The following is a 72,089-nucleotide window of genomic DNA, read 5'->3' as shown; positions in this document are numbered from 1 at the left end:
TCGTCAAAGAAAATAATTCAGAATCTCCCAGCAGATCGACAAATGATTCCCCGGCGGAATCAGTGAATGGTAGTCTTCATCTAGAAGATAGTTCATGATCCCCAGCGGAGTCAACAAATGGTAGTCTTTCCCCAAGGAAAGACAGTTTGTCTGTTGAATACTCAAGAGATCGACAAATGGTAGTTTCTTCAAACAGTTTGTCTGTTTCAGGGATGTTTAGTTCCCCACAGAGTCAATAAATGGTAGTTTTCCCCTTAAGAAAACAGTTTGTTGATTCCCCAGGCACCAGTCGACGAATGGCAATTTTCACCCCGAAAACAGTTCGTCTTCCTTCAAAACAAAATCATTAGCCCCTCAAAAAAGCATGGGCCCATATGACAATCTTTCAAAGATGCCAGGTCAAAAGGGAAGATGTTGAAGTTTCTTTATTACCATCAAATGGTATCTCATCTCCAAGTGCTGATGAGAAGTTTGATGAGGAAACAAACCCTTGAAGTTTCTTTATTACCATCAAATGGTATCTCATCTCCAAGTGCTGATGAGAAGTTTGATAAGGAAACCAACCTTTGAAGTTTCTTTATTACCATCAAATGGTATCTCATCTCCAAGTGCTGATGAGAAGTTTGATGAGGAAACAAACCCTTGAAGTTTCTTTATTACCGTCAAATGGTATCTCATCTCCAAGTGCTGATGAGAAGTTTGATGAGGAAACAAACCCTTGAAGTTTCTTTATTACCGTCAAATGGTATCTCATCTCCAAGTGTTGATGAGAAGTTTGATGAGGAAACAAACCCTTGAAGTTTCTTTATTACCGTCAAATGGTATCTCATCTCCAAGTGCTGATGAGAAGTTTGATGAGGAAACAAACCCTTGAAGTTTCTTTATTACCGTCAAATGGTATCTCATCTCCAAGTGCTGATGAGAAGTTTGATGAGGAAACAAACCTTTGAAGTTTCTTTATTACCGTCAAATGGTATCTCATCTCCAAGTGCTGATGAGAAGTTTGATGAGGAAACAAACCTTTGAAGTTTCTTTATTACCGTCAAATGGTATCTCATCTCCAAGTGCTGATGAGAAGTTTGATGAGGAAACAAACCTTTGAAGTTTCTTTATTACTGTCAAATGGTATCTCATCCCCAAGTGCTGATGAGAAGTTTGATGAGGAAACAAACCCTTGAAGTTTCTTTATTACCGTCAAATGGTATCTCATCTCCAAGTGCTGATGAGAAGTTTGATGAGGAAACAAACCCTTGAAGTTTCTTTATTACCGTCAAATGGTATCTCATCTCCAAGTGCTGATGAGAAGTTTGATGAGGAAACAAACCCTTGAAGTTTCTTTATTACCGTCAAATGGTATCTCATCTCCAAGTGCTGATGAGAAGTTTGATGAGGAAACAAACCCTTGAAGTTTCTTTATTACCATCAAATGGTATCTCATCTCCAAGTGCTGATGAGAAGTTTGATGAGGAAACAACCTTTGAAGTTTCTTTATTTACTGTCAAATGGTATCTTACCTCCAAGTGCTGGTAAGAAGTTTGACGAGGGAACGAACCTTTGGAAATTTTCTCTTTATCTGAGATATTGTCCAAACGCAACTAAAACCAGTTTCGAGATTTGGACATCCGGAACGAGAGGAGGTTGTTTACCTTTTTCTAAGTATCAACACTTAGTTAAAGAAGATGGATTGCGCATCCTACATTGCCATCCATTCACCAGAATCCACATCAAGTATTTCTGCAGGAGTTTGTCTCCTCATCCCCGCCAAGTGCGACGACGAGATCAAATCATGCAAAGATTTTATCATCTCAGGAGCGCCCAAAATTCGGGCATTCTTTGATATTTAAGTCTCTTTTACGCAGGAGAGATCGAGATATCAATCTCTCTCCCTCCAGATAAAAGAAACTTAAATAGGGGCATCTGTCATACCCTAATTTTTGACCCCCCTGAGATGACATACCTTCAGGATTGTTCATCAGGTCAAGACAAGTACCCAGAGCAGTCATTTCTCCATCTGGTACCTAATCGAGGATGCTCAAAGACAAGAAAGCTCAGGCAAAGGATCAATCAATACAAAGACTAGTCTCTAATACAATCATGGGGCTCAAAAACTTCACTTTTCTCATCTATGATTGATTAGACATCCAGTCATATGAGTACAGGTTTACTCAGGTTACCAGACTAGGGTTTTGAACCTATCAAGGACTAAAATCAGGGATCACATTTGGGAAACCCTAAAAAAAACTCAGAGGGTCATTCAAAGACATCAATCATCTTCAAATAACCCATATTACAAGGTCTACTGGACATCACACTTCAATTCAAAGTCTACAGTCATTACTTTCACATGGTCGACAAATTAGGGTTTTGACCTAATTCACCAAGATAGTTGACTTCTGATCAGGGCATGAATCCAAAACTCAAGACATGATTCAAGGATCTCTACTACCTCCATATAATCCATTTATATCATCCATTTGGGGAGAAGATCTTATTTCTACACAAAAGCCCAAAAATTCACTTTGTCAGGAAAAAGTCAACTGTGAAGGATCATCATTGACTTTTAAGGTTTTTGGTCAAAAAATGACTTTCAAAGATCAATATCATCAATATATGGATGTCAAAGTCATTTGGCCAAAGAAATTCAAAGAAATTCATCAAGGAGCGAAAAGTCGGGAATTAGGGTTTTTGAAGGCATGGTGAGATCTCAAAATTTCACCTACACAACTCAAAAAACTTCCAACATGAAAGTTGTAGATCTTGCAAAATAAAACAACATCTTACAAAGGAACTTTTTTCAAAAGATCAACCATTTATGAAGTTTTGGAAATTTTGAAGTTTAGGTCATAAACACTTAGAAATTTTTCTAAGTGTTTTAACCTAGTTTTCATCCAACTTTGGGCTCATTTTTCACAAATTTCCTAAATGATTCTGAAGAAGACATAAACTAATGATTTGAAGTAGATGTTTAGGGCTTTCCAAATTGTGTTCAACCTTCTCCAAATTCAATTTGAGCTAGGAGTTATGCTTGTTCAAAGTTGGCCTCATGAAGTAAAATTATAGGTCATGGACACTTTTGGACTTTGCAAATTTTGTGCAAATAACCTCTCTTATGGATGCTACACGACCCATAACACATCTGAAACCATGCCATGCATTCATTTTTACCATGCCATAAGGATTGAAGAAGATTCTAAAAAACAAGAACATGTGATTATGTAATGATTACATTTGTGAATTTATGGCAAATTGATGAATCACCCAAGGAATCTTCTCACCAACCAATTAGAGCTCATTTCTGGCTCAGAATTGTCCCCTAAGATCAAGCAAAATCGAGGGCTAGGGGATTGATCAAATGGAATCAAAATTCTCATCATTGCATAAGAGATATTTGCAAAATTCCTTCATGGCTAAGAAAGCAAATCAACTTCACTAAGGAAGCTCACTCCTCTGCAGCTATACTGATCCATTTGCCTATAAATACAGATGCATTCCTCATTCAAAAACACACCAAAGCAACCATATTACTTGCTTTCTCTTTCTCTTCTTTTGTTCATTGTTTTTCAAAGTTCTTTGGCAAGAAGAATCGATTTCTTCAAACCAGAGCTTATCTTTGGGAAGTGAGCATTCTAACATCTCAAGGGAGGTCATTTGAGGTGATCCAAGCACCTGGATCATTTCTGTAAGTGGAGGAACACCATTGTTGCTCTCACTTTGGAGCATTTGCAGTTGGAGGTCCATGGAGTAATTCAGGAGGTTCTGAGCCAAGCCAATCATCCAGGCACACTCCTCAGGTCCTAGTGAAGCTAACCAGATGGCTGCAGCTCATCTGTAACTCCAAATTCAACAACCTCCATGTTCACTTGAAGCTGAAATCGAGGGAGGTCCATAGAACAATTCAGAAGGATTCAGGCTACAACAAGCATCCAGTTAGCATCATTGAGTCTCAGGGAAGCTATTGAGATCATTCATTCAAGCCCAGGTGCTCTCAATCATCCTCACGACCTCCATTTTCAGAGGTAAGTTTCTGAACTTCACCTCTCTAATTTAAGTACTCTTTGTGTTAAAGCTCGATTCTATCTTGTTCAGCATCATCAGAGGATTGAATACCCTCTATCATTGTTCATTTATTCATCTTGTGCATCATTTAATTTTAAAATTAGGGTTTATGTGTTCTTCGTGTTCATGATGAAATTCGTTAGTTACACTTAGGATAAATGAATTCTGAGCCCATAATCATGTTCCTTGTCCAAAAACGAGTGAGATTGATGTTTACATCATGCCATTTAGTTGAGAAACCAGAGAGTTAGGAATTTGAAAATCTGAAGCTCGAGGAAGAAGATGAACATGGCGCGCGTAAAATTTGAATTTCCTGGCTTATCTGAAAATATAATATATTGAGTGTATATAGTTGACAAGCTGCGCGCGCAGCTCAGTTGGTTAAGTTTTGAAATGTGATCATGAAGGGCGTGGGTTCGAACCTCTCTAGGGCCAAACCAATTTTTTAACACCCATTTTCATTTCTTTTTTTTACAAACTTCACACAATTAATAAACCTATCAAATTAAATCATTTTCATTTCATTTTTCACACACTTGCTATTTAATATACCTACTTTGTGAATAATCAAAAAATTATAAAAAATATTATTTATTTCATGTATTTTAATTAGGTTTAAAATAGTATATTTTAAATGTTTTCTTAAATACTTATATATATATATTTTCATTTTGTCTTAACCTAATTACTTTGTGAATAATTTTATGATAAAACCCTAATTGTTTAGGTCTTAATTAAGTAAAAATCTTTATTTTTATCTTAATTAAGTTGACTTTTGTCAATTTTCAAAGCTGTTATCAGTCTCCGATTAAACGGATGATTAAGGTTTTCAAACAACAAAACCTTGTATCATTCCAGATCATTTTTTTTAAATTACTTTTACACCAGTACTGTAAAGTACTGGGCCTCTAATAGAGTGTAAGTCCCAAAAACCTTCTCTTCTTAGCTTGTTTTCAAAACTGTATTTTCAAAATCTTCTTTCTGTTTTCAAAAACATTCTTCTGGTATTTGAAGGGCATTATTCCCGGTGAAACTCTTCAGATACCTATGTGACCTTTGTCCATCTTCACTTCTTCTGTTTTCAAAAACCATTAACTGTTTATCATATACATTCAACTCTTATCAACAAAAAACAATAAAAATACTGTTGAGGCTCTGTACATACTTCTTCAATGGCCTCCACTCCATCCAGGTTAGGCTTTACAAGCTTTCAATTTACAGTCTTTATTTAAATTACTGTCAAATATAAATTGTGCATATATTAGTTTAGAACTACGTTTGAGTATAAACCTTAGGACAGTGAAACTATATATATATTATAGGAATATGGCCTAGGATTGAGAATGTCTTCCCGGTGAAGGCTCTTTCCTAATTAGAGATCTGTAGTTCAAACCCCCAAGATGAATTATTCCCGGTGAAACATCTTGGCAAATACCTTAGAATCCAAATAAATAGGACACATCCACCCAAAGAGGAATTATTCCCGGTGAAACCTCTTACCCATTTGCTTAGAGCCAAAATAAGTTCAAAACTACATAGCTTTCTCTTGTGCTATAACAAGGACCCTCGATTAGCCTCCTCTTGGGCTTTGTACAAGGACCCACAGGCTTCTTAAAAGCATTTCCAGCTTTCTCTTGAGCTTGTATACAAGGACCCATCAGGTTTCTTATAAACATAGGAACAGGTCTTTAGTCACCTTTTAGCCTACCCTGATGAGTTTCTTCCAATTTAAACCAGACTTTAAACAAGCTAAGTTTGTCTCAATTTTGCATTGAGTACACTTTTTGGAATGAGAGACATGGACAGTCTCTGTCACCCTTATCTTCATCAATCTTCCTTAGTAGAGTCTAGGATCCATGTTTGGTCATCCTCAGCATTGAGTCAGCCTTCATCTTAGGCTTTAAACAAGAAGTCTCCACTAGATAATCTTCCTGCCATTTTTTTTTTCATCCTTTAAATAATAAATGGAGTGCTACCCAAATCAATCACTTTTAATAAAATCCCTGGAAAGGGTTAGCCTCCAAAGTCAATTATTATATGTCAAAATAAATAAAGATTCATTTCTCTTAGGAGATAATTTCCCCAAAAGAGTCAAAACCCCTGGAAAGGGTCAGCCTCCAAAAAACATGATAAAAGTCAGTCTTCTAACAGACAAATTCACCAGCTGAGTCAAAATCCCTGGAAAGGGTTAGCTTCCAAAGAAAAACAGTCTTTTAATAAATAAAACCTCCTCAGTAGAGTCAAAACCAACAAAAACAGTTAGCCTCAACCTTGGGCTTCATACAAGGCACCCAAACAATAAAACTCCCCTGTCAAGAGTCAGCCTCAACCTTGGGCATTGTACAAGGCAGATAATAGAGTCTCCCCAGTGAGTCCTTCACCACTCAGTAGCCACAACCTTGGGCTTTGTACAAGGCAGATAAACCATATTTTTCATGTGTCAAAGATTCCTAACACTTAGGATCTTTTCCCCATAGAGTCATCCATACTCAATTCATTAAAAAAGAGTCCGCCACAACCTTGGGCTTTGTACAAGGCAGAAAATAATGTTTTCCCTAACTAGAGTCATAGTATAAAAAACCCAATTTTCTCAGCAGTCAGCCACAACCTTGGGCTTTGTACAAGGCACACAAATAAAGTCTCCCTAAGTAGAGTCAGCCTCAATTCTGGGCTTTGTACAGAACACCAAATAAAATCCATCAAATAGACTTTCCCTAAACAGAGTCAGCCTCAATTCTGGGCTTTGTACAGAACACAAAAATACCCTGTAATTAACCCCCCAGTGGAGTCATCTCTCAGAGTCAAATAATCATTAATAAATCAATCAAAAAGCCTCAAGCTTGGGCCTCATACAAGCCAGCTAAAGTCAAATCTTTTATACAGTAGATAGACATAGCTTATCTCCATAGAGAGATATTTTTACTACTCTACCACATTCAAACAAACAAACATTTCATTTCAATTTTAATCAAGTCTCCCATTTAGGATTTTGAAAGGCATGAGCTGGCAGTAAAACCCAGACATGTGGTAACTTTCCCTAATTTGAATGAGCATCTTTCTTTCATTTAAGAGGCATTTGACTGGTATACTTGCACATACACAAGTAAGGTCCCCCTCTTGAATGAAATGAATTCAGTTATTCTGTCACTCCTTTAAAATGTTTGTGGTAGAATAGTATTAATACCTCTCTGTAGAGATAATTTCATGTCTCTTTACTGTAAACAGAGATTTAATTCCAAGCTTCAACCTTGAGCTTCAAACAAGGCACCAAAAACAATTAATTTCCCTAGTTAGTTCCCCGAACTACATTAAGCTCTGACTTCCACTAGGGATATGTAGGCATGAGGTTCACAAGGAATCTCAGCGAGCTAATAAAATACCAAAAAAAGTCAGTTTGTCTGTCTGTCTTTTAAAATCAATTCAATTCTCTCTCCTAATACAAAGGAGAAACTTTCCCAATCATTAGCAATAAGCACAAACACAATGACACAGAGAAGGTTCCTGTAGAGTACTACAGATATGTAGGGTGTTTAAACACTTCCCTATGTATAACCGACCTCCCGGACTCCAGAATTTCTAGTCTAGGTGAAATCCCCACACTTAGCAAACTCCTAGGGTTTAGTTGAGATCTTTTTTTCCCTTTCCTACTCGTAGGACAAATAAGAAAGTTCGTGTGATAATCGTAGGAAGAACTGAAATAAAATTCATCCCACCACGGGCGCATTCTCCTTCCAAATTTCGCGTGAAGGGTTTAGCGTGCCGTCCTCCCAAGTGAAACGGGGAGGTAAAGAAAACGACCACCACACCATTGCGATGTTATTAAACATATGTTATCGAAGCCAATATTACATAGTCGAATTGGCAAATGGGCTTTGGCCCTAACTGAGTACTCTTTAACATTTGATCATGTACTTTGTCATAGCAAATAGGTTGCTTAGAAAATTCGAATATGTGGATCTGAACCATGTCCCAAGATTGCATAATCAGGAAGCAAACGATTTGGCACAACTAGCCTCAGGGTACAGGGTATCGAAAAGCAAATTCGAGGAATTGATCCAAGTAAGAGGCAGAGCAATGGCTACGAAACTTTCTCCAAGTGATCTGGAAAACTCACAAATAGGGTTTGCTAACAAAGAAGAATTCGAAGTTTTGAACATAGACTCGTTGGCAGACACAGACTGGAGAAGTCCAATTGTGAATTATTTGAAGGACCCTTCGTCAGACACGGATAGAAAGGTAAAATATCGAGCCTTATCATACTTTCTGATGGGAAATGAGTTGTTCAAAAAGACTCCTGAAGGAGTATTGCTAAAATGTTTGGGTGAAGCGGAAGCTTACTTAGCTCTCTCGAACGTGCATAGCGGAGCATGTGGTGCCCACCAAGCGGGGCACAAAATGAAATGGCTTCTATTTCGATACGGAATGTATTGGCCTTCCATGTTAAAAGACTGCATAGAATTTGCCAAAGGGTGTCAAGAATATCAAGAACATGCAGGTATTCAACATGCTCCCGCAAATGAACTAAGTTCAATAATAAAGCCTTGGCCCTTTAGAGGATGGGCGTTGGACCTAATTGGAGAAATTCACCCCAAGTCATCTAGAGGTCAAAGGTATATTTTAGTGGGAATCGACTATTTTACAAAATGGGTCGAAGCTATACCACTCGCGAATGTTGATCAAGAAGCTGTGATCGAGTTCATTCAAAAACATATTATATACAGATTTGGGATCCCAGAAAGTATAACTACAGATCAAGGATCAGTGTTTACTGGGCGAAAAATGCAAGATTTCGCCAAAGAGATAGGCTTCAAGTTGTTTACTTCTACACCTTACTATGCTCAAGCAAATGGACAAGTCGAAGCAGCGAACACAATAATAATTGGTCTCATAAAGAAGCATGTAGGAAAAAAACCTAAAAGTTGGCACAGAACTTTGGACTAAGCACTTTGGGCTTGTCGAACATCTCCGAAAGAAGCTACGAACACTACACCTTTTCAACTGACATTTGGACATGATGCGGTACTCCCAGTTGAAATATACTTGCAATCAGTCCGGATACAAAGACAAGCAGAAATTCCCCCTAACATGTACTGGGAACTGATGATGAATGAATTAGTTGACTTGGACGAAGACAGACTTCGAGCTTTGGAGATGATAAAGAGACAGAAAGAAAGGGTGTCCAGAGCATACAATAAAAAGGTGAAAGGTAAAACGTTTATTAATAATGACCTAGTTTGGAAAGTTATTTTACCTATAGATCAAAAGAACCAAGCTTTGGGGAAATGGTCCCCACACTGGGAAGGTCCCTTTCGAATCATGAAAGTATTTTCAAATAATGCTTACGAGATAGAGGAATTAGCAAAAGATCGTAGGATCTTAAGAGTGAATGGGAAGTATCTAAAGAGATACAAACCAAGCATGCATGAAGTAAAGATTGCAAAAACGTAGACATCTAAGTAATACTACGTAAGCCAAAATGGTTAGGTTTGCACCAAAATGGCTCCGTGACCAGAAAACATGTATAAATAAAAATACGGCAGAAGATCTTCATTAATTTTAAAAAGGAGGTACAAGCGACTTTGGTCCATATGGAGCAGCAAAGATTACAAAAAGCGAAGCAGTAAAAAAAACCTAAAAAGGATCTACCCTTTAGTTGACCCTTTGTTCTAAGTCTTCCAAAGACAGCATATGAAGACCCTCTGCTTCGAACATGTTCATGCGCCCCAAATCTCGCATCCTTCGCACTACACCTCTCTTGAGGAACAAGTAGGATAAAAACCTCCCAAAAGGAAGGCAACTTACTGAACCCTCTCGAGAGGAAGTTAAAGCGACAATTTCCACGAGTCGTTTGAAGATCAACAAAGGAAAGTTGATCTTCACCCCTCGCAAAGCACAGGAGATGAACTCTAAGTCCTCCACCATAATGTTGTTCTCATCACAACTTCGTGGGTAAAAGTTACCCACTAGAAGTTGATGCCAAATCCTGATGACTTTGGCGCTATATGGATCATTCTCCATGAGACCCTTCAGTAAGACAGAAGTGGTCATGGTGAAACTGTTATCATCAAAGGTTGCTCCAGTGTTGCTGCAGCGCAACAAGTCAGAGATGGTGGAGGGCGTGATAGAAACTTCAGCCCCTCGAACTTCAGAAACTATGGTAGTTCTTCCTTCAGGATCAATGCGTAGGTACGCAAACATCCAGAAATGAGCAAGCATCTTGGGATAAACATTCCCTTCTAAAATTGTTGGGTAAAATCCCATCCCCTGATTGTGGAAAAGAGCACGAAGGCTGATGTAATGCCTGCTGAATTCTTCTGGGCAGGGTTTGAACTCTTTTTTAATAAGAGTTCTAATGTTAGCATAGGTTAGGTTGCTGTTGAGTGCCATGCTAAAGGTTGAAAAAGATTGTGGTTGAAAAGAACACGAGAAGGAAGAAAAGAATTCTGAAGTGAAGGTTTGAAAAAAGCGTGAAGAAAAGAATGGGACACTAACCCTTTATATAGTCAAAATGAGCGATAAGGAAACGTTTCAGTTTTAATGATTGATTAGACTGCGTTTGGTGTTTCCAGAGAGAAGTTATGGTCACCGCCGTTTCCCGCCCTTGGAAGTTGGAACGTAATCATAAAAACTGATGCACACACGTCTTAAAGAGACGTTTGAGAGGAAATGAAGTCAGCAAATAATGATGATTACGGCTAAGGGAAGGAGAAACGTCAAGTTTAGGGCTGCGAAGGGCAATCGAGCCACGTGAGGCATTCATTAAGGTTATTGTGGCGTAAAAAGAAATATATTGACAATATTTCGAAGTATTGCTAAACATTACCATTGGTCATCTCAGAGCAAAAAATGTGAACACATAAAAAGACGAGTTTCGCATACATATGTTCTGAAAATGAGCGATTACAAAACAAAGGGATTTACGCCACAAAAGGTAATACAAAGTTCGAAGAAAATTAACTGAAATCCCTAGGAAGGCTATCTTTGATCTTCGAATACTGAGCCTCCCACGAAGACATACGAAGCTCAAGCAATGCTCGTTGCTTCTTTAACTCTTCGATCTCTGGCACCAATTTCTGCGCAGCTTCGAAGTGTTGGATACCTAGTCGCGCTACTTCAGTTATCTCTTGATCATTGGTTTGTTGAATGGTTGCTTGGCGAGACTCAGCTTCCTGTATCTTCTCTTCGAGTTTCTTAATCTCTTGTTTCCAAGATTGTATATTTTTCTCACACTCATCATATTCTTCTTGGTTCTTCAAACGTTCCAACCTAAGAGCGTCACCCTTGTTGGTTGCCTCAGTGGCAGCTTTCCATGAAGAACTATGAGAGGCCATTTTTGCAGCAAGCTGCTCATTAACATTGTTCTGTCGAAGAATGTTAGACTAAAGCTGGTCGATTAAAGAGCCCAGAAGTACAATCACATCTGAGACCTCTTTCGAAACCAGAAGTAAATCCACTTTCTTCAAGAGTTGCTTCAAGCCATGACATCTCGTGGAGTCCTTACTTAAGATTTCGACGAGGTTCGTTTCGAAGAAATTCTCCTTTATTTGATGAAGGAGGCCAGGGGTGTCCTCTTTGTCTCCAGACTTGGTCTGAACAGTTGGAGAAGCTTCGGACGCAAGAGCTGAAGTACTATCAATGTTCATCATGGTTTTAAGAAAGCTGAGAGAATCAGTTTGCCTAAGTTGCTCCAATTCTGAAGGAGTAGGTATGGCTGGGGCAGGCATTGGAGTAGTTTCAGGAATAACTACAGTTTCGAAATTTGAATTTCCACAGAGGTCAGTTTCGATCAACTTGGAGGTTTCTTCCACGACACCTTGATCAGATACGGTGTCCTCACCCCTAGTCGATGGTACAGCTGCATTATCTTCGCCTGAGAATTGGTCCTCCTCACCCATGTTTGCGTCTTTGAGAGTAGGAGGAGAATCATCAGTCGAATGGCTTCCTTCAACAGAGGATACAGTATTGATAGTGGCAAGAGGAGGAGCGTCTTCGAGGACTGGTGAAAGTATATGAGAGGTGTGTTGAGGGACATCTGCAAAAATGAACAAATATGGTTAATTGTGGTGTAAGAGTTGCAAGAGAATCATTCGACATAAGCAAAAGACTTCTTTGCTCACCTTGAAGATTACCAAGGTCAATGGCAGCGTTGAAGGAGTTGAAATCAGAAGTAGCTGTTCCAATATCATCCTGCAATCATAAGGTGACGTTAACTTAATCATTCGAAATAAGATTTATAGAAATGATTATGATGCAAAGCCTAGATACCTTAGCTGTATTAGTGGCTGGACTTGAATTGTGGCTTTCCATCACGAGAGCATTACTAGTGGCTTTTAAAGGCGATTCTTCAGAAGACACCTTATCACTCGAAGAGGTAATATTCGAAGACCCGGGTCCTTTCCCTTTGCCCACAGGAGTGGTGACCTTCTGTCTCTTTTTATGCCCTTGCCTGGTACGAGGGGGAGACTTGTCTTCCTCATCGGAAGCAACGTCTGGAGTAGTAGTTGGAAGAACTTTTCGCTTCGAAGGCATTGGAGGCTTCGAACTCTGAAAAGTGAAAAGGAGAAAAATAAGCGCTATTCGTAAGACGTGCAAGTTGGAATATGAAATGTGTGTACCGTGGGTTTCGCGTCAGTCGTAATAGAATCGCTCCCACTTGGCTTATTGCTCTTCGAGGCCTCAGAATCTTTCTGCGCAGGAGTTGCTTTAACCTTTCTCTTTCGAGCAACAACTGTAACAAAGATTGGAATTATTATTTCGATAAGAGAAAGAAGAGTCAGTCTAAAGATTAACTAGACCCAAACCTTCGGGTATTGGAGTCAAGACACGAACGTGTTCAAGATCTATATGAAGATGCCCTTTGAAAGTATCCAGGGTATGCTTAGTCGGGACCACTCGTTCAGCGCGTTTTTTGGTACTCTCTTGAAGAATTTTGAAAGCATTCCCACACACGAACCAGTCTGGGAAAGGAGTGTTAGAACAAGATTTGTTCTTATCAATTATCTTAGTTTTGATGATAACAATAATATGAATTTTGCTTAAGATAATATGGTACTCTAATCCAATGCAATTTCCCTTTCAGGAAATATATAAAGAGTACGCATAATTCAGCGCTCAGAAGATGTGTCTCAAATGGTTCAGCATGCAACATCAGAACATGGTCTGGCAAGACATCAGAAGATGGTCGAAGCAGAATCAGAACATGGGTCTATGGAAGCATCAGAAGAACATGAGATCAGAAGCACTAAAGATCAGAAGATGGTATCACGCTCAGAAGCACTTCAAGGTCAGAAGATCAGAAGATGCTATGCACCAAGCTGTTTGACTCTGATGATATTCAAACGTCGTATTCACAAACATCAGATCAGAAGGAAGTACACGTGGCAGACTACGCTGACTGACAAAAGGAACGTTAAAGCTACTAAAGGCTACGTCAGTAGACACAGCGTGAACAAGGCTCGAGGTAGTTGACAAAAGCGTATAACATTAAATGCAAAGCTGTACGGAACACGCAAAGCATTAAATGCATTCAACGGTCATCTTCTCAAACGCCTATAAATATGAAGTTCTGATGAGAAGCAAGGTTAACGATCCTGAACAAAGACAATTCAAATTAACTTGCTGAAACTCTGTTCAAATCAAAAGCTCAGAATCTTCATCTTCATCAAAGCTCACTACATTGCTGTTGTAATATCTTAGTGAGATTAAGCTTAAATTGTAAGAGAAATATCACAGTTGTGATTATCGCTTTTAAGAAGCATTTGTAAACTCTTGAATAGATTACATTAAGTTGTAAGGAACTAGAGTGATCAGTTGATCAGTATACTCTAGGAAGTCTTAGCAGTTGGCTGAGCAGGAAGTCTTGGCAGTTGGCTGAGCAGGAAGTCTTGGCAGTTGGCTGAGCAAGAAGTCTTGGCAGTTGGCTGAGCAGAAAGTCTTAGGAGTGAACTAAGCCTAGAGTGACCGTGTTGATCAGTAGACTCTAGAAAAGTCTTAGGAGTGAACTAAGCAGTTGTTCCTGGAGTGATCAGGTTGTGATCAGAAGACTCTGGAAGACTTAGTTGCGGCTAAGTGGAAAACCATTGTAATCCGTGCGATTAGTGGATTAAATCCTCAGTTGAGGTAAATCATCTCTGCGGGGGTGGACTGGAGTAGCTTCGTTAACAGCGAACCAGGATAAAAATAATTGTGCATTTTATTTTTATCGCTCAAGATTTTAAGTCACACTTATTCAATCCCCCCTTTCTAAGTGTTTTTCTATCCTTCAATTGGCATCAGAGCGCCGGTTCTAAGGTGCAAGCACTTAACCGTGTTTAGAAAAGATTCAGGAAGAGAAAAACGCTTCATTTAAAAGATGGTTGATGAAAGTGAAAGGACTACACCTACACCTGCATCTACATCTGGCTCTGCTGAGCAATACAACGGTAACAATGGTTATACTAGACCGCCGGTATTTGATGGTGAAAACTTTGAATACTGGAAAGATAAACTGGAAAGTTATTTTCTGGGTCTAGATGGTGATCTATGGGATCTTCTGATGGATGGTTACAAACATCCAGTAAATGCCAGAGGTGTGAAGCTGTCAAGGCAAGAAATGAATGATGACCAAAAGAAGCTTTTCAGGAATCATCATAAATGTAGAACTGTTTTGCTGAATGCTATCTCTCATGCTGAGTATGAGAAGATATCTAACAGGGAAACGGCCTATGACATATATGAGTCCTTGAAAATGACTCATGAAGGAAATGCTCAAGTCAAGGAGACAAAAGCTCTTGCCTTAATCCAGAAGTATGAAGCCTTCAAGATGGAGGATGATGAAGACATTGAAAAGATGTTTTCGAGATTTCAAACTCTGACTGCTGGATTGAGAGTTCTTGACAAAGGATACACCAAGGCTGATCATGTAAAGAAGATCATCAGAAGCTTACCCAGAAGATGGGGTCCGATGGTGACTGCATTCAAGATTGCGAAGAATCTGAATGAAGTTTCTCTGGAAGAGCTTATCAGTGCCTTGAGAAGCCATGAGATTGAGCTGGACGCAAATGAGCCTCAAAAGAAAGGTAAGTCTATTGCATTAAAATCCAATATCAAGAAATGCACTAACGCTTTTCAGGCTAGAGAAGAAGATCCTGAAGAATCAGAATCTGAAGAAGAAGATGAACTGTCCATGATTTCCAGAAGGCTAAATCAACTCTGGAAGACCAAGCAAAGGAAGTTCAGAGGCTTCAGAAGTTCAAGGAAATTTGAACGTGGAGAATCTTCTGATGAAAGAAGGTTTGACAAGAAGAAGGTCATGTGCTATGAATGCAATGAGCCTGGACACTACAAGAATGAATGTCCAAATCTTCAGAAGGAAAGTCCCAAGAAAAAGTTTCATAAGAAGAAAGGTCTTATGGCAACCTGGGATGAGTCAGAAGATGATTCAGAAGATGAGCAGGCCAACTGTGCGCTGATGGCGACAGAAGATGACGGATCAGAATCTACATCAGAATCAGATTCTGAAGAGGTATTTTCTGAACTTACTAGAGATGAGTTAGTTTCCGGTCTAACTGAACTTCTGGAACTCAAGTCTCAGATTAGTCTCAAATACAAAAAGCTGAAAAAGCAATTTGAATTTGAAACAAAGAAGCTTGAGTTGGTGAATTCTGAATTAAAAGAAAAACTTTTAAAATTATCCAATAATGTTGGATCTCCTTCTGATTCAGAAAAATCCACTCCTAGTCTGAACCATATTCTGAAAGAATATGATTTAAGTTTCAGAAAGTTCTTATCTAGAAGTATTGGCAGAAGTCAGCTAGCTTCTATGATATATGCTGTGTCTGGAAACAAAAGAGTTGGCATTGGTTATGAGGGTGAAACCCCATACAAACTTGAACCTGTTGATGAAATGAAAATTACATACAAGCCATTGTATGATCAGTTCAAGTATGGCCACTCTCATGATATTAGGCACACCTCACATGCACAAAGTTTTCACATAACACACACTAAGAAGCATGTGACACAACCTAGGAAATATCATGAAACTCACATTAAGAATTATCATGCTGTTCCTCTTATTGATTATAATGTCAAATCCAAGTTCAATCAGAACTTGAGAAAATCTAACAAGAAAGGACCCAAGAAGATGTGGGTACCAAAGAAAAAGATTATTTCTTTTGCAGATTCTCTTGATAACAAAGAAGACAACATTCAACATGACCTGACACCTGGATTCAAGTTGGTCTCAACACTTGAAGGGAAGAAAGATTGTCTTTCAAGTTCTGGTTCTTAAATCTGTTGAAGAAACTTTGTTTGTAGGAATTCAGAAAAGAAAGTTTATTAGTCTTGGAACCATCTGTTTTGTTTGTCTCTAAAGCATTGGTGTTTCATTCTTGATTTTTCTGATTGCTCTAAATGCTACAGAATATAAAACATTGAAACATTGATTGTGGACAAATCAATAAACATCTGTTTTGATGATAAACTTGTTTCTGATGAATCAAAGTGCTTAAGAATTTCTGCAGATACAGTTTTGTCTTATCAGAAGTTGCAGAACAAAGAAGTGAACCTCCAGAAGCTGTGTACATTAGAAGTAATGGATCAGAAGATCATTCAGTCTTATATCAGCACACTTCAGAAGGAGTATTTCCAGAAGAGAAACTTGATCAACTCAGAAGCAGTGATCAGAATCTGAAGGCGTAAAGTCTGTTCTTAATACAGCTGTCATCTATTATCTGATGATGAACACGTATATGTACGGTTAGTACAAAGCGTGCAGTTGAAAAGACGCCGACCTAGGTAACTGTATTAAATCATTTCATTTACTGTGTTCTCTCTCCTAATGTCATTTCTCATTAAATGCATAATGATTTCTTTTTTAAATCTTTTATATAACCCGCTTCATCTTCATTCCCATTTTTTTTTCTCTCTCTTTTGTGCATTCATCTCGTTACATCTCTCTTCAAACCCTAGTTCTTGATTTGATCTCAAAGCATTATCATAATGAATCCATCTTCTCGTTCATCATTCTCTAAAGATAGTATCACTTCCACACAGAACCGATTAAGCAAAAATGATGCTCCGTTGAAAACATGCTTAATACCCACGAAAGAATTGGAAGTTCTATGTGAATCGGCAGTGGACGTCAATAACCTTAAGGCAAATGGCTTTCAGTGTGATGCAAGAATCTTTGAGCAAGGATGGTCTAAATATCTTGATAGATTGGTTGGTCCAATTTACCCTGAACTTGTAAAGGAGTTTTGGGTACATGCAACAGTTACCCCAACTGCCATCATCTCATTCGTGCTAGGGCATGAAGTGACTATCACTGAGAAACTCATCAGAAAGCTGTACAATCTTGATGATAAAGAAGGTTGGTCTGAGTTTCAACCCCACACTGTTGACTGGACTTTAGTTGAAAAACAAATCTCTACGGTTGTTGGAACTGACTCTGCTTTTACGGGCAACTTAAAGCCTTTTTATAAAGTATGGGCTGAGATTATTCTGGGTTCTCTTCACCATAGAAAAAGGATGCGCTGCTCCTCCTACATCAGTCCTACTCACAAGTATACTCTTTTCTGCATTGGCAAAAAGATAGAAATCAACATCTCTCATATTCTATTTGAGAATCTGAAAACCTCTATCTTTGAGTCAAGAGAAGATGAAAGGGCGAAGTACCCTCATATTCCAAGAACAACCATTCCTTTCGGAAGAATGATTTCAGACATTCTGATTGAAAGCAAAGTGGTGGACTTCGTCAGGAATTCAAATGCATCGCTTTCTCTTGAAGCAACTCATGGTCCCATCTTCAATGGTGTTGATCTGTTTGGACTGGAAGTCATTAAGAATGTACCTGTTATGTGCACAAGCTTTCCGGACATTCTGACAAGAAGAATTGCTGTTAAAGGATTCATATCTTTGTATCATAAAGAACTTGATCAAGTTGTCAAGTTTTACTTGGAAGATTGTGTGAGGAAGCAATCAGATGTTGATCCTGCTTGGATCCGTGGCAGAGTACTTCCGTCTAAAGAGGATATTCTGAAGAAGGATAAGAAGGAACGACAGGCAAAATTAAAAAGAAAGGCTGAAGAAGATGAGGCTGAAAGAGCCAAGAAGTTGAGGGTCACCTATGATCCTGACAAGGTGGAATCTAAAGAACAAAGAGATAAAAGGATCAGAGATTCCCTTCGCAGAACCAGATCTTCTTCCTCTTCTTCTGTACAAATCTCCAGAAATGTCCTTACTCCACCTCCTTCTGTCCCTAAACCATCTTTCCAATCACCTCCATCTGAACCAAAAGTAAACTTCACTCTACCAAATCCTTCTCCATCATCCTCCTCCTCTTCCATTCTAAACCCCACACCGTTGAGCATTCTTCCACCAACTCCTTCTGATATTTTCCCCTCACCAATTCCCTTTACAAATACTCCACCCTCTCCTCAATTCATTCCATCTGACACTCCAACCTCATCAATCATTCTCTCAGATATTCCCTCCTCCTCAACCACCGCACCTCCACCTTCCTTATCCCATCCATTACCTACCAGAAAATCCCAACCCTACTGTCTTCTCTATCCTGACTACAAATTCACCTTCAATCCGCCTGAACCTGAACCTTCTACATTCCTGGAACTCTTCAGACATGAGGTGATTAGCAGTCTAGACCTTCTGAAGGATGCATTCCTAAATGGTCTGGATGATGTTTCTACAAGAAATCTCTGGAGAAGATTTCGCAAGGATTTTCAAATAGAAGCAATGGGAGTTCAGAAAAGACTAGTGGCTGCTGCTCCTGGTTACCCTGGTTACCTTCTGGAGGAAGATAATGGTATATACTATCATCCTCTCAGAAATTGTGTTGCTGCTGAGGAGAAGCCCTTTGTGGATGAGATGGAACAGTTGAGACTGGCTGCTGCAATGGAAGCAAACCCATGCAGGGACATGGTTATCTGGATTCCTGAGTATCCTGTTCTGCTTGGAGACTTCAAGACCTTATTTGACTTTCTGAGGGAAAACCCTTCTAAGAAAGACCCTAGCTTGGTCATTCCAGAAGTTGTTGACCCACCAGAAGTGGAAGGTCCCTCTGCTCCAAGGAATCTAGCTGCCATTCTTCAGGCACTTGAGAATGGCGACTCGGAAATTCCTGCTGCAGAATATGGAGATGCTTCTATGCAAGAAGCAGATGCTGAAGATCATGTTGCTAAATCAGACCCTGTTGAGGATATCCCAGCAAATGATACTTCTATGGAAGCTGCAGATCAAGCTGTCATTCCTATGGTTGAAAGCGGTGAAGCTTCTTCTGATGAACCTTCTCGTCTTGCACGGACTCTAGAAGCGATTCAGAGGAGACAGGATGAGCAAAGCTCACTCAATGAGAAGTATGATGCTTTCATTGAGAGGCAAGAAGGACACAACAATGATGTCAAACAGATGCTGGCCAAGATCTTGTCAAGACTAGGGCCATCTTAGATTGAGTCTATGTTGTTTCTTTCTTTTCTTTGCATCTGTTTTGTTTCTGTGCATCTGATTTTTTCATCTTGTACTTCTGTACACATTGGTTGAACCTTAATGAAATCATCTTCTTCCTCCATGTGTTTCTGTTTTATACATCTGAATCTTTTTAAATTTTCTTTTTGATGTTATGACAAAAAGGGGGAGAAGATAAATGATAAATGATTTGATTAAATCTATCAGTTGCTGGGTAAAGGCTCCCACACATTCACTAACAAGAACTGCAAGTTCTATATGGTTTAAGTGTTTTGCAGGTACAAAGAAGTGAAGTGAATCTTCAGAAGCAAACACTAGAAGCAAAACTGAAGCAAGCTGAGTGCTGTCAAGCTTCAGAGATCAGAAGCAAGAAAGAAGAATGAATCAGAAGCACTGATAATAGAATTTGAATATCATTGTCTATCCTGTTCTGACAAAATTCTATTTGCTCTGATACATATAATGTTATGGCTCTGATACATTATTTGCTCTGATACACGTTTTTAGCCTAAAATGCTCTGATACATTTGGCTCTGATACATATCATGTATTTGAATATACATTTTATGTTCTAACTCGTTCATGCTGACTTTTGTCGATTAGTTGTTTGTTCTGTAACATTTCAGGATGTAGAGATGCTCAGATGATGCTCTGGTACATTCAACAATGTTCTGATACAAATCTAGCATGAAGTGATGTTGGTAGACATTCAAAGTTCTGAAGCTATCCGAGGGAAGCAGAAATCAGAAGATGTGAATGCTCCAAAAGATCCAGAAATTCAAGTTCTGAAGCTGTCCTGAATGGAAGCAGAAGTCAGAAGCTGTGAATGTTCTGAAGATCAAAGAAACTCAAGTTCTGAAGCTGTCCACGATGGAAGCAGAAATCAGAAGCTGTGAGTGTTCTAAGGATCTAAAGAAATTCAAGTTCTGAATCTGTCCAATGGAAGCAGAAGTCAGAAGCTATGAATTCTCTGAAGGCAGAAGCTTATATGATCGTCTCTACCGAAATAATCAGGGAAGTCTTTTATCAAAGTTCTTCGAGTATTTATTTCAGGGGGAGATTATTTATCTCAGGGGGAGATTGTTAATCTCAGGGGGAGACATATTCATATGCTTATGCTATAGCTGTGTAATTTGTCTTTTGCCGTCTACTCTTTCTGATCGCAAATTCATATCATTTATATATGTTTTTGTCATCATCAAAAAGGGGGAGATTGTTAGAACAAGATTTGTTCTTATCAATTATCTTAGTTTTGATGATAACAATAATATGAATTTTGCTTAAGATAATATGGTACTCTAATCCAATGCAATTTCCCTTTCAGGAAATATATAAAGAGTACGCATAATTCAGCGCTCAGAAGATGTGTCTCAAATGGTTCAGCATGCAACATCAGAACATGGTCTGGCAAGACATCAGAAGATGGTCGAAGCAGAATCAGAACATGGGTCTATGGAAGCATCAGAAGAACATGAGATCAGAAGCACTAAAGATCAGAAGATGGTATCACGCTCAGAAGCACTTCAAGGTCAGAAGATCAGAAGATGCTATGCACCAAGCTGTTTGACTCTGATGATATTCAAACGTCGTATTCACAAACATCAGATCAGAAGGAAGTACACGTGGCAGACTACGCTGACTGACAAAAGGAACGTTAAAGCTACTAAAGGCTACGTCAGTAGACACAGCGTGAACAAGGCTCGAGGTAGTTGACAAAAGCGTATAACATTAAATGCAAAGCTGTACGGAACACGCAAAGCATTAAATGCATTCAACGGTCATCTTCTCAAACGCCTATAAATATGAAGTTCTGATGAGAAGCAAGGTTAACGATCCTGAACAAAGACAATTCAAATTAACTTGCTGAAACTCTGTTCAAATCAAAAGCTCAGAATCTTCATCTTCATCAAAGCTCACTACATTGCTGTTGTAATATCTTAGTGAGATTAAGCTTAAATTGTAAGAGAAATATCACAGTTGTGATTATCGCTTTTAAGAAGCATTTGTAAACTCTTGAATAGATTACATTAAGTTGTAAGGAACTAGAGTGATCAGTTGATCAGTATACTCTAGGAAGTCTTAGCAGTTGGCTGAGCAGGAAGTCTTGGCAGTTGGCTGAGCAGGAAGTCTTGGCAGTTGGCTGAGCAAGAAGTCTTGGCAGTTGGCTGAGCAGAAAGTCTTAGGAGTGAACTAAGCCTAGAGTGATCGTGTTGATCAGTAGACTCTAGAAAAGTCTTAGGAGTGAACTAAGCAGTTGTTCCTGGAGTGATCAGGTTGTGATCAGAAGACTCTGGAAGACTTAGTTGCGGCTAAGTGGAAAACCATTGTAATCCGTGCGATTAGTGGATTAAATCCTCAGTTGAGGTAAATCATCTCTGCGGGGGTGGACTGGAGTAGCTTCGTTAACAGCGAACCAGGATAAAAATAATTGTGCATTTTATTTTTATCGCTCAAGATTTTAAGTCACACTTATTCAATCCCCCCTTTCTAAGTGTTTTTCTATCCTTCAATTGGCATCAGAGCGCCGGTTCTAAGGTGCAAGCACTTAACCGTGTTTAGAAAAGATTCAGGAAGAGAAAAACGCTTCATTTAAAAGATGGTTGATGAAAGTGAAAGGACTACACCTACACCTGCATCTACATCTGGCTCTGCTGAGCAATACAACGGTAACAATGGTTATACTAGACCGCCGGTATTTGATGGTGAAAACTTTGAATACTGGAAAGATAAACTGGAAAGTTATTTTCTGGGTCTAGATGGTGATCTATGGGATCTTCTGATGGATGGTTACAAACATCCAGTAAATGCCAGAGGCGTGAAGCTGTCAAGGCAAGAAATGAATGATGACCAAAAGAAGCTTTTCAGGAATCATCATAAATGTAGAACTGTTTTGCTGAATGCTATCTCTCATGCTGAGTATGAGAAGATATCTAACAGGGAAACGGCCTATGACATATATGAGTCCTTGAAAATGACTCATGAAGGAAATGCTCAAGTCAAGGAGACAAAAGCTCTTGCCTTAATCCAGAAGTATGAAGCCTTCAAGATGGAGGATGATGAAGACATTGAAAAGATGTTTTCGAGATTTCAAACTCTGACTGCTGGATTGAGAGTTCTTGACAAAGGATACACCAAGGCTGATCATGTAAAGAAGATCATCAGAAGCTTACCCAGAAGATGGGGTCCGATGGTGACTGCATTCAAGATTGCGAAGAATCTGAATGAAGTTTCTCTGGAAGAGCTTATCAGTGCCTTGAGAAGCCATGAGATTGAGCTGGACGCAAATGAGCCTCAAAAGAAAGGTAAGTCTATTGCATTAAAATCCAATATCAAGAAATGCACTAACGCTTTTCAGGCTAGAGAAGAAGATCCTGAAGAATCAGAATCTGAAGAAGAAGATGAACTGTCCATGATTTCCAGAAGGCTAAATCAACTCTGGAAGACCAAGCAAAGGAAGTTCAGAGGCTTCAGAAGTTCAAGGAAATTTGAACGTGGAGAATCTTCTGATGAAAGAAGGTTTGACAAGAAGAAGGTCATGTGCTATGAATGCAATGAGCCTGGACACTACAAGAATGAATGTCCAAATCTTCAGAAGGAAAGTCCCAAGAAAAAGTTTCATAAGAAGAAAGGTCTTATGGCAACCTGGGATGAGTCAGAAGATGATTCAGAAGATGAGCAGGCCAACTGTGCGCTGATGGCGACAGAAGATGACGGATCAGAATCTACATCAGAATCAGATTCTGAAGAGGTATTTTCTGAACTTACTAGAGATGAGTTAGTTTCCGGTCTAACTGAACTTCTGGAACTCAAGTCTCAGATTAGTCTCAAATACAAAAAGCTGAAAAAGCAATTTGAATTTGAAACAAAGAAGCTTGAGTTGGAGAATTCTGAATTAAAAGAAAAACTTTTAAAATTATCCAATAATGTTGGATCTCCTTCTGATTCAGAAAAATCCACTCCTAGTCTGAACCATATTCTGAAAGAATATGATTTAAGTTTCAGAAAGTTCTTATCTAGAAGTATTGGCAGAAGTCAGCTAGCTTCTATGATATATGCTGTGTCTGGAAACAAAAGAGTTGGCATTGGTTATGAGGGTGAAACCCCATACAAACTTGAACCTGTTGATGAAATGAAAATTACATACAAGCCATTGTATGATCAGTTCAAGTATGGCCACTCTCATGATATTAGGCACACCTCACATGCACAAAGTTTTCACATAACACACACTAAGAAGCATGTGACACAACCTAGGAAATATCATGAAACTCACATTAAGAATTATCATGCTGTTCCTCTTATTGATTATAATGTCAAATCCAAGTTCAATCAGAACTTGAGAAAATCTAACAAGAAAGGACCCAAGAAGATGTGGTTACCAAAGAAAAAGATTATTTCTTTTGCAGATTCTCTTGATAACAAAGAAGACAACATTCAACATGACCTGACACCTGGATTCAAGTTGGTCTCAACACTTGAAGGGAAGAAAGATTGTCTTTCAAGTTCTGGTTCTTAAATCTGTTGAAGAAACTTTGTTTGTAGGAATTCAGAAAAGAAAGTTTATTAGTCTTGGAACCATCTGTTTTGTTTGTCTCTAAAGCATTGGTGTTTCATTCTTGATTTTTCTGATTGCTCTAAATGCTACAGAATATAAAACATTGAAACATTGATTGTGGACAAATCAATAAACATCTGTTTTGATGATAAACTTGTTTCTGATGAATCAAAGTGCTTAAGAATTTCTGCAGATACAGTTTTGTCTTATCAGAAGTTGCAGAACAAAGAAGTGAACCTCCAGAAGCTGTGTACATTAGAAGTAATGGATCAGAAGATCATTCAGTCTTATATCAGCACACTTCAGAAGGAGTATTTCCAGAAGAGAAACTTGATCAACTCAGAAGCAGTGATCAGAATCTGAAGGCGTAAAGTCTGTTCTTAATACAGCTGTCATCTATTATCTGATGATGAACACGTATATGTACGGTTAGTACAAAGCGTGCAGTTGAAAAGACGCCGACCTAGGTAACTGTATTAAATCATTTCATTTACTGTGTTCTCTCTCCTAATGTCATTTCTCATTAAATGCATAATGATTTCTTTTTTAAATCTTTTATATAACCCGCTTCATCTTCATTCCCATTTTTTTTTCTCTCTCTTTTGTGCATTCATCTCGTTACATCTCTCTTCAAACCCTAGTTCTTGATTTGATCTCAAAGCATTATCATAATGAATCCATCTTCTCGTTCATCATTCTCTAAAGATAGTATCACTTCCACACAGAACCGATTAAGCAAAAATGATGCTCCGTTGAAAACATGCTTAATACCCACGAAAGAACTGGAAGTTCTATGTGAATCGGCAGTGGACGTCAATAACCTTAAGGCAAATGGCTTTCAGTGTGATGCAAGAATATTTGAGCAAGGATGGTCTAAATATCTTGATAGATTGGTTGGTCCAATTTACCCTGAACTTGTAAAGGAGTTTTGGGTACATGCAACAGTTACCCCAACTGCCATCATCTCATTCGTGCTAGGGCATGAAGTGACTATCACTGAGAAACTCATCAGAAAGCTGTACAATCTTGATGATAAAGAAGGTTGGTCTGAGTTTCAACCCCACACTGTTGACTGGACTTTAGTTGAAAAACAAATCTCTACGGTTGTTGGAACTGACTCTGCTTTTACGGGCAACTTAAAGCCTTTTTATAAAGTATGGGCTGAGATTATTCTGGGTTCTCTTCACCATAGAAAAAGGATGCGCTGCTCCTCCTACATCAGTCCTACTCACAAGTATACTCTTTTCTGCATTGGCAAAAAGATAGAAATCAACATCTCTCATATTCTATTTGAGAATCTGAAAACCTCTATCTTTGAGTCAAGAGAAGATGAAAGGGCGAAGTACCCTCATATTCCAAGAACAACCATTCCTTTCGGAAGAATGATTTCAGACATTCTGATTGAAAGCAAAGTGGTGGACTTCGTCAGGAATTCAAATGCATCGCTTTCTCTTGAAGCAACTCATGGTCCCATCTTCAATGGTGTTGATCTGTTTGGACTGGAAGTCATTAAGAATGTACTTGTTATGTGCACAAGCTTTCCGGACATTCTGACAAGAAGAATTGCTGTTAAAGGATTCATATCTTTGTATCATAAAGAACTTGATCAAGTTGTCAAGTTTTACTTGGAAGATTGTGTGAGGAAGCAATCAGACAGGGGCAATTTCAACTTATCCAATTTTGCAGAAAACTTTTCACGTAAAATAACAGCAGCTTCGCGAACGGTCCGACTAAGATCATCAGGCCGGTAAATAGTTTCAAAGAACTTTTGAAAAGCTTGGATTTCTTTAATGTGAGTGGAGGTACCTTTGTGAAATTTATCCTGCACAGCAGTAAAAGCTTCAGTTAGTTCTCGAGTAAGGCCTTCGACATCATAGATTTGTGTGGTATAATAATCTGACCACCATTGTTGAAAATCTGGAGTGGAATAGAAAGCAGGAACGAAAGAGATAGGAGAAAGGGTGAAAACATCAGTATATCTGGCTATCTTCGTATCACATTCATCTTCAGTTAGATATAAAGTACGGAAGTACATGTGGTTCCTTTTGTCATACAGACACTTGGGCTTCACTTGGACCAACCCAAACTGTCTCGACACAAGATTTGGCTGATAGCAAACGAGGATACATTGACCTTTGGAAGGTCGAAGGCGGTGATAGAATAACCTCGGGGTAAGAAAAGCTTCCCAAATAGCCAAAGACTCAGCTTGGTGATCCGGAGATGTTGCAGGAAACTCTCGAGTAAACCATTCAGGACCTACAGCTCTTCGTACAAATGGAGCCATCGAAGAACTGAACTGGTAACGTTTAGCAAACATCATTACATATGCTAAGAAATGTTCACGAAGTTTCCCAGTTTCTTCTTTCGGGGTTAACAAGGCCAATCTAGTCCCTTCGACAGTTCGATTTTTGATTTCTGGAACTTCTTCGTTGACGACGCCCCGGAATGGGAGGTGAGCTTCGAAGGTGGCATTAAGCCACAATTGTAATAACCAGAAGGGACCAACAAAAAGGAGAGATCCTGTTGTATAAGTCTTTACAAGATCTACAGCTTCACCAAGGTTTTCGTAAAGAAATCCTAGAATCAATTGGCTCAGGTTCAGTTTCTTACCATCATGTAACTGATTAGCCATGCAAAGATATCTTTTCGCTACTTGTATGGACCTGGAGCAGAAAACACACCTCGAAAGCCATAATACCAGGAAAGCAATATGTTCTACGTCAGAGACTGCAGCATTTGCCTGATCATGATATTGCTGGATGAAAGCAGTATAAGTGACTGTAGCTTCGTTGAAGTTGATAGTATCAACATCTAAGACATTAGGATCAAAGGTTTCGCCAGTCGGTCGAAGCCCTGTGATGGCAGCTACATCGAAAAGGGTTGGAGTAATCATTCCACATGGAAGGTGAAAGGTATTGTGAGAAGCGTCCCAGAAATGGACTGACGCTACTAACATAGTTTGGTTATACTCTAAACCAGTCTTGGACAATTGAATTAAGTCATAAATCCCTAACTCTTGCCAGAAAGAAGCCTTCTGTTTCTCCACTTTGGCTAACCAAGAATAGTACAGTTCGGGATCTTTTGCTAAAGGGATTGACCTAAAAACCTTCACAAAATTGGTTACATAATCTAACCTAATTTTCTCTAAGGCTACGGGAGGCGCAGTCGAAGCCCCTTCTATAGGGTTAGAATCCTCTAAGATTGGATTACCTTCATCGTCTATTTTAATCTTGCTAACCAGAGGCCTAGTCTTATAATACGCAGGAAAGAATTTATTTGGTGAACTATTTTCTCCTGGTAACGGGCCCATGAAAGCATAAGTTTTTACAGAAAGTTCAAAAGGGATGATTACCTGAGAAGCGTAAATGGCACGTTCCTCCGCAGTATTCGGATTTGGTATGTATTCTTGGTTCCCCATTTGCATAGGTGTCTGAAGCTTCAGAACTGGTTGGAGAGCATTTGAAGAAGACGCCATTGAAAGATGTTTGATTTGAGGAAGAAGTTTGGAGGCAACTAAGTACGGTCTTTTCTGAAAAGAGTTTGAAGGAATAGAACTGAAAGGGAAAAAGAGAGGAAAAGACTAAGTATTTAAAGGTTTAACGGAAACCCTTTCAAATCTTTTGGGTAAAGACTAAAGGACACGCGGAAAGTATTGATTTAATCCAACGGCGGTCGAATAGTCACCAGCTCTATTCCTAGGATATAGGAGTAATGATCATAAAGTAAGGTCAAGACGTGGGAATGTAGCTGTTGAGAAGACGTTTTTGAAAGCGACAAGACGTTTTGGAAATAGAGTCATAATTGATTATGACGTCAATTATTAGTCTCGGGACTCTAAGAAAGCAAACTAAATCCCATCATGGCAAGAAACGCCCATTTCTCTCGTTTGTCGAAACAGGCATTTATTGGGGGCAATTTGTTAGCTGGAGATTTCGTTTAAGAAGTTGATCTTCGAAGGTTTTAAGTTCGAAGAATGATGGTTACTGATGACCATCTTCGAAGATTTAAAAAATGGCTACTGATGGCCATGCTTCAAGAAAATGTCTAAGTTGAAACGAAGGAGAGAAGTATCGAAGCTAACACGGAAGATATCTTTGCCAAGACTTAGACATTTCGCGGAAAATTACATAAAGTACTGAAGCTTAATGTATTTCCGTAACATTTTCGAATATAACTATATGGCCACATGTCGAAAAGGACTTGAGCGGGAAGGTTTGAATTGCGAAACGGTTTCTATAAACTGCACATAGACAGATGGCATCCCCAGAGTTCTCGTGGATAACGTGGCATTAGATTATTGTATGACCGTTAGGGTCAAATTTAGTATAAATAGGAGTCTTAATGATAGGATTTCGTGTGTTCATTTTGTACAAATCACTCACATATCGCTCAAGTATCAAGTGTTAAGAGAAAGAGTTCGCTGAGAAATGTACGTATGACACCACCAATTTGAATACATGTGTATTTACTTTTATCAAATATATTTTCGTTTTCTTTACTTTCATTGTTTAAACTTTTACTTTCGAAGTCATTTAGTTTCATGCACATTACTTTCCTGCAATTTATATTCTTGCGACTTACATTCTTGCATGTTAATTTTCTTGCAATTTACATTCTCGCAATTTACATGTTTTCTTATTACGATTTATGCGTCGAAGTTACACTAACTCATATAACCAGCGTTATCTCGAATGATTAGTCATTTGAACATAAATTTCTCGAAATCAAAACAAACAGGTATGAACCAAATCACATCAATAAACCTTTCGTTTGACCATGTCCTAGGATCAATCTAGTCGATCCTGCGAGTAACCAAATCATATTTATTATAGTTTAGAGGACTAGCGGTTGTTTACCGGAAATCACCGTAAACACCCCTATATATATGTGAGCTTCTTCTCCCTTTTTCTTTTCTTCACATTTTCCTGTTCTTCCCAAGCGTTTTCAGAGCATTCGTTCTCTCTAACCTTCAAGCACTTGTTTCCTTCTTCCCTTCAATACACAACAATGGCTGCAAACACCACTATGAATGCCAACACCACCGTCTATGCTACAGGCTCTAACCCTTTAGGAGCCATTATATCTCGTGAAGAAGAAGAGTAGGGGTTGGATTTCGTTCCTCAACCCAAACTTACAGAAGCCAAAGCCATTATTTGGCAAAATCAAATGCTAATCCCTTTTCAGATTACTGATAAACTGGTAGCTTTCTCAGGGCCATTACCAGATCATTGTTCTCACCCAGCACAATTCACAAGTTTCTTTCCTTCATTTCAAACTACAATGCCTGTATCATTTGATAAACAACGTCCTCTCGACCTGAAGTGTATGGATCCTTCAGTAAGGGTTTTTCGTTCGACCCCAGCTCCTGGCAACAAGGAATATCTGGCTTGGCTCAGCAAGGTTCAAGCGAAAAAACAACAAAGACGGGAAGAATTGGGTATCTTCGACGCCATCCAATTGTCCAGAACTGGTCATAAGGTTTGTCCCCCTATGCTGCTTGCCTCGTTATTCTTCTGGGAAGGTTCGACCAACACCTTCCATCTTCCTTGTAGAATGGTGACTCCCACTCTCTTCGACGTGGTTGCCATCACAGGGCTTTCGCCCTTGGGTGAGATCTTCGACCCAACTCTTCCGACAGAAATAAACTTCAACTTCACCAACGCTACCATCACTAAATACATGCAGGATCACTATGATAAGTCCACTGAGGAAGTTTCTGACGAAGAGCATGTTGCTTTCCTCACTTATTGGCTTTCATATTACCTGTTTTGTCCAGGGTCGGTTCAAATAGCTAAGGCTTACATACCCCTGGCTATCCAGATTCATGAAGGTCGAAAAGTCTCTTTAGGTAAACTTTTACTTGCTTATCTTTACCATAGCTTGGGTATAGCGTCTTTAAGGATCAAACGCCTTCACGAAACCCCAAAACAGCTATCTCTGTCGGGACCCTACTGGCTTTTGCAACATTGGTTGAATGCTACCTTCGAGTCACATATTGGTTACACTGTTTCTAGGTCCATTCTATAGGTCATGTATGACCGGAGGGTCGAAGGCATCAAACTTGCCTTTCAAACTCCTCAAGATGAGTCTAACAGGCCCAACCTCCTCAAATATGTGAGATTGTTTTCTGAATGTAAAACATTCATAGCTTCTATGGTCCCTTTCTCAAATCGGTGCTTTGGGCCAACTTGGTTTAAAGCCATTTTCCCTGGAAACACTCCAACCCTTCGAGCTCAATTGAATGCCATTTGGGCTGTATTCCTGACTCCAACACTCCTCTCTCATCGCATTGAGTCGACTGGCAAATGCTATGGGTTTGTGGGCTATCAACCAAATCTGGTTTCTCGACAATTTAGTTTGAGCCAAATGCTGCCCAAAAGCCTGTACACCCATGATGCTGACATCTGTTACTCTGGTCGACCATTCACATCTCGTCAACATCTCGACTGCTTAAAATTTCATAACAAACAATCTTTGGAACACCCCACCTTTACTTTCCAAAATTCTTACTTCACAACTAAGGAATTTAGTGAGTGGTGGTCTGAATACTTCCAACTATATGATGGAGATTCTTTTGTCAAGAAACTGAATACTGCGTTCGACGTGCTGGAGGATCAACTTACTATAAGTAAGCATTTTACAACTAATTTCGTTTTCTTTATTATCATTTACAATGTTATAATTTCAATTTTAGACCTTTCAGGGCCTGATCCTACCACTCAAGTCGGAGTCCCTGCCCCTAAACCAGGTCGAAAACGTCCCAGTACGTCGAACACCACCACAACCAAGAAAATCAAAGCTGTAAGAAAGGTACTACTTTTAACCTTCATCTCTTGTCAATACTCATTCACTAATTGCTCATTCATTAATTGTTCATTCTCTCTTTAGTTGGTAGTTCCTGAGGATTCAGACGAAACCACATCTCCACTAAATCAGGAGAGTGAAATTTTCTCACGACCTCCCCTTCCAACTCCAACAAAAAAGCGTAAGGGTGTTAAAAACATTCCTAAAGTTGTTGTCCAGTCCCAAACAATTCCAACAATAATCCCTTCTTCGTCTCAAATTCTTTAGGTATAACTTAGCATAATCTTCTAGTGTACTTCTCTTTAACAGATTATTTTCTAACACTTTTCTTCTAAATAGAATGCACCAACTGTCGACCACACTCAAGAGAAGGTTGTCGAGATTGCTGAAAAGATTACTGAGGCTGCTCCTGACTCCAACCTTTTTAGCCCTCAAAGGACTAACGCTTTTGGAAGCACTAGTGATTCAGCTAATACTCCAGGTCGAAGTCGAACAGAGCCCCAAGACAATCCCATCATCGACCAAGCTCAACCTGCAATTAAAATTGTTGAAGTTGCTGACCATGCCTCTCGTCCAGAACACAATACCATTTCTCAGTCCAAACAACATCCTGCTGTTGATGACACTAACTCCAACAGTTCTCTTAGTCAGGAGGAGATTCTGGACTTGAAGAAGACTAATCCTTTAGAAGCCCTCTTTCGACTTCAAAAGCTGCGGCCAAGTTCTCTTGATATCCCTGTTCAGTCGACTAATCCTGATGCTGAAATCGATGCTTCTCTTGTCGATGCTATGTGCCAACTAAAAGCCCACCTAAACGAACCTGAGTTTCTTGCTGTCCTTGAGTTCTGAACATCTTGGTGGAGACATTCGCAAGCTATTAGATTCACTCATTAAAGCTCCTCTTCCAGCAGTTGTTGCTCAATTCTTCTTTGATTTTGAGGCGTACTTCGACCAGCTCTGGAGAGACCTCATCACAAAGAAAAACATCAATCGACAGGCAAAGAACAAAGAGCGCGAAATGGAGAGAGAATGGGATGCCAGTGCAGCCTCGACTAAGAAGGTTGAAGAATTTCAGGAGAAAACTTTAAAGTTTTCTGACAAGGAAGGAGAAATCGACAACAAGATTGCTGACTATAAGGCCCAAATTGATGCTCTCAACAAGAAGATTCAAGATCTTGAACAAGAGAAAATCACTTTGGCTCAAACTGAGGAAATCCCTTCGCCTGAAACTGTTAATCAAGAAGTTTTGAAAGGACTTGGTCATGGTGAAAATGCCCTCAAATTGGAAAGTAGCATTCGACAACTTAGACAAAACTTGTCTCGACTTGACTCTAAGATTGACTTTGGGTCAGCCAAGCTAGCTTATTTTAGGAACAACTTTCCTACTTTGTAATTTTGTTTTCGACTGACTAGCCAAATTTTTGTACTGACTGCCAACGTACTTTATAAGGAACTTTTTGTAATGATTGGCCAAATTTTGGCCATTTTAATATAATCTTTTGGTTTTTATTCTATTATGCGAATTTCTTGAAGTACAGGTTTATATTTTTTCAAATATTTACCATTTATCCTCAAGATTCGACCATCTGAATTTAATTCTTCAATTTCATATGCGTTGTTTGAAAACACTTGCAAAATTTTAAACGGCCCTTCCCAACTTGGGGACCACTTACCCAATAATTTATTCCTTTGATCCATGGGTAGAATAACTTTCCACACATAATCACCTACCACAAATGTTTTCTCTTTACTTTCTTGTTGTAAGCTTTCGCCACTTTTTTCTTTTGTCTTATTAACCTATCCAACGCTACTAGTCGTTCTGCGTCTAATTCTACTAATTCATCTAACATCATACTCTAGTATTCATCTGACGAAAGATTGTTTTGTCGTTGAATTCTAGCCGACTGTAGATGAATTTCTGCAGGCAACACAGCATCGTGTCCAAAGGTCAATCGAAATGGGGTAGTGTTTATTGCCTCCTTTGGTGATGTTCGACAAGCCCAAAGGATTTGGTCGAGCGTTTGATGCCAGTTTCTTGGCTTTCTTCCCACATGTTTTTTATCAAGTTTATAATAACTTTATTAGCAGCTTCGACTTGACCATTAGCCTGAGCATAATAAGGGGTGGATGTTAGCAATTTAAATCCAGTTTCTGCTGCAAAAGCTTGCATCTTTCGACCAATAAAGACTGATCCCTGATCAGTAGTGATAGTTTCTGGAATCCTATATCTGTAAATAATATGTTTTTGTATAAAACTAATCACTGCTTCTTGATCAGCATTAACTAGGGGAATTGCTTCTATCCATTTAGTAAAATAATCTATTCCCACTAAAATGAATCTTTGTTGTTTAGAAGATGCAGGTTTGATTTCTCCTATTAAATCCAAAGGCCATCCTCTAAAAGGCCAAGGTTTGACAATAAAATGCAACTCACTAGCTGGAACATGTTGGATACCTGAAAATTTCTGGCACTCTTCGCACCCTTTTGCATATTCAATACATTCTTTCAACATTGTCGGCCAATATAAGCCTTGTCTAAACAACAACCACTTCATTTTATGGCCTGACTGATGAGCTCCACAAACACCACTATGAACCTCTGACACGGCCAAATATGCTTCAGCTTCACTTAAGCATTTTAACAATACACCTTCAGCTGTTTTCTTGTATAATTCATTTCCCAATATCACATAGCTTAGAGCTCTGTATTTGATCTTTCGATCAGTTCCTCCGACTGGATTATTTAAGTACTGGACCAATGGGTTTCTCCAATCAGAAACTGTCATATTGTTGATGGCAAAAATTTCCAAGGCATGCAAATCTTCACTTTTAACTTTGTTTTCTACCCCCCCAAGTTTTGACGTCGACAATTGTCCCAACTCGTCTAACACTTCATGAGTTTCCTTCTCTTTGATATCGACCATATCTTCTAACTTACTTTTAGAAACTCTATACCCAGAAGCAATCTGTGCCAATTCATTGGCAATATAATTATCAGATCTTGGTACATGCAAGATCTCAACATGTTCAAATTTCTCTAACAAGCGTACCACTATTGCATAGTACACTATTAGATTTTCTTTAATGCATTTATATTCTTTCTTGATTTGTCGAATCACAAGCTCAGAATCGCCCCGAATTTCAACTCGCTTTGCCCCCAAGTCTAGTAGGGCTTTTAAACCAGTTATCAAAGCTTCATATTCGACTTCATTATTAGAACATACATCCTTCATTTTATAGTGGAACTTGGTTGGAAGTCCTTGAGGAGAAATAATCAGGACTCCAATGCCTGATCCATTTTTATGACTAGAACCGTCAAAAAACAACTTCCAGTTAGTTTGATCGACCAGATTTGCTGATAGTTCAACTAACCCATGTTCGACTATAAAATCAGCCACGATTTGTCCTTTCATAGATTTTAAAGGAACATATGTTAAGGAGAATTCAGTTAGTGCTAAGGCCCATTTACCAATTCGACTATGCAAAATTGGTTTAGACAACATATGTTTAATAACATCAAAATGAGAGGACACATACACATCAACAAGCTTTATATATTGCTTAAGTTTATTACATGGGAAGTACAAGCATAAACATAATTTTTCAATATCATTATACCTAGTTTCAGCATCCACTAAGGTTCGACTTAGATAATATATAGCTCTTTCGACGCCGTTATCATCTTCTTGGGCTAACATACTCCCAATTGTCGAGCCTGATGCAGCTATGTACAACTTCATACTTTTTGTCCTATTGGGGGGCAACAAAGTAGGAGGCTTAGTTAAATAAGCTTTTATTTGGTTGAATGCCTGTTGATGTTCTTGCTCCCATTTGAATTGATCTTGACTCTTGAGCTTCACAAGTGGTGAAAAGATCTTCGTTTTGCCACTTAGATTTGAGATAAATCTCCTCAAGAAATTAATCTTCCCCAACAATGACTGGAGTTGTTTCTTTGTTTCTGGCGCCTGGAGCTCCAAGATTGCTTTTGTCTTGTTCTGGTTTATCTCAATACCTTTCTTGTGAACCACGAAACCCAGGAAATCCCCTGCATGTACACCAAAAGCACATTTTAAAGGATTCATTTTTAGTCCATATTTCCTCATTCTGTTAAAAGACTGTCGATGATGGTCTAAATGACCATTCTCAGAATTAGATTTTATTACAATATCATCAATATAAACCTGCATAAATTTGTCAATATAATCATGAAACATGGAATTCATAGCTCGTTGGTACGTAGCTCCAGCAGTTTTTAAACCAAAAGGCATTACTACCCATTCATATGTACCTAAAGCACCTGGGCATCGAAACGCTATCTTAGGTACATCTTCGTCAGCTATAAAAATTTGGTTATATCCTGAATATCCATCTAATAAACTGAGATATTCAAACCCTGCTGCAGAATCAACTAACATCTCAGCAACAGGCATGGGATATTCATCTTTAGGGGTAGCCTTATTTAAATCTCTGAAATCTATGCATATACGAAGGCTACCATTTTTCTTTATCACAGGCACTATATTAGCTAACCATTCGACATACCTCGGAGTTCGAATAAATTTGCTTCTCAGCAATCTTTCAATTTCTACTCTGATTTTTTCCATAACCTCTGGCGCAAATCTTCTAGGAAGCTGCTTGATAGGTTTCTTTCCTGGGTTTAACGGTAATTGATGTTCTGCCACACTTCGACTTAAACCAGGCATTTCATTGTAATCCCATGCAAAACAATCTTTATATTCTTTCAAAAGTCGAATCAACTTTGTCTTTAGATCACTTGTAAGTTTTGTGCTTACATAAGTAGGTCTTTTAGTGACTCCATCACCAAAGTCAATTTCTTCAAGAGGATCTTGAGCCTGCATTCTTTTTACTGATCCTAACGGATCCATCTCGAAGCCTAGAGGTTCGTCATCGTATATCCCATCAAATCTTTCGACTTGGTAGTCAACTTCTTGATTGTTTTCACTTTTTACCATCATGGCCTCAATAGCCATGTTTTTCTCCAGTTCGGCTTCTAAAGCCGTTTTTCTCTTGTTTTCGGCCAAATAGGCCGTTATTCGAGCCAGGTATTCTGACTCAGTGGTCATCATCATTGACTGTTGTCCCCTGCTCTGGAGGACTTTCATGATTCAATGGTTCATTGGGATCTTCCTTATTCCAAATGAAACCATAATTTGGGTCCAAGTTCAGATACTTAGACACACTTTCATCAGAAGAATACACCTCTTCTGCTTTGTAGCAAGGGGCTACATTTGCGAGATGCTGGTCGAAATGCCTGCGACCACTCTCAGTTTTGTAATAGCTTTGGTCAGCCTCAATATTTTCAACTATACCATCTGGCCTCCAAATAGCCACACGCTGATGCAAAGTTGAAGGAACTGCCCCTATACCATGGATCCATTCTCGACCCAGAAGCAATTTAAAATTTTCCTGGGATGCGATCACCATAAAAATGGTTGACCTGACAGTCGAACCAACAGCCAATTTTACCTGAATCCCTCCAAGTATTCCACTTGTCTTGCCCTCATAATTAGACAGCACCATATTATGGGGCCTTAAATCTTTGTCAGACTTACCCACTTTCTGAAGCGAAGAATATGGCATTAAGTTCACAGCAGCCCCACCATCGACAAATACTTTGTTTATTGGAACACCATCTACTTTTGCCCTTATGAATAAAGGCTTCAAATGATACATCATTCCTGGACCTGGCCTTTCAAACACAACCTTTTGTTCTTCCACTACTCCTTTTCCCATTACATAGTAACAAACGGGTGTTTCTTCCACATTTTCGTCTGGAAGAAAATCATCTTCATTTTCAGACACCTCAGATATTCTGTCGAACTCTGCTGGAAGTACAGATACAATTCCACAGTCAATTAACAACTCATCTGATTCTATGTCAAAGTTGTCGTCGACCTCTTCGTCCGACAGTGGGGAATACTCAGGCTCTTTTCCTGTATTGAGAGTCGGAGTATCATCGTCGACTAGTTCTTTGATGAGCTTCTTTCCCAGGATCATTCCTGCAGCTAGTCTCTCATTTGCCACTTTGGCTTGTTCTTCGGTCAACTTCCTCTGAAAAGGTTTTGGCTGATAATGAGAAAAGCCTGCTTGCATCATCTTCTAACTTTCCTGCCCATTCTTATGGCTTCTCCGGTAACGCCTCCACTGCGTTCGAGTCATAGGATTCTTTCCTTTGTAGTTTGGAGATATGTAATCTTCCCTCTTAGATCCACTATCAGTCCAGGAGCCTTCAGCATTTGCTCCAACACCTTGGATCTGCCATTCTGGACGTTTTCCTCCTCTGAAGTTAATGGGTTTTACCCACTTATTCTCAGGGACGTCCGTCTTAGGACGAAAAGTCTTTGGCTTTTCGAATAGCTTCCTGTATTCTCCAACCCTTCGACCACTGTTTTCTCCTGTATACATAAACTGACGATTCTTGCCTCGACGAGGGTCGAACCTCACTTTGTTTGCAGCATCAACATTGAACACATCATCGCACCTTGGACATAATCCAACTTGAGAGTTGTTGTTGTGACACCTCTCAAGAAATTTCAGGAGGCTTTCTCTTGGTTCAGGATACACCATGCTCAAGACTTTGCCATCAGTAGCACCGTCTTTCTTTTCGCCGAAACCATCAGTAGTCTCGACCATCATCACATCAGCAAGCTCAGTATAGTGAGCCTCTTCGACCTGCAAAGGGTTAGTATCAATTTGCATTGATGACTTTGGTTTTTCTCCAAACTGTAGCCTTCATTCAAAGCTTTCTGCACCAAATCCCTGAAAAGGACACATTGAGAAGTCTTATGACCCAAGAAATTATGAAATTTACAAAATCCTCTTTTTTTCTTTTGTTCAAGAGGAGGATTTTTAAGTCCTGGGGGGACTATAATTTGCCCGTCAGTTACCAACAAATCAAATATCTCATCACATTTTATTATATCAAACGAATACGTTTTACTAGAAAATTTTTCATTTTTACTTTCGATCGGATTTTTATTTTTTGAGGGCTTGAGTAATTTACAGATATATGGTGGTCCTGGCTTTAATTCAGCCACATTAACCTCTCCCTCCCCGTATTCACTATCACTATCAGAATCGACCTCATTTGCAGTAACGTAAGCTATCTTTTCTTTCTTATGATATTTACTAACTCTGGCTTTTTCAGCTTTTAGCCTTTCGACTTGACGTACCCTGTCTGCCAGTTGTGCCATATCCCTTAAATGTTGGGTACCTAATTTCTTCCTTATGGAATAATCTAACCCACTTGCAGCCATTTCGACTAACTCATGTTCAGAAATTTGTGTGAAACATCTAGCTTTCAATAACCTGAAACGGTTTAGGTAGTCATCGACCGTTTCTGTACCCTTTCGCCTAACTCCAGCTAATTCTTTCAAACTAATCTTCGACTGTCCCATATAAAACTGTTCATGGAACAATCATTCTAACTGATTCCATGAAAATACAGATTGTGGAGGTAAGGTCGTGAACCAAGTAAAGGCATTTTTTGTTAAAGAACTTGGGAAATATTTCACTTTTAAATTCTCATTGTTTGCTAATTCTCCAGCCTCTGTCTGGAACCTAGCAATATGTTCGACTGTCGATTCGCCAGTCTCACCAGCAAATTTGGTAAATTTTGGGATTTTCCAACCCCTAGGCAATTCTGTTTGCCTTACATACTCTGGAAATGGTGAAACAAAATTAGGTCTGTGCAAACCTACATTTATTCCATTCTGAACTAAAATTTGTTCGACTACATTAGAGATATTATTATGTCCAATATTGACATCTTGCTGGATATTTCTAAGAACTTGGTCAGCATCTTGATGCCTTTGTACTACTCTAGGGATTTCTTGTTCAATTTGGTCCCTATTTCTAGTAGTTTTAACTACTCTTACGTTCGACCCTTGTGAACTCGAAAGGTTTGGTTGTGGGGGCGCTCCAAAGAAATCTGTTATTCTGGCCATTTGTCTAGCCAATATTTCATAACTTTGGTTCGTATTGTTTATCATGGGAGTAAAAACTGTTCCCATTTGTTGAGTAAGGGCATTTACCATTTCATGGTTGCTTTCGTCTATTTGTTGTCGGATTGACAACATTGACGTCGTACTCAGAGATGGAAATGTCTGGTTAATATAACCTATGCCCATAGGTCGACCCCTTAGTTTGATGTGCTTGTTGCCATCATATTGTCAGAATATGATGAAGGATTCGTGTGTAAACCTTGCATCATAGAAGTGGGCATTCCAAACTGAGGGTTAAAACCTGGTGGAGGTATCATTCCTTGAAATGGCAGTCGTAATGGGTTAAACGGTGACCGTACATTCATTGGTGACGATGCCAATGTTGCTGCCGTCGATCCACCAGTATTTGTTGTTCTAACTGGGGACGAATTTGCGGCATTCTGTGATGTTGTTCCGGTTAGAACAACTCCTTGATTTCCAGAAAGGTCGGAATCATTTGTATTAACTTCAGACATGTTAGTTAATTTTCGACCACTTCTTAATATCATACATAACTCTCACACTAACAAATATTAAACAAACAGCAATTGACGAGTCCCACTGGGCGTGCCAATTTGTTTACCCAGAAATATGGTAAACAAGCGCTAGTTTCCTTTTTAAAGGTTACTTTTGCGGAATCAACTAGAATATTCCAGGACTGATTGCTTTGATTTGTCTATTATGTGTATCTGGTTTGTATTAAATGCAGTAATAACCTTAAAGTAAAAGTAAACACTGAAATTCAAGACTTTAAAGTAAATGAAAGCGATAAAAAGCAGTAAATGTGCACTGAAAGTAATGCATAACGTAAAATGACTGCATAAATTAAACTGGTACGCATACATACATTCCAAAGTTGCACTCGTCACTCATTATTGCGCAGAGATTTGAGTTTACTTGTGTTTTTGTAGAAAATGCGGACCCTAAACTGTTCCTCTGGAACTTGCTTAAATAATGAAAATAAAATAACTACTACTAACGGTCGACTGATTAATAGCCAACACGTGTCTTCAACATGCAGCATCTTCGTCTGTGAGGCTTCCACGTGTCCTGTGAAAACTGCTAAAAACTGTCTGAAACTGCTTCCTTTGACTTCTGATGCCTTCCGACTTCAAAGCTATACTTGGCAAAACTCCTAAGTTTTCTCACTTATTTTAGTCGAACATGCATGGTAGACTTGCTATCTTTAGTCGAACCCTGGCAGTGATGGTCTTTCATAGTCGAACGGTAGTCCTGACTAAAAGAACTTTTAATCAGACTATTTTGCCTCAGACTATTTAATAATCTCATATGTCTCAGAGACCACTTACCATTATTAGCAAGTCGAAATCCTAGGGTAACAGGTCGTTAGCATGTTAAATTAGGTTTTAGTGTTTAAACCCTAATTTGTTAAGTTAACTTGTTTATTAAGTTGGCTTGTGTAATGAGCCTTGTGGAAAAAGCCCATTAGTTAGTATGTTAGGTTTTATTATAAATAGCATACTAGTCTCTCATCATTGCTAAGCTGAAAATCCTAATTTAGGGTGAGAGAGGTTTTTGTTATTCTTGTAAACTTGTAATCTTGTTTTAAGAGAAAGTAAAAGAATAGCAGTTATAACCAATTCTTGTGTTCTTCTTATCTTCCCTAATTCCTATTATATTTTGTTCTTGACATCGTTTTTCACAACAAATTGGTGCGGTGAGCGTGGAGAAGATGCCGTCAACAAAGTATGAGATTGAAAAGTTCACCAGAGTGAATGATTTCGGTCTGTGGCGCTTGAAGATGAAAGCCCTACTGGTTCACCAGGGTTGTTTGGAAGCGTTGAAGGCAAAGGCAGCCATGAATGCTGCATTAATGGAAGCGGAGAAGACGACTATGATCGAGAAGGCACACAATGCAATTTTGTTGAGCCTTGGTGATAAGGTTCTTAGACATGTATCAAAGGAGACGACGTCATTAGGGTTGTGGGCGAAACTTGAAAGTTTGTATATGACCAAATCGCTGGTAAATCGACTCTACCTGAAGCAGGCTTTGTATTCATTCAAGATGGTTGAAGACAAAGTGTTGGCTGAGCAGTTGGATATGTTCAATAAGTTGATTCTTGATCTTGAAAATATTGATGTAAAGATCGATGATGAAGATCAAGCGCTGTTACTATTGTGCGCTTTGCCTCGATCATATGCTCACTTCAAAGAAACTCTCCTGTATGGAAGGGAGTCCATAACCTTTGAAGAATTTCATTCAGCCATATATTCAAAGGACCTGAACGAACGAAAGGAGCATAAACCTTCGGCTGTTGGCGAAGGTTTGACCGTTAAGGCTATGTTTGGGAGTTTGGAGGGGAAGGGAGGGGAGGGCTTTGGAAAATAGGAAGAATTGGGTGAAAAGGATAAAAAGATTTTGGGTAGGAGGGTTTTGGAGGGTTTGAGTTTATTCATAACACCAAAAACCCCATAAAATGGGGGAACTCAAAAATTGTATTGAAGGAGGGTTTTGGAGGGTTTTGAAGGGCTTACATAAATTTTCCAAATATCTTTTAGGTTGTTATAGTATTCAAAAAGTTAAAAATTTAGTAATATTAATGACTATTTTATCATTCTAAACAAAATGATTTTTCCAAAAAATGTCAAATATTTTCCTATATTTTTTTAAAATTTCGTTTTTGGAAACCTTCCCCTCCCCTCCCCTCCAAACTCACAAACATAACCTAAAGGAAAACTCTTACGAAAGGATGGTAAGTTTGACAAGAAGAAGGGCAAAAGCCAGTCGAAGTCTTACAGTGGCGAAGCATCTCGCATTCGATGCTATCATTGTAAGAAGGAGGGTCACACAAGAAAGGTGTGCCCTGAACGCCTGAAAGATCATGGAGGTAAGGATAATGGCAATGCAACCATTGTTCAAGATGATTTCGAATCATCTGATGTTCTTGTGGTTTCAAGCAGTGACTCGAGAAGAGAGTGGATTATGGATTCAGGTTGCACTTGGCACATGACTCCAAATAAAGACTTGTTCGAGGAATTATGTGATCAAGATGGTGGATCAGTATTGCTAGGAAACAACAAGGCTTGCAAGATTGCAGGTGTTGAATCTATGAGGTTCAAACTCCATGATGAGTCAATAACGTTGTTGACTGAGGTCAGGTATGTTCCTGATTTGAAGAGAAATCTACTTTCTCTTGGTGAATTCGACAAGAAAGGATATGTTTTCTAAGGAGAGAAAAGTATCCTAAAAGTCATGAAGGATTCGAAGGAAGTCTTGAGAGGCGTGAAGAAACAAGGCTTGTATACCCTTGAGGCTGAAGTTGTAAGTGGTTCGACAAATGTTGCATCCACGAAACCTTTATCGAAGACAGAAATCTGGCACATGAGATCCATGTCAGTGAAAGGGGTCTGGTCGAATTAGGGAAACAAAATCTGCTTGGTGGAGACAAAGTCGAAAAGCTGAAGTTTTGTGAACCCTGTGTACTTGGAAAATCTTGCAGAGTGAAGTTCAACAAAGGCAAACAAAGAACACATGGATCCCTTGTTTACATTCATGTTGATCTTTGGGGGCCTGCAAGGTGTCCATCACATTCAGGAGCAAGGTATTTTCTATCCATAGTAGATGATTATTCCAGAAAATTATGGGTATTCATCCAGAAGACTAAGGATGAAACTTTTGAGAAATTCAAAAGTTGGAAGACTCTGGTTGAAAATCAGACTGGCAGAAAGGTCAAGAGGTTGAGAACCGACAATGGCCTTGAATTTTTCAATGAGGCATTCGACAGTTTTTGTGCCGCCTCTAGTATTGCAAGGCACAGAACTACTGCAGGTACTCCACATCAAAATGGTTTGGCTGAAAGGTTTAATCGAAATATTTTGGAGAGAGTCAGATGCATTTTCATGGGATACCCTGAAGGAGTCAAAGCTTATAGGCTATGGTGCCTAGAGCCAGATTACAGGAGGTGTATCACCAGTCGAGATGTAGTTTTCAATGAAGCTGAAATGGCTTTTAAGAAAACTGATGTTGGTCAAAATGCAGAAACATCTGACGAAGAGCTGGAACAGGTAGAGATTCCTGTTGAGGTGGAGCATGTTGATGCTGAATTGCATATCCCTGATGAAGTCGAAGAAGAAGCAGAAGATGATGAGGAAATTGAGGAAACTGACATTGACTACCTATTGTCAAGAGATAGGTCGAGAAGAACCATCAAGCCACCTCAGAGACTTGGATATGCAGATCTTATAGCTTATGCCTTAATCTCTGCAAGTGAGGTTCTAGACGAAGAACCTAGAGACTACAAGGAAGTTATGAGGAGTCAAAGTAAGACTGAATGGCTGAAGGCCATGGATGATGAGATGAAATCTCTTCTTGATAATCATACTTGGGAACTGATCAAGAAACCTGCTGGGGTAAGGTTAGTCAGCTGTAAATGGATTTTCAAAATTAAGGAAGGAATTGAAGGAGTGACGTTGACAAGATACAAGGTAAGGTTAGTTGCAAGGGGTTTCACTCAGAAAGAAGGTGTCGACTTCCATGATGTGTTTTCTTCTGTTGTGAAGCATAGGTCCATTCGAATGTTGCTTGCCATGGTGGCACAGTTCGATCTTGAACTAGAACAGATGAATGTGAAGACCGCGTTCTTGTATGGTGATCTAAATGAAACGATCCTGATGAGGCAACCTGAAGGGTATGTCGAAAAGGGGAAGGAAGAATATGTGTGCAAGTTAAAGAGATCTTTGTATGGGATGAAACAATCTCCTCGACAGTGGAATAAGAGATTCGACAAGTTCATGGCACGCATAAGTTTCATTAGAAGTCAAATCGACCACTTCGTTTACTTCAGATTTCGACCTGGTAATTCATTTGTTATTTTGTTGCTTTATATGGATGATATTCTCATAGCAAGCAACAATGTTGAAGATGTGACAAGGGTAAAGGCTGAACTCAATAAGGAGTTTGATATGAAGGATCTGGGAGATGCTTCCAGGATTCTTGGAATTGACATTCGAAGAGATAGAAAGAAGTCGAAGTTATGCTTATCTCAAGAGTCATATCTACGGAAGATTCTCAAAAAATTTGGTATGTCGAATTCGAAGCCAGTTATGACTCCAACAAACCCTCAATTCAAGCTGAGTATTGATCAGTGTCCCAGTACTGATGTCGAAAGAGCCTATATGAATAGTGTGGTTGTCGTTTTGTTTACCTCCCCGTTTCACTTGGGAGGACGGCACGCTAGACCCTTCACGCGAAATTTGGAAGGAGAATGCGCCCGTGGTGGGAGGAATTTTATTTCAGTTCTTCCTACGATATCACACGAACTTTCTTATTGTCCTACGAGTAGAAAAGGGAAAAAAAGATCTCAACTAAACCCTAGGAGTTTGCTAAGTGTGGGGATTCACCTAGACTAGAAATTCTGGAGTCCGGGAGGTCGGTTATACATAGGGAAGAGTTTAAGCACCCTACATATCTGTAGTACTCTACAGGAACCTTCTCTGTGTCTAAATGTGTTTGTGCTGCTAATGATTATTGGGAAAGTTTCTCCTTTGTATTAGGAGAAGGAATTGAATTGAATAAAAGAAAGACAGACAGACAGACAGACTATTTTTGGTATTTTATTAGCACGCTGAGATTCCTTGTAAACCTCATGCCTACATATCCCTAATGGAAGTCAGAGCTTAATGTAGTTCGGGGAACTAATTAATTATTAATTATTTTTGGGTGCCTTGCTTGAAGCTCAAGGTTGAAGCTTGAATTAAATCTCTGTTTGCAGTAAAGAGACATGAAGTCATCTTTATAGAGAGGTATTTCTACTATTCCACCACAAACATTAAAAGAGTGACGGAATAACTGAATTCATTTCATTCAAGAGGGGGACCTTACTTGCGTATGTGCAAGTATACCAGTAAAATGCCTCTTAAATGAAAGAAAAATGCTCATCCAAATTAGGGAAAGTTACCACATGTCTGGGTTTTACTGCCAGCTCATGCCTTTCAATAATCCTAAATGGGAGACTTGATTAAAATGAAATGTAATGTTTGTTTGTTTGAATGTGGTGAGATAGAGGAAAGATCTCTCTATAGATATAAGCTATGTCTATCTACTGTATAAAAGATTTGATTTTTAACTGGCTTGTATGAGGCCCAAGCTTGAGGCTTTTTGATTAATGTATTATTTATTGACTCTGGGAAATGACTCCACTAGGGGTTAATTACAAGGAATCTTTGTATTCTGTACAAAGCCTAAAATTGAGGCTGACTCTAGCTAGAAAAAAAATTATTTTCTGCCTTGTACAAAGCCCAAGGTTGTGGCTAACTAAGTATGAATGACTCTAATAGGGAAAAGATCCTAGATGTTAGGAATCTTTGACACATGAAGTATGGTTTATCTGCCTTGTACAAAGCCCAAGGTTGTGGCTACCTGAATGATGAAGGACTCACTGGGGAGACTCTATTATCTGCCTTGTATAATGCCCAAGGTTGAGGCTGACTATTAACAGGGGAGTTTTATTGTTTTGGTGCCTTGTATGAAGCCCAAGGTTGAGGCTAACTATTTTTGTTGGATTTTGACTCTACTGAAGGATTTATTTATTAAAAGACTGATTTTTTGGAAGCTAACCCTTTCCAGGGTTTTATCCTTTTAAACAGGTTTTTATTAATTGACTTTGGAGGCTAACCCTTTCCAGGGGTTTTGACTCTTTTTTGGGGAAATTATCTCTTAAGAGAATGAAAGGAGTGATTTTGGAGGCTAACCCTTTCCAGGGGTTTTTATTAAGATGATGGCAGAAAGATTATCTAATGAGACTTCTTGTTTAAAGCCCAAGATGAAGGCTGACACTGACTGAGGATAAACAAAAACATGGATCCTAGACTCTGCTAAGGAAGATTAATGAAGATAAGAGTGACAGAGACTGTCCATGCCTCTCATTCCATAAGGTGTACTCAATGTAAAATTGAGACAAACTTAGCTTGTTTAAAGTATGGTTTAAATTGGAAGAAACTCACTAGGGTATGTTAAAAGGTGACTAAAGACCTGTTCCTATGTTTGTAAGAAACCTGATGGGTCCTTGTATACAAGCTCAAGAGGAAGCTGGAAATGCTTTTAAGAAGCCTGTGGGTCCTTGTACAAAGCCCAAGAGGAGGCTAATCGAGGGTCATCGAGGGTCCTTGTTATAGCACAAGAGAAAGCTATGTGGTTTTGAAATTATTTTGGCTCTAAGCAAATGGGTAAGAGGTTTCACCGGGAATAATTCCTCTTGGGGTGGATGTGTCCTATTTTTTTGGATTCTAAGGTTTTTGCCAAGATTTTTCACCGGGAATAATTCATCTTGGGGGTTTGAACTACAGATTTCTAATTAGGAAAGAGCCTTCACCGGGAAGACATTCTCAATCCTAGGTCATATTCCTATAATATATATATATATATATATATATATATATATATATATATATATATATAGTTTAACTGTCCTAGGGTTTACACTCAAACGTAGTTCTAAACAAATATATGCACAGTTTATATTTGACAGTAATTTAAACAAAGACTGTAAATTGAAAGCTTGTAAAGCCTAACCTGGATGGAGTGGAGGCCTTTGAAGAAGTATGTACAAAGCCTTACCAGCAATTGATGGATAACAGTTGAATATATATGATAAACAGTTAATGTTTCTTTTGAAAACAGAAGAAGTGAAGATGGACATAGGTCACATAGGTATCTGAAGAGTTTCACCGGGAATAATGCCCTTCAAATACCAGAAGAATATTTTGAAAACAGAAAGAAGATTTTGTAAATACAGTTTTGAAAAACAAACTATGAAAAGAAAAAGGTGTTGGGACTTACACTCTATTAGAGGCCCACTTAAAAATGATTTACTATTTATGAAAACAGTCGGAAGAAGATTGGAATGATATAAGGTTTTGTTGTTTGAAAACCTTAATCATCTGTTTAATTGGAGACTGAAAACAGTTTTGAACATTGACAAAAGTCAACTTAATTAAGGCAAAGATGAAATCTATACCTAATTAAGACCTAAATAATTAGGGTTTTATCATAAAATTATTCACAAAGTAATTAGGTTAAACAAAAATGAAAATATATATTTTCAAAGTATTTAAGAAAACACTTAAAACATACTATTTTAAACCTAATAAGAATATATGAAATAAATAATATTTTTATGATTTTTTTGATTATTCACAAAATAGATATATTAAATGACAAGTGTGTAAAAAATGAAATTAAAATGAATTAATTTGATAGGTTAAATAATTGTTTAAAGTTGTAAAGAAATCAAATGGAAAAAGTGATAAAAAATATTGTTTTGTCACTGTAGCAACCTGCCCTAAAAATTAAGCTTTTAGAGTCGCCACCTATTCTGAAGGGCGAATAGGAAACCCTACGCAGTATAGAGATCAGGGTAAGATACTATATTCAGGTCGAGGGAAGGTGTTAGGCACCCTCAACCCTTTCCTAAAGGCTAACATTTAAAGATAAAGGTTTGTGGCAAAAGATAAAGAAAGATGACAGACAGTAAATAGAGTTAAAGGCTAATTATTTGAACATGATTAGAATTTGGAAGAGGGGACTCGCCTTGTTGCCAAGTGCCTACGTACCTCCTTATGGAGGATCAGAGTCTACGTAGTTCGGGGACAGGGTTGTACGCCTTAGAATTAGAATTGAATGTATTTGAATTTGTTTTGAAGGCTTTTTTGAATGGCCTTGTCGTAGTTTTTGAAATGCAAATGTTCGAAGGTATTTTGAATTACCTTATCGTAGTTGGGAACATCGTAGTGTTTGAAGGGGTGAATTTTTGTAGTGTCGTGGTTTAGTGTATTTTAAGATTTGGGCGTACAACCCTGGTTTTAATTTGTTACCATTAGTCGCGATAATCAATAGGTTTGATTACCATGGCTAACGGATTAAAGGGAGGATTGCTAACCACTATAATCGATGGATTGATTATCGCGAATAGCAAATGTGCGTATTTTAATTATCGTTACTCCTCATAATCGATAGATTCGATTACGAATAATAACGAATTTTGATAAAGGGAAAATGCTAATCATCGTAACCAATAGCTTTGGTTAAAACCATTTAGCAAAATAAATTTATTTGAATTAATATAATTATTTAAAGGATTGATTATTACCCACCGCGATCAATTAATTTAATCGAAGCCAATAAAATTCTGAAATTGTTTGGCTAAAGCCTAAATTGGTTAGAAAACCCTAATCCTAATACTTTGGCCAATGGCCAGTGGGATTGAGCAAACCCTAATGCGTTGATAAACATATCTCTAGGTTTTTATGATCTATAATTAAATATTAAAATTAATTAAATCGAATAATCGGGAAAATAATCGGGCAAAGAATCCTAAATAATTACAACCCTAATCCTAACTATATTATTAATCCTACTTGAAAAAATTAATGAAATTAAACAATACTTAATTAATATTAATCTAAATAATTAAACAAATAAGAAAAATATATATATATATATATATATATATATATATATATATATATATATATATATATATATATATATATATATATATATATATATATATATATATATATATATAATAAAACCTGGTTTTGCTTCTATGTGGTGAGTTGAGTGTCCATGTGACGAGCCCTCAATCCAGGTGCGCTGGATCTTGCTTAGTAACGATCCAATGGTTGATGGCTGGAAGTGTATTGTAGGCCATATGAGGGCGTATGTACAGGAACTGGGGGCTAATGTTTTGTTAAAATAAAAAAGCACCCTGGGTCGGATTCGAACCCAGGTGCTAGAGATTGCTTGTTCCACACCTTGACCACTCAGACCGGATTCGCTTGCTGTTAATTCCATGACACCAAACCATAATATATGAAAACAAATGAATCAAAAATTCAAAAAAAAAAAAGGAGAAGCGCGGACACTGTTCCCCTTCGTCTCCGCGAAGCTTTTTCGGCCCTGAGTATTTCACCCTCACATAACACAGCAAATTAATGAAAAAAAATCACATGGTTCATTTGGAAACTACATTCTGAACACGGCAATGTCTTTAATTCGGTTCGATTTTACTTATTTTGAGAAATCCCAATTTAGAGCTTCGGTAACCTAGCAATGGTGGTTCTTTCAAATGGCAACCAAAATTCAATTAATTGTGCAGAAAGCTTATTATCATCAATCTAAACATGAATATATAATCACAATCAATTTACAATGCATAAAAAGATGTAATCAAAATTGAAAAATAAATGAGAAAATCGTGGCCTATTGGAAGTGACTCTGGATGTTGTAGGCTTCGGTCTTGATTGGTAGACGACCAAGAATCCTTCAGGAAGACGACTGATCCTCTAAAAGCTTATGAATCTCCTTCCAACTCCCGAACCGAAACTCCAATTTTCTTGATTGTTTTCAGTTTTGTACGAATGCTTCTGGCTGCCGAATCCCCCCCCCCCTTATTTGTGTGCCCAATGTCATTTACTTATAGAGGACTCATTAAGGTTAAGAAACAATCTCCAAAAGCTTTTTGAATCCAATCTTGATATTTTGAGAAAATTGATTTTAAATCTTTTATCCAAACCTTCTATTTTGGTCCAATTTTGTATTAACCTTTCCCAATCAATTAGTCACGAAAATATATTGTATTTAGTCATAAATGTTGATTGGAAATCAACAAGATGTATTTCCTAACAAAATATTTGATTTTTAATCTTAATTAAATCATTAAAATGAAATAAAAAAAATCATATTAAATCAAATATAATGCTAATTTTCGTGACAAATGATTTTGGGCATGCTAATGGCTTGTGGACCAAGTTTGTATCGTAAAACCATAGGCCCATTTGCAAAATTTCTCAATTTGAACCTTCTTTTTTTTCACATTTGGTCCTCCAAAATCACCCAACTTTGATCAAGCATATCTCACTCAATTTTTAAGCTATAAGGGAGTTCTAATACTTTTTGGAAACCTCAAAGTGTCCTCTACAAGCCACTTTGGAACATATTTTCCATTTGGAGCTTTTATCTTGATCATATCCTCTTTGACAAAAAACTGCTTTTGAAGGATGCCTGAAAATGACCTGTAATCTTTTGCACTGTATCTCTCAAATGAATCATTTCTAGCCCTGGCTTGTGAGAGACAAAGTTGTAGGGAATCCAATTTCCTTCAAAATAGGCTTTGAGTGGGGCATTTTTGATGTTCCATGTGAAAGTTATGCCCAGTCAAAGTTGGGTTGACTTTCTCCTAAGAAACCCTAATTTGAACCTTTTTGTATTTGTTCATCTCTGAGTTTCTATTAATGGAATCATGATCATTCTTTGATCAAATGATGGTTATACTTCACATGCTTGATGTTGACCAGAATTGGGAGGCTTTGACTATGCTCTGATTATGGTTGACTTTTAGGTCAAACCAGTTGACTGTGGATCATCTGAACTTTTGAATGAGTAACCTTTGGGATTCGAATCTTGAACTTTAAATCATTGTGAATGGAATATGGAAGGCAAATTTTGGGGTATGACAGCTGCCCCTGTTCAATCTTCTTGAACCTGAAGAGGTAGAAGATGATTGGACACTGAAATGCCCTAAAATTTGCTTGCGTAGGGAAGGAGTTCTGTGGGAGATGGGCTTATAGATGCCATCTATTTGCCAGGCAGGATACTTGGCTAAAGCATATGCTTTTCGGACTTGGATTTATTTGATTGTATCCGAGGAGAGAGGAAGTAGTGTCTTACATAAGACTACCTGAAGAGGTTTCTGGAATGGATATGAAAATTTGTCTTAGAGAAGACCACCTGGAAAGGTTTTTTTGGAAATGACGATGCTTGTCTCAGAAAAGACTACCTAGAAAGGTATGATATGTCTTAAATAAGACTCGCCTAGAAAGGCTCTTAGATAGGATACGGGATATCTTAAAGAAGACTTACCTAGAGAGCTTCCTATAAAGGGAACGATACGTTTTAAACAAAACTATCTAGAAAGATTCCTATAAAGGACACGATACGTTTTGAACAAAACTACCTAGAAAGGTTCCTATAAAGGACATGATACGTTTTAAACAAAACTACCTAGAAAGGTTCCTATAAAGGTCATGGGACGTTTTAAACAAAACTACCTAGAAAGGTTCCTATAAAGGCTATGATATGTTTTAAACAAAACTACCTAGAAAGGTTCCTATAGAGGACATAAGACGTTTTAAACAAAACTACCTAGAAAGGTTCCTATAAAGGCTATGATACGCTTTAAACAAAACTATCTAGAAAGATTCCTATAAAGGACACGATACGTTTTAAACAAAACTACCTAGAAAGGTTTAGGATATGTCTCAAACAAGATTGTTTGGAAAGGTTAGGATAATTGTCTTGGATAAGACTACCTGGAGAGGTGAGAAATTCTTAGATTGCTTCTGGATTGTCTTTGAAGAAAGACTTGGAATGAGGTATTAGAATTGTATCTGTTAAGATTGAATCGTTGATACGATCGTATTTGCGCTGTATTTGGATGATAACATCCTTTTGATTATGAAGTGACCTGAAAAGGCAGCGTTAGTTTTATGCAATGTCATGATGCATGTGTCATGTAATGAGATTCTCAAAATAGATGAGAATTATGCATGTATGCTCATCCCACACTGCGGGATGTAAATAGCACAGGCGTGGGAAGATCAATTACGCAACAATGCTCTTTGTGTGATACTAGTGTAACTTCCCGAATATCAGAAATTTGGAGACGTGCCCTTTAATCTGAAGGAAGGACCTTTAGGGAGAACTCGAGTTTCACCATGTCTTGCCTGATATGCACTGCCCCAGTGTTTGAATTCTTGAAAGATATGCCCCTAGTCCATAGGATCCTTGGTTGTACGCCCATGTTTTAGGAAAACCCTCTGAACGTGGTTTCCTCATTCAAGGGTCTTTATCAGGAATGATTGTCTTTGATTAGACCAATTTCGAGGTCTCCTTGATGCTAAGTGTTGATTTGACTGTGAAGCGGATGCTTTTCAAAATGAGTCATGCATTTCGGTCGCGTCTGACGGACAGTGATTTGTTGAGTACTCAGAATGAGATGATGTCTTCTATAAGACTACCTGAAGAGGTCCTTGGGAAGAATGGGAATTTGTCTTAAACAAGTTTGTGCTTTAAACAAAGCTCAAAGGGATGTGTTTGTGCAGAGGGTCAGAATGTTCCTATAGAGGATAAAGACTGTTTTAAGGAATGTGGGGTTTTAAACAAAACTTAGGAAAAACATCTTGAAGAAGATCACCCTAGAAAGGATGGTGAACTGTCTTAGAAAAGACTCTGTACTTTAAACAAAGTTTGACAAAGTTCTTGAAAGCGTAAGAGAAGTTTGAATATGTCTTAAAAGACTAACTAGAAAAAGTTAAGAGATGTCTTACAGAAGACTACCTAGAAAAGGTTCTTGGAAATGAATATGTCTTAGAGAAGACTGTCTGAAAGGGTTTGAAAATAGAAAGGATAAGAAGGTGGGTCTTTAAAAGACTGTCTGAAAAATGGCTCCTAGAAAGGGTAAAAAGTATTTGAACATGTCTTAAAGAAGACTATATGGACAGATTGAGAAATACCCTATACAGGTTCCTGGAAAGGATGTGAGAGTGGCATTGACACCATCTGCTACTGAGTGACCTTTGCAACGTGCCCCCAAGTATTGGGCTTGCCCTATGGGCTATTCAGCGCCTTGAGAGATTCCATGGATCTTGATTAGATTGCCCCATGTAAATGGGATAATGACGGGTTATGCCCCGTGTACACATTAGCCATCCTAGTCATGCGTAAGGGATGTTTCTTCTTTTGACGAGTTTTTTTTTAAGCTACTTCGTCAGTCAGTAGGATTTTTAGCCATTAGCCATGCCCCATGCAACTTCTCCCTGATGTTAACATTTAAATCTATATAGACAAGTGTACTTTGTAATGAAATTCATAAGATGCGAATGCATATGTCTGTCTTGAAAGTTTAAAAACATTTTTGCGTAAAACAAAGTTTTTTTTTGTAAGAAAGTGATATCAACTCAAGAGTTATAGTAGACCTTAAGGAGTCGGGATACCTTTAGTAACGGTACACTTTCGAACTAACCATGCTTCAGTTAGGACTTTTAAGGGTTGTAACGTGGCCTGGTTCACGGTTTAAAGAAACAAAAGATAGAGGCTCAAAGTTTATTTATACCCATCCCAATCTTCGTGATGTTCTCCAGTCCTATGCTCAGTTAGCTACGCATTTAGTCTCCAAAAGAATTTGGGAATTGTGACATTGACATTTATGATGGTTCAAAAACCAAAGGTTTATCTACATAGGCAGTCATTCTCCTTTTTTTGTAATATCTTCCTTTTGTCGAGGGTATGTGGTGACCTCTTTTCGACTTCGTTACCCTTAACTTTTGCCTGAACTGTTCGTTTTAAAACTACAGTCAGCGCGATGCCCCAATTTTGCCTAAGTCTCCTTAATAGGTTTTGACTTAGCAGGCCCTTGCATCACTTTCTCTTTTTTCTTTGCGGATATCGACTGCCGGACTTAATGATGACGGGGAACCATCAGTGATTATGTTCAAAGGAACAACTTGGAATAATTAAGTTAACTGAGCAACTACCCTACCTCAGGTTATGTATTAAGGGTTTTATTTTATATGAAGGAAAACTCCTACTTCTTTAGGCTCAAAGGGGTTGACAAGGGATTAACATCCTTATATCTCTGTTATTTAGGAATTGAAACAATGCCTATACATCGTCAACACGGTCTGTTCGAAAGCGTAGTGTATGAAATTGTGGTATCGTTTTCGTCATTCTCCCTCTAAAGGTGTACGACTCTTAACGAGAGTTGAATATCACAAATGAGAAAACCGAGTAAAAACACAGTTTTAGATATAGTGAGAACACTAGGAATAAATCAAGACAAACGTAAGCAATGCATTAATGATTATTGTAAAGTACACAGCATATGTCGTAAGACTAATGTTTAAACAAACGGAAAGAAATTGCGAATGAAAACAAAACTAATGATCTAAGAAATCCTCCTTCTAGCCACCTATGGTATTAGACTTGCGAGGATCTTCGAACTCAATGAGCCCTTCTTCAATCAAATCTTGGATCTTGTGCTTCAATGGCCCACAATCCTCTGTATCATGTCCAGGACTATCTGAATGATAAGCGCACCTAGCATGATGCTTGTACCCAGGAGCGGGGTTAACTGGAGCTGAGTATGGAGGTAGCGGAGTTACCAAGTTCTGACTGAGCAAACGTTGCAAAGCTTGAGACAGTGGCATGTACAACGGAGTGAATGATCGTTTTGGCTTGGACCTCCAGGTGCGTTGGCCACCCTGTTGCTTTTGCTGATCCATTGATCTCTTCTGCTGAAATCTTGTTGGATAATATGGTCGGGATGTTAGGTTATCCTTCCCAATGGTCCCTTGTTTTGGAGATAGAAGAGGAATCTTCTCTTAATGTCATGAAAATGATGTGTATGCCATGCATGATATGTATGATATCTTTTTTTTCTTTCTTTTTTTTGAATAAAATATGATGCAAGAATGCTCCTGATGTATGATGAATGGAAAAAGAAATAATAAAAAAAATGATCAACACATATATATACATATAGCACATAATCACATAAGTTCATAGGTTCGACGTAGCGGCTCTCGGGAGCCAACCTTTTTATAGGGGGGTTCTAGAAGGTCTCATGGGGTCGTTCGTAGCCTCCGAGACTTTTTGTCTCTTTGGATTTTAGAACAACTCATTTTATCCATAAGGTTCGAATTTTTGGGGTAGGTTCCCGGAGAGATCAGCCAAGTATTCAGTCCTGCCCTCAACAAAGTCAAGCCTCGTTTTGGACATTTCCGAATACTCAACCCACTCCGAGTGGAGTTATCAATGAGACTCGTAGGCGATTCATGCTCCCCTATTGATCTCAAAGTTAACTCCCACACTTAGGGTTTTAACATTACATAATGCCAGCAGTGTATATAAAAATATAACAATTAGGCAATTAAATATAAATATATTAACATAAACAATTAAATATAAACATATTATAAACAATTAAATATTTTTTAGACAAAAAACAAAAAAATAATTGCAAACCCTAAAAAAGGCGAATTAGTTAAACCCTAAAAAGTTGTCAAACCTAAACCCTGCCAAAACCTAAAACCTATAGGAGCATAGTATTCACTATTAAGTTGTCCCCAGCAGAGTTGCCAGCTGTAGCAACCTGCCCTAAAAATTAAGCTTTTAGAGTCGCCACCTATTCTGAAGGGCGAATAGGAAACCCTACGCAGTATAGAGATCAGGGTAAGATACTATATTCAGGTCGAGGGAAGGTGTTAGGCACCCTCAACCCTTTCCTAAAGGCTAACATTTAAAGATAAAGGTTTGTGGCAAAAGATAAAGAAAGATGACAGACAGTAAATAGAGTTAAAGGCTAATTATTTGAACATGATTAGAGTTTGGAAGAGGGGACTCGCCTTGTTGCCAAGTGCCTACGTACCTCCTTATGGAGGATCAGAGTCTACGTAGTTCGGGGACAGGGTTGTACGCCTTAGAATTAGAATTGAATGTATTTGAATTTGTTTTGAAGGCTTTTTTGAATGGCCTTGTCGTAGTTTTTGAATTGCAAATGTTCGAAGGTATTTTGAATTACCTTATCGTAGTTGGGAACATCGCAGTGTTTGAAGGGGTGAATTTCTGTAGTGTCGTGGTTTAGTGTATTTTAAGATTTGGGCGTACAACCCTGGTTATAATTTGTTACCATTAGTCGCGATAATCAATAGGTTTGATTACCATGGCTAACGGATTAAAGGGAGGATTGCTAACCACTATAATCGATGGATTGATTATCGCGAATAGCAAATGTGCGTATTTTAATTATCGTTACTCCTCATAATCGATAGATTCGATTACGAATAATAACGAATTTTGATAAAGGGAAAATGCTAATCATCGTAACCAATAGCTTTGGTTAAAACCATTTAGCAAAATAAATTTATTTGAATTAATATAATTATTTAAAGGATTGATTATTACCCACCGCGATCAATTAATTTAATCGAAGCGAATAAAATTCTGAAATTGTTTGGCTAAAGCCTAAATTGGTTAGAAAACCCTAATCCTAATACTTTGGCCAATGGCCAGTGGGATTGAGCAAACCCTAATGCGTTGATAAACATATCTCTAGGTTTTTATGATCTATAATTAAATATTAAAATTAATTAAATCGAATAATCGGGAAAATAATCGGGCAAAGAATCCTAAATAATTACAACCCTAATCCTAACTATATTATTAATCCTAATTGAAAAAATTAATGAAATTAAACAATACTTAATTAATATTAATCTAAATAATTAAACAAATAAGAAAATATATATATATATATATATATATATATATATATATATATATATATATATATATATATAATAAAACCTGGTTTTGCTTCTATGTGGTGAGTTGAGTGTCCATGTGACGAGCCCTCAATCCAGGTGCGCTGGATCTTGCTTAGTAACGATCCAATGGTTGATGGCTGGAAGTGTATTGTAGGCCATATGAGGGCGTATGTACAGGAACTGAGGGCTAATGTTTTGTTAAAATAAAAAAGCACCCTGGGTCGGATTCGAACCCAGGTGCTAGAGATTGCTTGTTCCACACCTTGACCACTCGAACCGGATTCGCTTGCTGTTAATTCCATGACACCAAACCATAATATATGAAAACAAATGAATCAAAAATTCAAAAAAAAAAAAGAGAAGCGCGGACACTGTTCCCCTTCGTCTCCGCGAAGCTTTTTCGGCCCTGAGTATTTCACCCTCACATAACACAGCAAATTAATGAAAAAAAATCACATGGTTCATTTGGAAACTACATTCTGAACACGGCAATGTCTTTAATTCGGTTCGATTTTACTTATTTTGAGAAATCCCAATTTAGAGCTTGGGTAACCTAGCAATGGTGGTTCTTTCAAATGGCAACCAAAATTCAATTAATTGTGCAGAAAGCTTATTATCATCAATCTAAACATGAATATATAATCACAATCAATTTACAATGCATAAAAAGATGTAATCAAAATTGAAAAATAAATGAGAAAACCGTGGCCTATTGGAAGTGACTCTGGATGTTGTAGGCTTCGGTCTTGATTGGTAGACGACCAAGAATCCTTCAGGAAGACGACTGATCCTCTAAAAGCTTATGAATCTCCTTCCAACTCCCGAACCGAAACTCCAATTTTCTTGATTGTTTTCAGTTTTGTACGAATGCTTCTGGCTGCCGAATCCCCCCCCCCTTATTTGTGTGCCCAATGTCATTTACTTATAGAGGACTCATTAAGGTTAAGAAACAATCTCCAAAAGCTTTTTGAATCCAATCTTGATATTTTGAGAAAATTGATTTTAAATCTTTTATCCAAACCTTCTATTTTGGTCCAATTTTGTATTAACCTTTCCCAATCAATTAGTCACGAAAATATATTGTATTTAGTCATAAATGTTGATTGGAAATCAACAAGATGTATTTCCTAACAAAATATTTGATTTTTAATCTTAATTAAATCATTAAAATGAAATAAAAAAAATCATATTAAATCAAATATAATGCTAATTTTCGTGACAAATGATTTTGGGCATGCTAATGGCTTGTGGACCAAGTTTGTATCGTAAAACCATAGGCCCATTTGCAAAATTTCTCAATTTGAACCTTCTTTTTTTTCACATTTGGTCCTCCAAAATCACCCAACTTTGATCAAGCATATCTCACTCAATTTTTAAGCTATAAGGGAGTTCTAATACTTTTTGGAAACCTCAAAGTGTCCTCTACAAGCCACTTTGGAACATATTTTCCATTTGGAGCTTTTATCTTGATCATATCCTCTTTGACAAAAAACTGCTTTTGAAGGATGCCTGAAAATGACCTGTAATCTTTTGCACTGTATCTCTCAAATGAATCATTTCTAGCCCTGGCTTGTGAGAGACAAAGTTGTAGGGAATCCAATTTCCTTCAAAATAGGCTTTGAGTGGGGCATTTTTGATGTTCCATGTGAAAGTTATGCCCAGTCAAAGTTGGGTTGACTTTCTCCTAAGAAACCCTAATTTGAACCTTTTTGTATTTGTTCATCTCTGAGTTTCTATTAATGGAATCATGATCATTCTTTGATCAAATGATGGTTATACTTCACATGCTTGATGTTGACCAGAATTGGGAGGCTTTGACTATGCTCTGATTATGGTTGACTTTTAGGTCAAACCAGTTGACTGTGGATCATCTGAACTTTTGAATGAGTAACCTTTGGGATTCGAATCTTGAACTTTAAATCATTGTGAATGGAATATGGAAGGCAAATTTTGGGGTATGACAGCTGCCCCTGTTCAATCTTCTTGAACCTGAAGAGGTAGAAGATGATTGGACACTGAAATGCCCTAAAATTTGCTTGCGTAGGGAAGGAGTTCTGTGGGAGATGGGCTTATAGATGCCATCTATTTGCCAGGCAGGATACTTGGCTAAAGCATATGCTTTTCGGACTTGGATTTATTTGATTGTATCCGAGGAGAGAGGAAGTAGTGTCTTACATAAGACTACCTGAAGAGGTTTCTGGAATGGATATGAAAATTTGTCTTAGAGAAGACCACCTGGAAAGGTTTTTTTGGAAATGACGATGCTTGTCTCAGAAAAGACTACCTAGAAAGGTATGATATGTCTTAAATAAGACTCGCCTAGAAAGGCTCTTAGATAGGATACGGGATATCTTAAAGAAGACTTACCTAGAGAGCTTACTATAAAGGGAACGATACGTTTTAAACAAAACTATCTAGAAAGATTCCTATAAAGGACACGATACGTTTTGAACAAAACTACCTAGAAAGGTTCCTATAAAGGACATGATACGTTTTAAACAAAACTACCTAGAAAGGTTCCTATAAAGGTCATGGGACGTTTTAAACAAAACTACCTAGAAAGGTTCCTATAAAGGCTATGATATGTTTTAAACAAAACTACCTAGAAAGGTTCCTATAGAGGACATAAGACGTTTTAAACAAAACTACCTAGAAAGGTTCCTATAAAGGCTATGATACGCTTTAAACAAAACTATCTAGAAAGATTCCTATAAAGGACACGATACGTTTTAAACAAAACTACCTAGAAAGGTTTAGGATATGTCTCAAACAAGATTGTTTGGAAAGGTTAGGATAATTGTCTTGGACAAGACTACCTGGAGAGGTGAGAAATTCTTAGATTGCTTCTGGATTGTCTTTGAAGAAAGACTTGGAATGAGGTATTAGAATTGTATCTGTTAAGATTGAATCGTTGATACGATCGTATTTGCGCTGTATTTGGATGATAACATCCTTTTGATTATGAAGTGACCTGAAAAGGCAGCGTTAGTTTTATGCAATGTCATGATGCATGTGTCATGTAATGAGATTCTCAAAATAGATGAGAATTATGCATGTATGCTCATCCCACACTGCGGGATGTAAATAGCACAGGCGTGGGAAGATCAATTACGCAACAATGCTCTTTGTGTGATACTAGTGTAACTTCCCGAATATCAGAAATTTGGAGACGTGCCCTTTAATCTGAAGGAAGGACCTTTAGGGAGAACTCGAGTTTCACCATGTCTTGCCTGATATGCATTGCCCCAGTGTTTGAATTTTTGAAAGATATGCCCCTAGTCTATAGGATCCTTGGTTGTACGCCCATGTTTTAGGAAAACCCTCTGAACGTGGTTTCCTCATTCAAGGGTCTTTATCAGGAATGATTGTCTTTGATTAGACCAATTTCGAGGTCTCCTTGATGCTAAGTGTTGATTTGACTGTGAAGCGGATGCTTTTCAAAATGAGTCATGCATTTCGGTCGCGTCTGACGGACAGTGATTTGTTGAGTACTCAGAATGAGATGATGTCTTCTATAAGACTACCTGAAGAGGTCCTTGGGAAGAATGGGAATTTGTCTTAAACAAGTTTGTGCTTTAAACAAAGCTCAAAGGGATGTGTTTGTGCAGAGGGTCAGAATGTTCCTATAGAGGATAAAGACTGTTTTAAGGAATGTGGGGTTTTAAACAAAACTTAGGAAAAACATCTTGAAGAAGATCACCCTAGAAAGGATGGTGAACTGTCTTAGAAAAGACTCTGTACTTTAAACAAAGTTTGACAAAGTTCTTGAAAGCGTAAGAGAAGTTTGAATATGTCTTAAAAGACTAACTAGAAAAAGTTAAGAGATGTCTTACAGAAGACTACCTAGAAAAGGTTCTTGGAAATGAATATGTCTTAGAGAAGACTGTCTGAAAGGGTTTGAAAATAGAAAGGATAAGAAGGTGGGTCTTTAAAAGACTGTCTGAAAAATGGCTCCTAGAAAGGGTAAAAAGTATTTGAACATGTCTTAAAGAAGACTATATGGACAGATTGAGAAATACCCTATACAGGTTCCTGGAAAGGATGTGAGAGTGGCATTGACACCATCTGCTACTGAGTGACCTTTGCAACGTGCCCCCAAGTATTGGGCTTGCCCTATGGGCTATTCAGCGCCTTGAGAGATTCCATGGATCTTGATTAGATTGCCCCATGTAAATGGGATAATGACGGGTTATGCCCCGTGTACACATTAGCCATCCTAGTCATGCGTAAGGGATGTTTCTTCTTTTGACGAGTTTTTTTTTAAGCTACTTCGTCAGTCAGTAGGATTTTTAGCCATTAGCCATGCCCCATGCAACTTCTCCCTGATGTTAACATTTAAATCTATATAGACAAGTGTACTTTGTAATGAAATTCATAAGATGCGAATGCATATGTCTGTCTTGAAAGTTTAAAAACATTTTTGCGTAAAACAAAGTTTTTTTTTGTAAGAAAGTGATATCAACTCAAGAGTTATAGTAGACCTTAAGGAGTCGGGATACCTTTAGTAACGGTACACTTTCGAACTAACCATGCTTCAGTTAGGACTTTTAAGGGTTGTAACGTGGCCTGGTTCACGGTTTAAAGAAACAAAAGATAGAGGCTCAAAGTTTATTTATACCCATCCCAATCTTCGTGATGTTCTCCAGTCCTATGCTCAGTTAGCTACGCATTTAGTCTCCAAAAGAATTTGGGAATTGTGACATTGACATTTATGATGGTTCAAAAACCAAAGGTTTATCTACATAGGCAGTCATTCTCCTTTTTTTGTAATATCTTCCTTTTGTCGAGGGTATGTGGTGACCTCTTTTCGACTTCGTTACCCTTAACTTTTGCCTGAACTGTTCGTTTTAAAACTACAGTCAGCGCGATGCCCCAATTTTGCCTAAGTCTCCTTAATAGGTTTTGACTTAGCAGGCCCTTGCATCACTTTCTCTTTTTTCTTTGCGGATATCGACTGCCGGACTTAATGATGACGGGGAACCATCAGTGATTATGTTCAAAGGAACAACTTGGAATAATTAAGTTAACTGAGCAACTACCCTACCTCAGGTTATGTATTAAGGGTTTTATTTTATATGAAGGAAAACTCCTACTTCTTTAGGCTCAAAGGGGTTGACAAGGGATTAACATCCTTATATCTCCGTTATTTAGGAATTGAAACAATGCCTATACATCGTCAACACGGTCTGTTCGAAAGCGTAGTGTATGAAATTGTGGTATCGTTTTCGTCATTCTCCCTCTAAAGGTGTACGACTCTTAACGAGAGTTGAATATCACAAATGAGAAAACCGAGTAAAAACACAGTTTTAGATATAGTGAGAACACTAGGAATAAATCAAGACAAACGTAAGCAATGCATTAATGATTATTGTAAAGTACACAGCATATGTCGTAAGACTAATGTTTAAACAAACGGAAAGAAATTGCGAATGAAAACAAAACTAATGATCTAAGAAATCCTCCTTCTAGCCACCTATGGTATTAGACTTGCGAGGATCTTCGAACTCAATGAGCCCTTCTTCAATCAAATCTTGGATCTTGTGCTTCAATGGCCCACAATCCTCTGTATCATGTCCAGGACTATCTGAATGATAAGCGCACCTAGCATGATGCTTGTACCCAGGAGCGGGGTTAACTGGAGCTGAGTATGGAGGTAGCGGAGTTACCAAGTTCTGACTGAGCAAACGTTGCAAAGCTTGAGACAGTGGCATGTACAACGGAGTGAATGATCGTTTTGGCTTGGACCTCCAGGTGCGTTGGCCACCCTGTTGCTTTTGCTGATCCATTGATCTCTTCTGCTGAAATCTTGTTGGATAATATGGTCGGGATGTTAGGTTATCCTTCCCAATGGTCCCTTGTTTTGGAGATAGAAGAGGAATCTTCTCTTAATGTCATGAAAATGATGTGTATGCCATGCATGATATGTATGATATCTTTTTTTTCTTTCTTTTTTTTGAATAAAATATGATGCAAGAATGCTCCTGATGTATGATGAATGGAAAAAGAAATAATAAAAAAATGATCAACACATATATATACATATAGCACATAATCACATAAGTTCATAGGTTCGACGTAGCGGCTCTCGGGAGCCAACCTTTTTATAGGGGGGTTCTAGAAGGTCTCATGGGGTCGTTCGTAGCCTCCGAGACTTTTTGTCTCTTTGGATTTTAGAACAACTCATTTTATCCATAAGGTTCGAATTTTTGGGGTAGGTTCCCGGAGAGATCAGCCAAGTATTCAGTCCTGCCCTCAACAAAGTCAAGCCTCGTTTTGGACATTTCCGAATACTCAACCCACTCCGAGTGGAGTTATCAATGAGACTCGTAGGCGATTCATGCTCCCCTATTGATCTCAAAGTTAACTCCCACACTTAGGGTTTTAACATTACATAATGCCAGCAGTGTATATAAAAATATAACAATTAGGCAATTAAATATAAATATATTAACATAAACAATTAAATATAAACATATTATAAACAATTAAATATTTTTTAGACAAAAAACAAAAAAATAATTGCAAACCCTAAAAAAGGCGAATTAGCTAAACCCTAAAAAGTTGTCAAACCTAAACCCTGCCAAAACCTAAAACCTATAGGAGCATAGTATTCACTATTAAGTTGTCCCCAGCAGAGTTGCCAGCTGTAGCAACCTGCCCTAAAAATTAAGCTTTTAGAGTCGCCACCTATTCTGAAGGGCGAATAGGAAACCCTACGCAGTATAGAGATCAGGGTAAGATACTATATTCAGGTCGAGGGAAGGTGTTAGGCACCCTCAACCCTTTCCTAAAGGCTAACATTTAAAGATAAAGGTTTGTGGCAAAAGATAAAGAAAGATGACAGACAGTAAATAGAGTTAAAGGCTAATTATTTGAACATGATTAGAGTTTGGAAGAGGGGACTCGCCTTGTTGCCAAGTGCCTACGTACCTCCTTATGGAGGATCAGAGTCTACGTAGTTCGGGGACAGGGTTGTACGCCTTAGAATTAGAATTGAATGTATTTGAATTTGTTTTGAAGGCTTTTTTGAATGGCCTTGTCGTAGTTTTTGAATTGCAAATGTTCGAAGGTATTTTGAATTACCTTATCGTAGTTGGGAACATCGCAGTGTTTGAAGGGGTGAATTTCTGTAGTGTCGTGGTTTAGTGTATTTTAAGATTTGGGCGTACAACCCTGGTTATAATTTGTTACCATTAGTCGCGATAATCAATAGGTTTGATTACCATGGCTAACGGATTAAAGGGAGGATTGCTAACCACTATAATCGATGGATTGATTATCGCGAATAGCAAATGTGCGTATTTTAATTATCGTTACTCCTCATAATCGATAGATTCGATTACGAATAATAACGAATTTTGATAAAGGGAAAATGCTAATCATCGTAACCAATAGCTTTGGTTAAAACCATTTAGCAAAATAAATTTATTTGAATTAATATAATTATTTAAAGGATTGATTATTACCCACCGCGATCAATTAATTTAATCGAAGCGAATAAAATTCTGAAATTGTTTGGCTAAAGCCTAAATTGGTTAGAAAACCCTAATCCTAATACTTTGGCCAATGGCCAGTGGGATTGAGCAAACCCTAATGCGTTGATAAACATATCTCTAGGTTTTTATGATCTATAATTAAATATTAAAATTAATTAAATCAAATAATCGGGAAAATAATCGGGCAAAGAATCCTAAATAATTACAACCCTAATCCTAACTATATTATTAATCCTAATTGAAAAAATTAATGAAATTAAACAATACTTAATTAATATTAATCTAAATAATTAAACAAATAAGAAAATATATATATATATATATATATATATATATATATATATATATATATATATATATATAATAAAACCTGGTTTTGCTTCTATGTGGTGAGTTGAGTGTCCATGTGACGAGCCCTCAATCCAGGTGCGCTGGATCTTGCTTAGTAACGATCCAATGGTTGATGGCTGGAAGTGTATTGTAGGCCATATGAGGGCGTATGTACAGGAACTGAGGGCTAATGTTTTGTTAAAATAAAAAAGCACCCTGGGTCGGATTCGAACCCAGGTGCTAGAGATTGCTTGTTCCACACCTTGACCACTCGAACCGGATTCGCTTGCTGTTAATTCCATGACACCAAACCATAATATATGAAAACAAATGAATCAAAAATTCAAAAAAAAAAAAGAGAAGCGCGGACACTGTTCCCCTTCGTCTCCGCGAAGCTTTTTCGGCCCTGAGTATTTCACCCTCACATAACACAGCAAATTAATGAAAAAAAATCACATGGTTCATTTGGAAACTACATTCTGAACACGGCAATGTCTTTAATTCGGTTCGATTTTACTTATTTTGAGAAATCCCAATTTAGAGCTTGGGTAACCTAGCAATGGTGGTTCTTTCAAATGGCAACCAAAATTCAATTAATTGTGCAGAAAGCTTATTATCATCAATCTAAACATGAATATATAATCACAATCAATTTACAATGCATAAAAAGATGTAATCAAAATTGAAAAATAAATGAGAAAACCGTGGCCTATTGGAAGTGACTCTGGATGTTGTAGGCTTCGGTCTTGATTGGTAGACGACCAAGAATCCTTCAGGAAGACGACTGATCCTCTAAAAGCTTATGAATCTCCTTCCAACTCCCGAACCGAAACTCCAATTTTCTTGATTGTTTTCAGTTTTGTACGAATGCTTCTGGCTGCCGAATCCCCCCCCCCCCTTATTTGTGTGCCCAATGTCATTTACTTATAGAGGACTCATTAAGGTTAAGAAACAATCTCCAAAAGCTTTTTGAATCCAATCTTGATATTTTGAGAAAATTGATTTTAAATCTTTTATCCAAACCTTCTATTTTGGTCCAATTTTGTATTAACCTTTCCCAATCAATTAGTCACGAAAATATATTGTATTTAGTCATAAATGTTGATTGGAAATCAACAAGATGTATTTCCTAACAAAATATTTGATTTTTAATCTTAATTAAATCATTAAAATGAAATAAAAAAAATCATATTAAATCAAATATAATGCTAATTTTCGTGACAAATGATTTTGGGCATGCTAATGGCTTGTGGACCAAGTTTGTATCGTAAAACCATAGGCCCATTTGCAAAATTTCTCAATTTGAACCTTCTTTTTTTTCACATTTGGTCCTCCAAAATCACCCAACTTTGATCAAGCATATCTCACTCAATTTTTAAGCTATAAGGGAGTTCTAATACTTTTTGGAAACCTCAAAGTGTCCTCTACAAGCCACTTTGGAACATATTTTCCATTTGGAGCTTTTATCTTGATCATATCCTCTTTGACAAAAAACTGCTTTTGAAGGATGCCTGAAAATGACATGTAATCTTTTGCACTGTATCTCTCAAATGAATCATTTCTAGCCCTGGCTTGTGAGAGACAAAGTTGTAGGGAATCCAATTTCCTTCAAAATAGGCTTTGAGTGGGGCATTTTTGATGTTCCATGTGAAAGTTATGCCCAGTCAAAGTTGGGTTGACTTTCTCCTAAGAAACCCTAATTTGAACCTTTTTGGATTTGTTCATCTCTGAGTTTCTATTAATGGAATCATGATCATTCTTTGATCAAATGATGGTTATACTTCACATGCTTGATGTTGACCAGAATTGGGAGGCTTTGACTATGCTCTGATTATGGTTGACTTTTAGGTCAAACCAGTTGACTATGGATCATCTGAACTTTTGAATGAGTAACCTTTGGGATTCGAATCTTGAACTTTAAATCATTGTGAATGGAATATGGAAGGCAAATTTTGGGGTATGACAGCTGCCCCTGTTCAATCTTCTTGAACCTGAAGAGGTAGAAGATGATTGGACACTGAAATGCCCTGAATATGGAAGACATTCTCAATCCTAGGTCATATTCCTATAATATATATATATAGTTTAACTGTCCTAGTGTTTACACTCAAACGTAGTTCTAAACAAATATATGCACAGTTTATATTTGACAGTAATTTAAACAAAGACTGTAAATTGAAAGCTTGTAAAGCCTAACCTGGATGGAGTGGAGGCCTTTGAAGAAGTATGTACAAAGCCTTACCAGCAATTGATGGATAACAGTTGAATATATATGATAAACAGTTAATGTTTATTTTGAAAACAGAAGAAGTGAAGATGGAGATAGGTCACATAGGTATCTGAAGAGTTTCACCGGGAATAATGCCCTTCAAATACCAGAAGAATATTTTGAAAACAGAAAGAAGATTTTGTAAATACAGTTTTGAAAAACAAACTATGAAAAGAAAAAGGTGTTGGGACTTACACTCTATTAGAGGCCCACTTAAAAATGATTTACTGTTTATGAAAACAGTCGGAAGAAGATTGGAATGATATAAGGTTTTGTTGTTTGAAAACCTTAATCATCCGTTTAATTGGAGACTGAAAACAGTTTTGAACATTGACAAAAGTCAACTTAATTAAGGCAAAGATGAAATCTATACCTAATTAAGACCTAAATAATTAGGGTTTTATCATAAAATTATTCACAAAGTAATTAGGTTAAACAAAAATGAAAATATATATTTTCAAAGTATTTAAGAAAACACTTAAAACATACTATTTTAAACCTAATAAGAATATATGAAATAAATAATATTTTTATGATTTTTTTGATTATTCACAAAATAGATATATTAAATGACAAGTGTGTAAAAAATGAAATTAAAATGAATTAATTTGATAGGTTAAATAATTGTTTAAAGTTGTAAAGAAATCAAATGGAAAAAGTGATAAAAAATATTGTTTTGTCACTACCAAGGCTTGAACCCACGCTCCCATGGTCACCACACAAAACAAAGCCAACTGAGCTACACGCTCAGTGTGACTAAAGAGGGATTCCAATTGGTTATATATAAAACACGCGCGTTAAAATGAAAAATAAAAACAAAAGGTCTGAGGGGGGGATCGAACCCCAGACCTAAGGCATGAGAAAGTGAGAGGCGCTTGTAACCAAGTGAGCTGAACGTTTTAGTCGTTCAAAACACGCTTCCAATTGATTATATTTTAAACTTGCTTCTGAGAATTCAAAAAAACGCGCGCAAAGAAACTTCATCTTCAACCTCACGATTTCAATTTCTGGAAATCCTATCTCCCTCAATTCTCAACTAAATTCAAAGATGTAAAGATGGGTTTTGCTCGTTTTTGGACGAGGATCATGATGGTGTCCTTTAATTTCATTTATTCTAAGTGTAACATAAAATTCGCAAGCATGAACACTAAGAACCCTAAAACTGAAATTAAACATGAAATACTATATATGCATGATTTGATGCAATTGGTTGAGGGCTAATGATCTATGAAGGTGCAGAAACCAACTGGTAACTTCATTTTAAATTTATCATGCGTGAATCATAGAGTTTGAAGCTTTTGAAACTTACCTGAAAAATGAAGATTTGGCTCTGATCAAAGTGTGTTGCAGAGTTGTTGCAACGATCCAGATAGCTTCAGTGATCCTCCTGGAAGGTGTTGAGATGCTTAGCTTGGACTGAAAGTGCCCAGAACCTCTTGCTCGACCCCAACTGCAACAGCTCCAAGTGAGAGGTGAAGATGATGATTCCCCATGTACAGAAGTGTTTCAGAGGTTTGGATCACCTCTAAATGACTCCCCTAAGGTGTTTGAATACTTAATTCCAAAGGAAGAGCTCTGGTTTGAAGAATCTGAGTCTTCTTGCCAAAGAACCTTTGAAAACCTTAAGTATGAAGAAAGAAGAGAGAAAGCAAGAATTCTGTTGCTTTGGTGTGTTTTTTGAATGAGAAAGACCCCTCTATTTATAGGCAAATGGTTCAGAGCAGTTGAACATAGCAAGCTTGCTTAGTGAAGTGAGTTTGGTTTCTTAGCCATGAAGAAATTTTGAAAATATCCCAAATGCAATGATGCATTTTCGGGCTAGCTTCCCCAACCATTGATCTTGTATGATCTTAGGAAACATTTCTGATGCAGAGGAGAGTTCTAATTGGCTTAGAGCAAGATTCCTTGATGATTCACCATTTGCCATAAATTCAAAAATGCAATCATTACATAATCGCATGCCTTTGTTTTTGGGAATCTTCTTCAATCCTTATGCAATGATGGAAATTGATGTATGGCATGCTTGCAGATGTATTAGAGGTCGTGTAACATCACTTAGTGAAGCTAATTGCACAAAATTGCAAAGTTCCAATTTGTACATGACATATAATTTCACCTTATGAGGCCAACTTTGAACAAGCATAACTCCTAGCTCAAAATGAATTTGGAGAAGGTTGAGCACAATTTGGAAAGCCCTAAACATCTACTTCAAATCATTAGTTTGGGGTTTCTTCATAATCATTTGGGAAAATTGTGAAAAATGAGCTCAAAGTTGGATGAAAACTAGGTTAAAACACTTAGAAAAATTTCTAAGTTTTTATAACCTAAAGCTTGAAAATTCCAAATCTCTTAAATGGTTGATCTTTTGAAAAAAGTTCCATTGTAAGATGTTGTTTTATTTTGCAAGATCTACAACTTTCATGTTGGAAGTTTTTTGAGTTGTGTAGGTGAAATTTTGAGTTCCCACAATGCCCTCAAAAACCCTAATTCCCGACTTTTTGCTCCTTGATGATTCTTCTTGAGTTTCTTTGGTCAAATGACTTTAATATCCATATATTGATGATATTGATCTTTGAAAGTCATGGTTTGACCAAAAATATTAAAAGTCAAAGGTGATCCCATACGGTTGACTTTTTCCAAATAAAGTGAGATTTTGGACTTTTGTGTGGAATTAAGATCTTCTCCTTAAATGAGTGATGTAAATGGGTTATATTGAGGTAGTAGAGGTTCTTGAATCATGTCTTGAGTTTTGGATCCATGCCCTGATTAAAAGTCAACTATCCAGATGAATTAGGTTAAAAACCCTAATTGTCGACCAGATGAAATTGGTGACTGTGGATCTTGAATTGAGGTGTGATGTCCAGTGGATCTTATTGTATGGATCATTTGAAGATGATTGAAGTCTTTAATAGATGTCTTGGAGCTTTTTAGGGTTTCCCAAAGGTGATCCCTGATTTCAGTCCTTGATAGGCTCAAAAACCCTAGTCTGGTGACCTGAGTAAACCTGTACTCAGATGACTGGGTGTCTAATCAATCATAGGTGAATATAAAAGTGAAGATTTTGAGTCCTATGATTGTGTTAGAGACCAATCCTTCTATTGATTGATCTTTTGCCTGAGTTTTCTTGTCTTTGAACATCCTTGATCAAATGCCAGATGAAGAAGTGACTGCTCTGGGAACTTGCTTTGACCTGATGAAAATCCTGAAGATATGTCATCTCAGGGGGGTCAAAAATTAGGGTATGACAGATGCCCCTATTTAAGTTTCTTTTATCCGGAGGGAGAGAGATTGATATCTCGATCTCTCCTGCGTGAAAGAGACTTAAATATCAAAGAATACCCGAATTTTGGGCACTCCTGAGATGTTGTAATTGATAAAATCTTTACATGAACTGATCCCGTTATCGTACTTAGCAGGGAATGAGGAGACAAACTCCTGTAGGAATACGTCATGTGGATTCTGGTGAATGGATGGCAATGTAGGATGCGCAATCCATCTTCTTTAACTAAGTGTTGACACTTAGAAAAAGGCAAGCAACCTCCCCTTGTTTCGGATGTCTGCATCTCGAAACTGGTCTAAGTTGTGATTTTGGACAATATCTCAGATAAAGAGAAATTTTCCAAAGATTTGTTTCCTCATCAAACTTCTCATCAGCACTTGGAGATGAGATACCATTTGATGGTAATAAAGAAACTTCAAAGGTTTTTTTCCTCATCAAACTTCTTACCAGCACTTGGAGGTAAGATACCATTTGATGGTAATAAAGAAACTTCAAAGGTTTGTTTCCTCATCAAACTTCTTACCAGCACTTGGAGGTAAGATACCATTTGATAGTAATAAAGAAACTTCAAAGGTTTGTTTCCTCATCAAACTTCTTACCAGCACTTGGAGGTAAGATACCATTTGACGGTAAATAAAGAAACTTCAAAGGTTTGTTTCCTCATCAAACTTCTTACCAGCACTTGGAGGTAAGATACCATTTGACGGTAAATAAAGAAACTTCAAAGGTTTGTTTCCTCATCAAACTTCTTACCAGCACTTGGAGGTAAGATACCATTTGATGGTAATAAAGAAACTTCACCATCCCTCCTTTCAACTTGACGTTTTTGAAGGATTTTCATATGGTCCCGCGCTCTTTTGAGGGGCTAATGACTTTGCTCGAAAGTGGATGAACTGTCTTCGGAAAGAAGACTACCATTCACCTACTTACGCTGAGGAATCTGAACTATCTTCTGGACGAAGACTACCATTCACTGACTTCGTTGGGGATCATTTGTCGATCCGCTGGGGAAATACCAAACTTCTGAGGAATTCAAAATGTGAAACAAACTATCTTATTTGAAGAAGATTGTCGAGCGTCGCTCTGCAGGAGATTCTCAGTTGGGGAATTCCAAAAGTGAACAAACTATCTCTTTGAGGGAGACTACCATTTGTTGACTTGCTTGGGGAATTTGGGTGTATGAACCTTTTTCATGAAGAAGAAAACCCTTTCACAACTTTGCAGGGGAATCTTGAGTATATGCCCAAGTAATTTGGGTATTAACACTATCAAAACCTGGCTAGACTATGCTCATTACGTAAATATGGTGTGAGACAAAATGCATGAATACTACGATGATTTATGAAATGCAAAGTGAATGTGAATAGAATTGTCGCGGATGTAAAATCCTATGATACGACTTGAATCTTGTTGATCAGAAGATGTCTTCTTCTTGTAGTTCGAACTCTGTTGGGGGTACCTGGTTATCAGTTGTCCGCTGTCCGAAGTGAGTAATATGAATTGAAGTGAAGATCCGTCATTGGGAGATGTTCGCAAAGCGACCTCATGGGGAAATCTTGGTTCCCGGAGTCTCAACCGTTCTCGGAGTAGCTGTTTGCATTCTTCCTATTGTTTGTAAACCTTAGAAAGAAAATTTCACCTCTATTTTTTTTGCAAGTAAATTCATTTTTATTTTATGAAAACATTTCGTTTCAAAAAAAATGACTATTTAAATTAAAAAATGCATTTTAAGAAACTGAAAAAGACTCGATTGCAAAGAAAGGCACAAGGCTCAAATTATTATATATGGAATGGTAATCAGCCAAATGCTTGATTCCATGGAGTATTTACAAAGTTGGAAATTGGTAATTTTTCGGGAAAAGGGCTACGATGAAACGTGACGACCGTTATCTTTCCCTTCCACTCCGAGTTGCGCTGTATTCGTGCTTCGTAGAAGATGACCTACTGCTGATGAATATTCCGCTATGGATTTTTGAATGATCAAGTTTGTCCTGAACACAGTTACTTGCCATATATCCCTATCTCTTGCGTAAACTACCCCTTTCGGGTTTTAAGTTTACCGGGATTGATTATTTATTTTTTATGTCTCTAACTTTTGCCTGAATCGCCCTTTCGGGTTTTCGATTCACCGAGACGCTCTTTTTTGCCTAAGCTGCTCTTTGCGAGTTTTCAACTTAGCGAGCTGTTCTTTTGTTTTTATTTAGGCGAAGTATTTCTTGACTGCGTCGACGTTCACAGGACGGGTGAATTCTTCTCCATCCATAGTCGTGAGTATTAAGGCTCCTCCTGAGAAAGCTCTCTTGACCACGTAGGGGCCGTCATAATTGGGAGTCCATTTCCCTCTCGAATCTGTGAGAAAAGACTGAATCTTTTTGAGTACGAGGTCGCCTTCTTTGATTGTGCGAGGTCGAACCTTTTTGTCGAAAGCTTTCTTCATTCTTTGTTGATATAGCTGACCGTGGCATAAAGTTGTCATGCGCTTTTCTTCGATT

At 37.9% G+C, this 72,089-nt stretch overlaps 1 protein-coding gene across 1 annotated transcript; it reads right to left on the bottom strand.

The window, feature by feature from the left end:
* Nucleotides 1–11,435: 11,435 nt before the first annotated feature.
* Nucleotides 11,436–27,548, bottom strand: LOC131646291 (serine/threonine-rich protein adg2-like). The gene is made up of 5 exons (XM_058916371.1): nucleotides 27,284–27,548; nucleotides 26,772–26,938; nucleotides 12,322–12,600; nucleotides 12,174–12,243; nucleotides 11,436–12,088 (listed from the first exon to the last, which is right to left on the bottom strand). The coding sequence occupies exons 1-5, from the start codon at nucleotides 27,546–27,548 to the stop codon at nucleotides 11,436–11,438; spliced, it is 1,434 nt and encodes a 477-aa protein (XP_058772354.1).
* Between the last annotated feature and the right edge of the window lie 44,541 nt (nucleotides 27,549–72,089).

The sequence above is a fragment of the Vicia villosa genome, linkage group LG2 (genome assembly GCF_029867415.1).
Source record: "Vicia villosa cultivar HV-30 ecotype Madison, WI linkage group LG2, Vvil1.0, whole genome shotgun sequence".
NCBI classification, from domain to species: Eukaryota; Viridiplantae; Streptophyta; class Magnoliopsida; order Fabales; family Fabaceae; genus Vicia; species Vicia villosa.
The sequence above is the reverse complement of the archived record's forward strand: the minus strand, read 5'-3'. Positions and strand labels throughout refer to the sequence as shown.

Excerpts from the sequence above, each read along its gene's own strand:
- LOC131646291 (XM_058916371.1), bottom strand. The coding sequence starts at position 27,548 with ATGGCGTCTTCTTCAAATGCTCTCCAACCAGTTCTGAAGCTTCAGACA. Across the intron at positions 26,939-27,283 it reads GATTAAAATAGACGATGAAG|CTGCCATCACAGGGCTTCGA; the intron begins GTAATCCAATCT and ends TTTTCGATGTAG. Across the intron at positions 12,244-12,321 it reads CAGCCACTAATACAGCTAAG|GATGATATTGGAACAGCTAC; the intron begins GTATCTAGGCTT and ends TTATGATTGCAG.